The 72,089-nt window shown below is 33.4% G+C and overlaps 3 protein-coding genes and 1 long non-coding RNA gene across 5 annotated transcripts; 2 read left to right on the top strand and 2 right to left on the bottom strand.

The window, feature by feature from the left end:
* Window positions 1-586: 586 nt before the first annotated feature.
* LOC126776940 (uncharacterized) lies at window positions 587-3,302 on the bottom strand. Of its 2 annotated transcripts, XR_007669997.1 has the most exons (4): window positions 3,215-3,302; window positions 2,886-2,967; window positions 1,848-2,016; window positions 587-715 (listed from the first exon to the last, which is right to left on the bottom strand). It is a non-coding gene; the product is annotated as an uncharacterized LOC126776940 (long non-coding RNA). The 2 variants fall into 2 exon arrangements; XR_007669990.1 differs by lacking the exon at window positions 3,215-3,302 and having other exon boundaries at window positions 2,886-3,208.
* A 65-nt stretch (window positions 3,303-3,367) lies between these two features.
* LOC126776904 (U-scoloptoxin(19)-Sm1a-like) lies at window positions 3,368-7,009 on the top strand. The gene is made up of 3 exons (XM_050499769.1): window positions 3,368-3,541; window positions 4,754-4,900; window positions 6,855-7,009. The coding sequence occupies exons 1-3, from the start codon at window positions 3,475-3,477 to the stop codon at window positions 6,992-6,994; spliced, it is 354 nt and encodes a 117-aa protein (XP_050355726.1). The 5' UTR covers window positions 3,368-3,474; the 3' UTR covers window positions 6,995-7,009.
* A 31,287-nt stretch (window positions 7,010-38,296) lies between these two features.
* Window positions 38,297-51,085, top strand: LOC126775084 (uncharacterized). The gene is made up of 10 exons (XM_050496842.1): window positions 38,297-38,434; window positions 39,121-39,248; window positions 39,677-39,804; window positions 42,316-42,380; window positions 43,554-43,634; window positions 44,395-44,458; window positions 47,358-47,494; window positions 48,875-49,036; window positions 50,397-50,486; window positions 50,948-51,085. The coding sequence occupies exons 1-10, from the start codon at window positions 38,297-38,299 to the stop codon at window positions 51,083-51,085; spliced, it is 1,131 nt and encodes a 376-aa protein (XP_050352799.1).
* A 4,061-nt stretch (window positions 51,086-55,146) lies between these two features.
* LOC126776893 (U-scoloptoxin(19)-Sm1a-like) lies at window positions 55,147-63,396 on the bottom strand. Its single transcript, XM_050499757.1, has 3 exons — window positions 63,156-63,396; window positions 55,665-55,817; window positions 55,147-55,310 (listed from the first exon to the last, which is right to left on the bottom strand). Exons 1-3 carry the CDS (start codon window positions 63,244-63,246, stop codon window positions 55,174-55,176), a joined length of 381 nt encoding a protein of 126 aa, XP_050355714.1. The 5' UTR covers window positions 63,247-63,396; the 3' UTR covers window positions 55,147-55,173.
* Between the last annotated feature and the right edge of the window lie 8,693 nt (window positions 63,397-72,089).

The following is a 72,089-nucleotide window of genomic DNA, read 5'->3' as shown; positions in this document are numbered from 1 at the left end:
TATACACAAATTAAGAACATGAAATTCAGTGGTGTTTTCCCGGACTTGTACCCACAATCATCGATCATAAAGGTATACAAACTTAATAAAGATGATAGTTTAAATTTATAACTGACTGAATTCAGTTTGCAATAAAAATTAACAAAAACATTTATTTTATCGGACATAATGTATATTTCATTTATACATTTAGTATATTTAAATTATGGAGAAGCAGTGTTACTAAAAATAAATTTTTTTTTTTTTTATAGAATAGGAAGGTGGACGAGCATATGGGCCACCTGATGGTAAGTGGTCACCAAACGCCCTTAGACATAGGCATTGTAAGAAATGTCAACCATCGCTTATAGCCAATGCGCCACCAACCTTGGGAACTAAGATTTTATGCCCCACTCACCCTTCAAACCGGAACACAACAATATCAAGTATTGCTGTTTGCGGTAGAATATCTGATGAGTGGGTGGTACCTACCCAGACGAGCTTGCACAAAGCCCTACCACCAGTAATGTTTGCTTTGCGTTTGGTAACTTGCAAATATAGCTATTAAGTTAAAAATATTAAGGCAATTATTTTGAAAATACAGACAGACACTTCAATTTTATTTATTTGTATAGATTAATCTATGGTGGCTATAACTTGACTTCATAGCAACACCTGGAACTATAAACACACGGCACCGTAAAAGAAACGGCAATAGAGTGGCGGTCATCTTCGTCTGCAAATAAAAAACAATTTAACAAATTACTCTCTTACAAGAAAGGAATTGGTTAAAAGTCTATCAAATATAAAAGGGCAAAGATCTATAAAATATTTAAGTTACAAATTTATTCATTTTAAAAACACACGTTAAAATTATTTAAAAATATATACATTCAAATAACACATTGATTGGACACACACATACACAGTCACACACTTATACATCTTAGTTCTTCGCAAAACAGAGGGAGTCAGAGAGCTCGCGAGTTATATCAATTTAAAGGACTATTACTTAAGCAGCTGAGTTCTATACAATTTATGTAATTCCTTCTCTGGAGATGCAGTTAGTAATTCAAAAACAATTTCACTCCTTAATCAAATCAAAATGTCGTCGTAAATAAGTTTTTTAATTTTCTCACGTTTGCAGTCTGATTTGTTATAACGATTACGGTAAAGTTGTGTTGTATTCTTTGCATCGCGATGAAATAATATTAAGATACATTTATAATATAAATATACTAATGTATAAGAAATAAGAATAACGAAAAATTCTTTAAGTAGGTAGTTTTATTTAATTTAAATAAACTGATTTATTTTTATTTTTATTTTTTATTATTATTCTTAAAATCTGAAATTACGTAAGTATTCATTAAAAAATACAATCATCTTATTTAAATAAACTCAGGTATAATATACACTTACATAATATTTTTACACAAATATTTGTTGCGTGCGTACAACACTGCGGCACAGGAGACCAGACCCGCCGAAGGGGTCAGGATAACAGGGTGGAAATGGGTAAAAAAATAAGATGAATAATAATAATAATAATAATAATATCCTGGGACATTATTCACACACGGCCATCTGATCCCAAATTAAGCAGAGCTTGTACTATGGAAACCAGGCAGCTGATATTACACTACATACACTACTTTTCTACTACACATAATACTTTTCTTCTTTACTTTTTTACTATAGCCTCAGGACAAACAGAAATATGCATGCACACAAATGTCTGTCCTGGGTGGGAATCGAACCCACAACCTTCGGCGTGAAAGGCAAGGATCTACCAACCACGCCAACCGGTTCGTGATGAAATAATAAATGGTCAATGCACCATTATTTAATTACACTGGTTTACTCACCCATCAATCCGAAACAGCAATAACTTACTGTTTGGCAGTAGACAATTGGTGGGTAGGTATCTCCCAGATAAGCCTGCATAAAGCTCAGCCACCAATAACTTAAGGTGAGATCTAAAGTATTGCCTTCCCGAGCAGAGGTAGATTATGGGCAATCTAATGTTTGATAACACTGTAAAGATTTTGTCCTTGAGTTTAAATTAAAGTGAAACGATAATTATAAAACCATATTATTACAAATTTAACTAAACAAATCGTCTATTTTAAATTCACAAAATGACAGCCTAATTTCCTATCTTTTAATCTTCAGGGTTCTATCGTTACGTTACGTTCGTTACGGATCCTCTAATATTTTTCGCATAAAATCGCGTAAAACATTTTTTCCATCTAATGAAACCCTTTGGCTTAGCAATTGAGTAATTCTGCGGATAACATCAAAATAAATTAACTTCTTAATAAGGCGTTATCATGAATGGAGCCGCATTTCGCTTCAAGGATCTTTAATATTTTACAAATATTGGCACTTTTTCCTTAAAATTTCTAATAAAAAATGGCTGGAATTTTATCATTCGTATGGAATTAAATTTGCTATTTGTTATATTTTTATAAAAAAGGTAAGTGGACGCGTAAATGGACCACCTGTTAGTAATTGGTCACCGCTGATCATAGACGTTGGTGTTGAAATTATTAACCGTTTCTCACATCGCCAAGGTGCCACCAACTTTGGGAACTAAGATATTATGTCCCTTGTGCTTGTAATTATACTGTTTCACTCACTCTTCTGAAACATAATAATACTATTTATTGCTGTTTGGCAGTATAATAAATTATGCGTCAGTGCTATCCCGACTTGCACAAAGCTACCACCAAGTACTACCTATAACTATATCCTCAATCAAACTCGTTTTTGAATGTTTCAAATTATTATATAATGTAATATAATAATACTAATTTAAAACTTATACAAGGAATATAAAACAGGACCTTGTTAGCTCTATATATACTTTTCTATAAACATAACAGACTTAATAAAAAAATTACCTTTTGCTTGTTCTTATGTTAATATCATGTTACATTTCTTCTTCTTCTTTGAATTCTGTTTAGTTAATCTGGATCTGGTCTCCTATAATTGAAAGATCACACATATTTTAAAACATTATTCTATGATGTAATATACTCGTAAGTATGTATCCTTCGTTTGAAATCCTTTATAAATAAATACAATTACAAAATTGAATTGCGATATACGACTTTTATTATAAAAAGAAACTGGGATATTATGTTTGAGACTTAAAAAAGTATGTTATCAATTTGTCTCGTTCTTTATATAATGTTATCTTCGCCGAATTAAATAATTCACTGTACATAACCTGACAAAGGCTGTTAATAAACTGCCTAATTATACAGGTACGAAAAGAAAATATACAAATAAAACAACATTTCGTTACACAATGCAATTCAAAAATAATTAAATTTTACGGACTGGAACTATAAAGAAAAACGGATGCGATAACAATAGTTGCTAAAGAAGTATTAGCATTCAAACGATGCGGGTCGCTTGATATAAATGTGGTAACACCATCAGTTGATTATTATAGATATATCGGCTGTGAAACGAGTAACATACGATATGTTGAAATACTTAATATGTGTGGTGTTGAGTTCTTTGATATTGGATGTCGTTGTGTCATATGATTGTAAGTGATAACAGTATTAATTATTTTATTTTTCAAGAGATATTCCTTTGAGTGAAATTACAATGAAATTTCAAGGTTGAATTTATTTTTAATATAAAATATGTTTGATAGAAGCGTGACGTCATTTACGCGATAATCGCGATTGGTCCATCATTTTCAATTTCAATACAATGAAGTATTATTTCGGGATTCAAATATATGTCTTTAAATTCATACTATATATTTCAAAAAATATTTTGGATAAACTATAATATACAATACGATAATTGTTAAAGTTAAAAATCACACAAACTATTTCTATAAAATAAAACTATTTCTATAAATTTTACTGCGCTCTGTGTAAGCTCGTCTGGGTACCTCCAACTCATCAGATATTTTACCGTAAAATAGCAGTAAATAGAAGGGTGAGTGAGCCAGTATAATTACAGGCACAAGAGACATAAACATCTTAGTTCCCTGAGCTGGTGTCGCGTTGGGGATTTAAGCGATGGTTAACATTTCTTACAGTGCCAATGTTTATGGGCGTTGATGACCACTTACCATCAGGTGGCCCGTATGCTCCTCCGCCTACTTATACTATAAAAAAAATTGTATTTCCACGAAATTTCATCCATAATTGCAGGTACGGTTAAATAATAAACAACGGAACATTTACTTCCATAATGTCGTTAATGGCATGAATACATCTTTCAAATAATGTTACTGGTGGTGGTCCATATTCCGTACCATGGATGTTAGTTAGTTCCGTACTAATGTGAAATAGAATTTTTGATACTTTTACATGTTATGTGGATGCAAAACATTAAATAATATACTGTCAATATATTCTGTTAGCAAAAGCCATTTAATGTCTGTAAGTCTTTGAATTTGACAAGCAAATTTTGAGTAGTATAGGAAGAGTAGTAATTTTATATTATAATTTATAATTAATGTAAAAAATATTTTGCTATACAAAATAAAAATAATTACTTCTTAATATCGAGCAATTGTTAAGTTTTTAATTTCATATAAATAGCAATGTTTATATACTTAGATTTAATACTCAAGGGTTTTCGATCAGTTGTTTCACCTTAGTAAGATATACATGTTAGAAAAGTATATTCTCAAAGGAAAGTTATAAGCTTTTAATATGTTAACTTAAAATTGACAAATACTAATATAAAATATATCAATATCTCCTAATACAACCCGTATATATAATACTGATTACAGCTGAAGGAATTTCAAACCTCGAGCTACCATGTCTAACTTTTGGCGGGATATGTGTGCATACGGACGATTGTCCAAAAGATAAACAATCAGAAATAAAAGGCCTTTGTCCGATGCAGCAGAAAAGCGGTTTCGAATGCTGTCATGCGCGTAAGTACAATGTTGGTTTTTGAGTTTAAAATGTTACAGCATTCAGTAATTACTGTCTTGATTATCTCAGTACAAAAGTAAATTATTTTCTTACATCATTAAATTTGTAAACGTTCCGGCATTATTTACGACTATTGTGTACAAATAAATCACTTCACTTCTCAAGGTATCAAGTGATACTTTTAATTGTGGTAGTAGGTCTTTGTGCACGCTTGTCTGGGTAGGTACCACCCACTCATCAGAGATTCTACCGCAAAACAGCAGTACTTGGTAATGTTGTGTTCCGGTTTGAAGGGTGAGTGAGCCAGTGTAATTACAGGCACAAGGGACATAACATCTTAGTTCCCAAGGTTGGTAGCGCATGGGCGATGTAAGCAATGGTTAACTTTTCTTACAATGCCAATGGGCGTTGGTGACCGCATACCATCAGGTGACCGATATGCTCATCCACCTAACTTTACTATAAATTAAAAAAATATGATAGAAAAATCAGCTCGTTTAACAAAACAATCGTTATGATTTCACCTTCTCTTTTAGATATACCTGGACTTCAAAAATGGTTTAAGTGTTCGTAAACGGGTTCACATTGCACTCTCTATTACAAGGCCATTTTCAGCGCAGTCTCCGGTTTTGCATAATATTCGTTAATGGTCAAAATCCGGTCAAATCTCGTATACTATACTCGATGCATATTTTAGATCGAAACCTAAACCAATTTCTGGTATGAAGTCGATAATGATTGATCTATTTTGTATTTTATTTTCTTCTCTATGTAAATATTAGAATTAATATAAAAGTATTAGTCAAATAGGTTTTGTTGTTATATCAACTTTGGGATTTTTTTTTATCTAAAGTATTTTTTTAAGAAAGAAAGAAAGATTTTATCTGTAAGCACTTCGAGTAATTTTCTTGAAGTAATATTTTATATTTAATGCTTTAGTAAATCAGTGGTTTTAAGTGTACAATGAAAATTATTCAAAAAAAAAAAAAATAATGTTATTTATTGTATATTTTCAATAATATTAGCTCAGCGGTAAGAACACGTAAATTTTAACCGGTGATAGCGGGTTCAAACCCAAGCAAACGCCTTTGAATTTTCACGTGCTTGATTTGTTTTTAATTTTAATCTTGTGCTTGGAGGTGAAGGAAAATATTTTGAGGAAACTATATGTGTCGGTAGAAAATTTTACCACATTTCTATCTATCAACCCACATTGGAGCAGAGTGATAAAATAAACTGCAAGTCTTCTCCTCAAAATCAAAAGGAGGGGAGGACTTTGCCTCCCCTCCTTTTGATAAAAAGGCTCCTCCTCCTGAACAAAGGTTCAGTAACGGAATATTTACAGGCTGTTACTAACTTTAATTAAATTTGAAGTTAACATTATATAAATGTTTGCAAGTTTGACTGCTATTCGTTGTTATATTTCGTGTATCCTTTCACCAACCCACTTCAAATCACTGAAACTTCAAGAGCACTGCTCTTCTATTGAGAGGATTTGACTTGACTTAGCCTAACAGTAGGGCATTTATTACCTTTTTATAATAAACTTTTAACATTCAACATTCTTCCCGACTGTACTGGCCGTCGTCGCGTTTGGACTCTACTACCACTCACCATCAGGTGGAGTAGTCATTTGCCATCCCGGGGCATATAAAAAAAAATATATATATATATATATATATAATATAATTTCTTATATTATATAAAATATAATATACATAACAATTATAAAGCCTATAAATAATAATAAATCAATGATTCTTTTAAAAATAACTATCGAATCAATTAGTTTTATAGTACTACCGGCATTTATTGTTTCCTCTCTAATTAACACAATCAGAACAGGAGGTACAATTCAATTACGACTCTTTCGATGAATTATTTTAGCGATACAAATTACATGTTATAGAAGGAAAAAATAAATACTAAAAACAAACGCATTTCGTTTTGCAGTTCCAAAATCAGAAACGAGGTGCAGCAAACATGGCGGAGACTGCTCTGCTAAAAATCAACTATCCTGTCCAGAAGACCTAACTTATAGAGAAGCAACCGACTGCACTGACGATGAAGTATGCTGCATTTTAGTTAATTAAAGACCTTACGTTTCACTTATGTTTTATTTGAACACTTACTTCGTATCGTGCCTGGTATCTTTTTCATCCTCTAAATTAGAAGAATGTTATATGCATTCTAGCTTAAGTTTATCATTGAACTTTTATATGATACATTTATGCCTGTTATTGGTTTTTGCTCATATTTCTTTTATAGGCATAATTCGAAATGCGTTTTTATGTGAAGTTTTAGAATAAAATAAAAATACAGCGCATATGGTTACATTTAATTTAAATCTTATTGTGTTAATTTGAAGATCTATAATAGACTGTACCGGCTATAATTTATAAAAAACGTGAAAGTGAAAACGTAGCTCTCAGTTTTAGTTGTGCTGGCATATTATATGAATAAAAATATTTTCTTCCAATATGTGTAAGTTCTTAATTTTTTCCGATAGCGATGTAAAATATACATAAATGAAATTGTGAAAAAGTTCAACTGATTTTTCCTGGATGTTAATAATATATTATGTATGTTGAGATAAATATATTATATTTACAAGATTCTGTTATATGTTTTAGTTACAGCTCTATAGGAATTCCCGTCAACAAAAGTTTAGAAAACATTCCGATTAAATTTAAGATAATAAACAGAATATTATTTGAAAACTCGAGATCATTATTGTTGATAAAATAACCCATTTAGATTAATAATATTTAATTTCCAGCCGTGTTGTTTGAAATTATTGCGTGCTATTACATTTTGTTTAACGAGCGATTCAGGAACACGCTATTTGAATATTATTTGAGCTTTATTAACGCATTGTAGTCATTCTAATGAATCCATTATGTAACGAAGGATTCGTAAGCCTTTGTTTAGTTACTTAAATTAATACCTACAATTTACGCCATTTATAAGGTTTATTTATTTAAGATTATGTGAATTTGAACCTTATTGCCTATATGAATAAGAACTTTTTTGTAATATAAATAAATAATATTTACTAACAATTTGTTTAAACTTTCATATACAAAAAAAAAATATATAAATATAAGGTATGTTTATTTATAGATGTAAGAAAAAATTACAAATAATATATTAAAAAAAGGTGAGCCAAGATGATCCAGTGGTTAGAATGCGTGAATATTAACCGATGATAACCATGGTCATATATTAAACGATGAGCCACGGGCAAGCACCACTGAATTTTCATGTGGTTAAATTGTGTTAATAATTCATCTCGTGCTTGACGGTGAATGTGTAATCCATCAACCTGTATTGGAGCAGCGTGGTGGAATAAGCTTCTCTCCTTTACAACAGAAACTCTTGAGGCACTTGAGGCCTTAGTAGAACGCATAAATTTGACATTTGAAGAGGTATCGGATTGGAGTGACAATAACCAAGTCAAAATCCTACCAAGACTCAAGCGTATTTGTTCACCGCCAAGAGGAGTCCATTCCCCCTGACCCCGAATTTCCGAAATGTATTTGTACCCATCACCGACAGTATTGAACTTCTAGGAGTTACTTTAACATCCAAACTCAACTTTTGGCTATGCATTGAATCCAAAGCTAAAACTGCTGGCAAAAACTTGGTATCCTTAATAAGATCAAATAGTACTTCACACTGGAACAGCTTCTGACCTTATATCAAGCCCAAGTCAGATTGTGCATGGAGTACTGCAGTCATTTATGGAACGACTCTGCTAAATACCAGCTTGAAGCTTTGGATTCAGTGGATCGTCGTGCTAGAAGGCCACTGGTCGCGAAACTCTAGACCTTGGAACACGTAAGGTCTGTCTGTCGGTTTTCTACAGAATATATTTCGGAGAGTGTACCCAGGAACTATTTAATTTGCTTCCTTCGTCACCTATTTACCACATAACTGCGAGGCATCGTAAAGATCTGCAGCCGTACGTAGTTGACGTATCTAAGACACGTACGAAACGATTTGCTTCCTTGTTTCTGATACGCATCGCTAAGATCTGGAATCTCTACCACCCGACCTCCGTTTTCCCCACAACCTACAATATGGGTGCCTTCAAGTCAAGAGTGAATAGGCATCTTCTAGGCAAGCGCGCTCCATCTTAGACTACATCTTCACTTTCCATCAGGTGTACTGTTATCACACCTGATGGATGCAAGCGCTAGCTTATGTATTAAAAAAAAAAAAGATAAGTTGTGGAGTTTATTCCACCACGCTTCTCCGAATTGGTCGATACAGATTTTCATCCTAGACTTGGGTTTTAAACATTTCAGGTTCATACACGATGTTTTTTTTTCACCACCAAGCACAAGCTTAATTAGAGGCACAAATTAAGTACATATGATAGGTAGGCTTAAAACCGCAAACTTCGGTTCAATGTTAAAGGAAAACATACATAGTTAGCCTATCACGGTACTTGAAAAGAAGGGCAAATTCAGGTACCCAGGTATCACTCTTGTTACCTGCCTCTCCTACTTCCAGTATTTTAAACTATTTAAATCTAAACATTTGTTTAAAATAACAATAACTGTTTATCAAACACAAAAATCTTGAAAAAAAATCACATTGAAGGTTTTACTCCAATTAACACCATGTACTGATTCAAAGGGCAGTTTGTCAAAGTCGATACACAAAAAAAAACACGGACGAAGCAAGCTGAAGATTTTAATTCGAGTGAAATGCGAGTTTTCTTATTTCCTACGACTTCAAGAGACGCAGTTCAGCTTGATTAATAGCTACTGGGAGAGATAAAAAACTACCAAGCTTGCTCCAAAAGAGAATCTACGCTAGTTTCAATTTGGCATCGTTAGTGTTACTACTTTCTTTTTGATCCATTCGATTTCTCGCTTCCTTGTAGTTGTTTTCAAGTTTTGAAATATTGTTTGTTGATAGAAAGATTGAAGAGATAAAAGATTTTAGAATTATCAATATTAAATCAATAGTTAACTTGTTATTTTTATTTTTGCTTGAGTCGTCATTATTGTAAAAATTTAAGTAAGGCTTCTTTTAAATTTATCTATTTAAGCATTAATTATTTTATAATTTCATCAGATTTTCATCACAAAACAGCAGTACTTGATATCGTTGTGTTCCGGTTTGAAGGGTGAGTGAGCCAGCGTAATTATAAGCACAAGGAACATAAAATCTTAGTTCCCAAGGTTGGTGACGCATTGGCTATGTAAGCGATGGTTGACATTTCTTACAATGCCAATATCTAAGGGCGTCGGTGACCACTTACCATCAGGTGGCCCATATGCTCGTCAGCCTAACCTATAAAAAAAGCATTGTTTTTTTATAAAGAATAGGAAGGTGGACGAGCATTTTTGGTGAAACTTTCAAATAGTACAATTTTCTGGAAGTAGATTATATTTTTAAGCCAGTTTCTTATATATAATGGCTATCTAAGTTGCTTTACTGGGTATATATACGTTAAAACGTAACGTATACGTTAAAACTTAAGGATGCTTGGTATAAATACCAAGCATCCTTAAGTCGATACTAAGATATTCCCTGCCTATCCTTAAAGAGTAATTTCCTCGTTTATTTAAAAAAACTGCCTCTACTAATGAGACCCATTGAAGCGAAATCCACCAGGATCTAGCTAATTGTCTGTAGAAAATCCTGCATCAGAATTTTCGCTGCAAAGGATTCTATATTTACTTTTCCACTTTTTATTAATACTCAAGTGAATGTCGAAGATATTTTAGAATGTATTGTTAATGGTTTATTTTTTGTAAATTTCACGTTTTATATCAATTACATGGTTATTGTTTTTTGAAAAAAATGAAGAAAAAGCCTAGGTGGCCCACTAGTAATAACGCATGAATCTTAACCGATCAAGCACCGCTGAATTTCCATGTGCTTAATTTGTTATTATAATTCATCTCGTACTTGACGGTAAAGGAAAACATCGTGAGGAAACCTGCATGTGTCGAATTTCACTGAAATTCTGCCACAAGTGTATTTCATCACCAACCCGCATTGGAGCAACGTAGTGGAATAAGCTCCAAACCTTCTCCTCAAAAAGGGAGAGGAGGCTTTAGCCCAGCAGTGGGACATTCACAGGCTGTTACTGTACTAAAAAATGAGTTACAAATTTCAGTTTTTACAATCATTAGAGCAAATCTCTAATATCTAAGCTTGTTAATCAAAAATTAATATATTTAGATATATTAAGCAAATAATTAATGACATTAATCAAATAATTATTGAAATTAAGCAAATAATTAATGATATTAATTAATTATTTGCATGATAATCGTAATCTTACAATCACATTCCATTAATTCCAGCCAACCATCAGAGCATGCACCTACATAACCTACAACGAAATTATAGTAAGCGTTAATCAAATGTTTTATGAAACAATTAATGTTTGTAAAGTATAAGCTGATTTGAGTCCGGGCAAGCAACACACATCATGCCACCACATTTTCATGTGATTAATTGTGTGTGCATAAGTCGAATAAAGTTTGTGCAAAACAACCCGCATTAGAGCAGCACGACACTCCTGATTCCATGGAAAGCTTCAAGCTTATCTTCAATAACAGGTGATATTTTCTTCAATAAAAATCAAATATTGTGGAGATATGCATGTGTGGTTGATAAGCAAAAAATCTGGTCCTTCGTCGATAGGAATAGACTATTGTGTAAAATTATATGCACACAGGTGACAGATAAAAATTTTTAATATATTTTTGTATTCTAGGACTTCGAGGAATTTTTAAAATCATAGCATATTGGCATTAATTAAAAAATGTCGTTAAATTTAACGCAATATTGTAACATAAACTCGTACTTTCTTATATATATATATATATATATATATATATATATATATATATATTATCTTATCGCCGTCCACTGCTGGACCAAAGCCACCCTCATAGAACGCCAACCATCCCGATCTTATAATATTTTATTAACACCATTTAACATTCTTATAATTTATTGTACATTAAATATAAAAAATAATCCTTTATACCGTCTCTTTCACAAATTTTAAAAGAAAATAAGTAATTGATGTTGATAGTTGTAAAATTTTGAATTATCATCAACTTAGTAAAATTAAAAATGACTGACTGACATATCACAGCCTAAATCGCTAGGTTTGTCAGGATGAAATTGCGTACAGAAATTTCTTGTATACATATAAGTTACACATAAAATTATAGAAAGTTAATAAAATATTACGCTTTGAGCAACGTTCTCTCGACTATTTTATATTATGTTAAGCCTCGCCAGCTAAAAAATAATGCTTAGAATTTGTCTGATCCTTATAAGGATATTTTTTACTACTTTGTACGATTTTTCTTTCACGATAACATAAATTTATTTATCCCTTCTCAGTCAAATAAAGTAAATTTAATATTCTATTTTGAATTTGTTTTATCGAACGCATATTCTCGGCGAGGTCTCGCCAGCTGAACTAAAAAATTAATAAGCGGATGGCATACATTCTACAACTGTGGAACAGGGACCCAAAAAATACCTTACCAACAAGTGTCGGACAACGTGGCTTGGTTATGTTTCGCACGTTTTATCCCTTGTTACAGAGAATACGAAAAAAAACAGCGTATGAAAGGTGACATTTTAAGTCTCATAAAATGTTAAGGTGTTTTTCGAAAAATGTTTGCAAATGTTTTTCGAAAAATGTTTCATTGTGAGATTGTGTGATGTGAGATATTACTTATTTTGATAGTCGGCCCCGGACTTATGTCTAGGCCTATATATAATTTTACTCTTCGGAGGGCCTCCATTATCAGTGCCTGAAGACCTTGGATCCAGGCCTGTTGATAGGTCTAAACGTTTTAAGTAACTGTATCATTTCCTGCTTGTTACTCTTATTTTTTCGTAATGTAAGTTACTTATATATTTCATTACAAGTTATCTATTCTGTATTCTCATTGAAAAATCAGGAAAAATGGTAAATTTCATCAACTTACTAAAAAATAAACTTTTAAAAGACCAATGACGTCATTATTGGTGCACTGAATTTAATAATTGGTATCAAAACTAAAGAGTACTCTATTTCATCTACTATTGAATATTTTAAAGGTTATTTTGATTTTTTCTTACAATAAATATGATATTCTAAGGTCATCAAGTAGTTCTTCATGAAAGCGAAATATCTCGCCACTGAAATCCCAAATCCCAACAAGTCGAAGAGCGTGACGGATAAAGTCGTAAGCCCTACTTAGTTCGAACACACCATTTAAGATGCTAACCCACAAATTTAAGAGAAAACACAACTAATGTTTCGCTTGGATATAAAACTATGATGGTTGAATACGTTAGATTTTATCGTTGTGATTATGAGCTTCAGATATTTTTTTTATATTTAGCAAAAAACTTATTTGATAATTAAATAATATTAAGTTTTTTATCATAAACGTGTTCAAAATAATATGCGTTATTTATTAATATCTAATTTATCTAATAAAAAATCATCAGGATTAATAATAATGGAATTCATAAATACTCTTTTATAGGCTCTTTTTTTTTTTGTAATTAAAATTTTATTAGACGATGACGCGGTACTCGCGACTTTGTTCGCGAACTTTTAATTTTAGTTTTATGACGTAATATTAAATGTTCTTTTAGGAACATTTCAGACTAAGTGACAACAATATTCTTACAATACGGGATAAGAGACCCAGTGAATGGCAACCGTATTATAATATAATATAAATTGTTTTAAATATATATTGTTTTAAATCATTGTTTGGAATCTCATCTCAGTACTTTTTTTTAATTTAAAAATAGGTAATGTAGCCACAACTTCAGGCTAACGGGAACTTTAAATAATTTTCAATAACACCAGTTTACAATAATTATAATTCTTCTTTTCTTTAAAATTGCAATTAGAATATGTCCATGCGTTATCGTATAACAACAAACTGTTCCTTTTTATTAATGTCAATTTTAAAATTACAATATCATGTTCTAAATTTTTTATAAAGACATCGAACCAAGAAGTATCTATTACATTAATAAAAATCTATAATAAATATAATTCAATAACGGGGTGAATTTTATACAACCTATAATGATTCTTTATAATTATTTACAAATATATTGTTACATAATATTTTAGGCTGGTGGTAGGGCTTTGTGCAAGCTCGTCTGGGTAGTTACCACCCACTCATTAGATATCCTACCGTAAAACAGCAGTACTTGGTATTGTTGTGTTCCGGTTTGAAGGGTGAGTGAGCCAGTGTAATTACAGGATAAATGTTAACCATCACTTACATCGCCAATGGCAAGGGCATTGGCGATGTAAGTCTATGGGCGTTGGTGATCACTTACCATCAGGTGGCCCGTCTGGTATGCTCGCCTACCTATACTATAAAATAAAAAAAAAGTTTTATTTTCGTGGGGTATTATTATGTATTGGTTTTCTCTGCGCCCCGATCTAGGTGAGGAATCGAATTGTTATTTATTAGACTTAAATAGCAATAAGCCTTTTACTTTAATTAAAACTAATTTTATTTTATTGTTTCCGTATAATCTGGGCGAATGTTTCGAATTGATTGAAACTAACATTAAACAGACGTTTGTATTTATAAAATATATACAACTAAGCGTAATTAATACCGTGTACACGCACACAAACACAGGCATTTGTTTGTAAAACTCATAATAGTTATGGAGCAACATTGAAAAATTGCCAACATTGGACTTCCTAAAGCCATTTCAATAAATAAGTCAGCTGGGAGTTACTAAATAATAAAATTAATAATTTTAATACTTCATAAACGGAATACACATGATAATATTTCATTATACGTATATTTTTTTGTTAACCTTTAAACCGTATGTTTTAACGTCAAAGTGTTTTTGTTAAAAGCTTTTAAAATGATGTTTATTTTGTGAACGGATATTGGTATAAAAATTTGATTATAAAACTTAAAAAAGAAAAATATAAGTGAGTAGTATTAACTTCATATAACAAGCTTATAAATTAGTTAGCACTGTAAATTCGTACGGGTAAAGTTGGGTTAACTTTAAGTCAAATTTATGGCATGATTTTCTAAGTGAAATGAATGTATTTGACGAGCCGGTTGGCGTGGTTGGTGAATGCTTGCCTTTCACGCCGAAAGTTGTGGTTGGTTCGATTCCCACCCAGGAAAGATATTTGTGTGTATGAACATGTCTGTTTGTCCTGAGTCTGGGTGTAATTATCTATATAAGTATGTATTTACAAAAGAAAAATAGTATATGTAGTATATTAGTTGTCTGGTTTCCATAGTACAAGCTCTGTACAAGCTTAATTTGGTATTAGATGGCCGTGTGTGAAAAATGTCCCAGGATATTATATTATAAGTAATTACATATAAACAAGTAATATAATACACTAGAGCTTATCTACCTATGGTAATAGATCTCATCGAGTGCTCACGTCTATGTATTGTATGCGTTATTGAAATGTCTGTAATCTATACTACTCACAACCAGATTGTCCATTTATTCGGCTACCGCCTCTATAGGTCATTAATACTAAAGCTGTTTAGACACTACCATAGATCTATATTAATATCAATAACAAAAAACGTCAAAATCGGTTTAATATAAATTTAAATACAGAACATCTTCCATTTTAGAAGTCAATTAAAAAACCAAATAAAAAAATCAAATTGAAGGTCATGTGACGTCATCCTGTCAACAGATAGAACCATAGAATTATCTAGACGTTGAGTTTAATAGCAATGTTGTAGGTTGTATGTGTCTAATTAATTGTAGAGAAGATTGATTACCAACGATAGGACAATTATTGGCGGTATCTGTCTGAAACAGAACTATTATTGCGTTGTATATCTAATATACAAGTATGTGGCATTCGTGAGATATGTTGAATATTGTATGCAATTGTAACATTGAACGCGATTTAATTAAGATTATAACAGGAAATATTGATATGGTATCGATAAATAATATATGTGTGAGCGAGATAGATAAAGCTTCTATTTGAAATTTATTGAGTTCTTGTTAATTTTCAGTATGGATTGGTTGTATTTACACTGACTTGCAAATTCTTTGACATAGTTTGGCTAAATCAATTGTATACTTTGAGAATAGTCAAATTAAAATTTGAAGAAGATTCCATTTCTAAAAGATAGGATTCGTGTCTTGTTCTTATGAACAGTGTTGTTTGTTCGAACAAAGCGTATCTATCCATTTTGGTGTTATAGAATATAGTAATAATTTAATAATATTGAATTTATTAATGGAAAAAAATCTATAAGAAGTATAAATAAACTTAAACAAACAATAAAAATATTTAAGTTTTAAATTAACATTAGTAACGTCGAAGACATTCTGTAATTAAACAATGCGAAAAAAAGATAAGCTTAGGCAAACGTAGTGTAGGACGCCCTGTGACAAGATGGGCCGACGATTTAAAACAGGTGGCAGGTTCGGGATGGATGCGGACTGCCCAAGATCGGGATGGTTGGCGTTCTATGGGGGAGGCTTTCGTCCAGCAGTGGACGGCAAAAGGCTGAAAAAAAAAAATTAGTGTTGCGTGGAGCTTTAGTTGTCTCAAGCTCGAATGACATCCCTCCATGGTGGTATTTCCTATGAAACCACTCGGATCAAGTCATGGTCTATAGGTAATACAAATAACAAACAAATTCGTTTAATATGAAAATAATTTCTAATTTACCTCATATAATTGAAAACCTATTCCAAATAAATGCAATTGAACTTACACCTTACAACATCAGAAATAAAGATTATTATTCTACGTTATATATTACGAATAACCAAAATTTTCAATAAAATGTTTTGTTATTGTATTTTGTACCTTATATTAATGAGGTTAAAGATTACTCAATACTTAGCCTTCAAGTTCCACTTATTCTCCCTTTTCATAATGTTATCGTTATTAGTATTTCGTTCACTCGTACACCTGCTTCTGAAAGCAAAGGAGGTAGAGATATACGAAAAATAGAGAAGGCATAGTCGTATTCTTTAAAATTACTTATAACCATTGTATTACTTAAATAAATGTATATAATTACTCTTTAATCAAATAGAATCTTATCGTGATTATGTAAATGGAATGTAAAGCTAATAACTTAATTAAGATTCTACCGGGAAGAACTGGTAAGAAGCTCAGTACGTAGGTACTCTTTTTCTCAAAATAAATATCAAATATATACAATTAAATTTATGTACTGCATGGAAATCGATGAATACGGCCTCCACACTATTTTATATTCAAATATTCTTATATTTTGTAGTAAGACTTTAAAGTAACGTATTATTTGCGAGAACATATTCGAAACGTTAAACCTCAATAACTAAAGTAAAAGTAAAGTAAATATACACACTACAGGGCTCTTTTCCTTTTGAGTAGAAGGTTCGGAGCTTCCACCTCGCTGCTCATAAGCACGCGATGAATTATTTAAGAAAACTTAGTACATGAAATATCCACATTGGGTATGAAGCCGCGATCTTCGGTTAACAATCACGTGTTCCAGCCACTGGACTAAAATATATAAAAATATTTAACTGACTATTATAAAATCATGTAACAAAGTTTAAAAATTATAGTATATTTTTTAAATACGTTTTAATGAGAGTCTAGAGTTTCATTGTACGAGTGTGCACAAACTACTTATCGGCACAAGAATATAATACTAATCTTAAGCCAATTTTACAACAATAATTATGAGTTTACGAGTAAATAATTAAAAAACAATAACAATAAATAAATATAGAATAAAATAAATACATACGAGTTAATCAAAATATACAGCGGAAAAATTGAATTAACGTATAACATAAAAAGAAAGAGAGAAAAGATCGCTTAGAGTAGACATAACGCTTTTTCGTTATGTGACGATTTCTGACATTTCACTCTACTAAAAGCCGCGTAAAAGAACTTCGTTGCAATAAACAATATTTGAGTACATGATTTTATTAAGCGCTGGTCTCTAAGATTAAATAGAATAATATTATTAAGCTCAATAGTTCTTCCATATGTAACAAGAAAATCTCTTTCCTTGCACATTATCATACAAAACACTAAGAGATATTATATATTTCTCTACATCTGTTTATCTAATATGTTTCCTTGACAATAAGTAATTAAACAAACTGGAAATGTATTTGTTTCGTACATTCGTAACACAATACTAATTGTTACCTGTACAATTTGTACACATTTGTTAAGTAAAATGTATGACAATTGATAAACATAGCACTTATGGCTCACGTAATAAGAGTTAAAGTGTCATGTTATCATTTCACCCACCTAGCAAACCTTTATCTGTCTTACTCTGCAATGTGTTGTTTGCTAAATGGTGTCAGTGAAATGATTTATTATAGCTTGAATACAGTATGAGCATTGTATTATATGCTGGATTAATAAATAAAGATATTATATTATTTATTTATTTTGCTATTATTATTATAAATGCGCCGACTCGTATGACGTGACGGTAAACGGCATTACGCTCTTTTACGTCGTAACGCTTGCTGCCGCTGACTTCTAATATGTGTGTGCAGGATGCCTATACTATGTACCTCGTTGTTATATGTTATAACAATAACAATAATAATTGACTGCCTCGTTGGTCGTTCTTGATCTTTCTCCTAAAATACACACTACTTTTTTTAAAAACCTTGGTAATGTCTTGGTTGATGTGATTACATTAATTCTCACTCACCCTTTCAACATTTTCTATCACATATATATAATATGTAAAGTATATGTAGTACCTATCACCAACTGTACTCTCAGTACACTGTGATGATTTTTTAATTTATATAAAAAAACTAAAAAAAATCACTTTTTAAGTAAACGTTTTAAAAATCTAATTAAAACGTTTTTAAATCGTTAAATTCTTTGACCTTAATTTGATCATTTAATTATGAAATTAACATTAATACAATCGCTTTAACTATAATGCAAATATTCAGGTGCACAAAACATAACGTCTTGACGTTATAAATTAACACTATCCAAATACAAAAGTCAATTTGCAACTTGAACCTTATTGCCAAGACGTAAGGGCTACTAATGTGTGGCGTTATACATCACTCTAGTTGAAAACTGTCTTTCCAAGTGTAAGCCTGACTAAGGCGAAGTTGCAACTTGAAATAATACACTCCCCGAAGTTCGTCTCTACGTCCAAGTTTAAATACTACAATATCACTTGAAACTATGAGTCTGTAGAAAATATTGCTATTTTTTATAGAAAAATATGTACTGAAGTTGTAGCGTAAGTTTTTAATTCCAGCTTCCCTTCACATTTTTGCCGACAGGGTTTTAACTTTGTTTATTAATAAAATTAAAAAAATAAATATACTATATAAGGTGAGGCTTTATTACATAAGATGATAGAAAGATGGCGTATTTGTGGGTCTGATTATATAACATGAAGTAACAGTCTCATTGGTCTAGTGACTAGGTATAGAATAATCCTTGGATATTCTGGCGGATATGGATACAACGGTCTATCACCAGACCCGCATCCTCCGTCACAATAGTGGAAACGCGCCCCCTCCGAGTGCGCTCGAGGCGTTGAAGAGCGGGAACACTGAAGGGGTCTTGCGACGTGGCGCGACCGTATCTGCGAAGAACGGTACGTGCACAAACGCGTCATTGGAACAATCTCGCCAGCCTTCGAAGCCTGGATGAGACAAAAGCGACTAGTCAATTTCCGACTTACGCAGGTAATGACCGATCACGGTTGTTTTGGAGAATACCTTGTAAGATCGGACGCGAATCGTGGGCGCTGTGCCACCACTGCGGTGCGGACTGGGACACCGCTTAGCATACGCTGGAGGCGTGCCCTGCATGGAATGCGGAGAGGGAGATCCTGGTCCGCGAAGTCGGACAAGACCTGTCCCTGCGAGCAGTCGTGCCGGCAATGCTCCGCAGGGAATCGGCGTGGAGGGCCGTAGCCTCCTTCTGTGTCCAGAAGGAGACGGCGGAGCAGGAACGGGAAAGGGTCCTGCTCGGTGGTCGTCTCAGCCCTCCCACAGCCCCGACGCCCATGAGCTTAAAAGATACGCCCTGTAACCCTAGGGCCGTGGATACGTGAGGTGGGGGCCTCGCGAGTCTTATTTCAGACGGCCCTGAGGAGGACGGCAGCCGGGATGGTCTCGCGCTGACATACGCACTAGCGAGGAGTGCGGGGGGGCGAGATTACCTTCGCCTCCTGAGGAGAGTTCCGCCGAGCCACGAGCGGAGCATAGCACGGGCGAGGCCGCGGGGGCGTTATATCAACACGATCCCGCAGCCTCTCCGATCCATGCCGAGGACGGCTATCGCAGTGGTTTTAGTGGATAAGAATCCCACATAACCCAGTACCCCCCCCCCATGGGAGCTGGGTACCTTTCTGAAGGTTTCCACTGCGAGAAAAAGTGGCTAGGTAAGGCTGCCAATCTCGACGTCCTGGGTCCTGGGTCCTGGGTCTGGAAGTATCTACACCTGTGCCTCAAAAAGCATATGAAGGTGTTGGTTCTGCACCTGAACTCCGGCAGTATTGGATTGCCGATCGGATTATGAGAGTGAGTAAATAAAACGTTCATCTATGTTTGCGCGCACACTTGTGCACTACAATATGTCCTGCACAGGTGGCTAATTTTGAGATTAGCCACCGTGGCCAAAATTGATCAGAAGAACATCATCACCATCATCAAATACAACTAGAATATCTATTTGCGCACAGGAAACTAGGACTGTCGCTTGTAAATTTTGACTTGACTATAAATCAATCAGTTGAAATTTACGGATTCCTGTACTGAAATGCTTATTATCAACTAAATTAAATAACTCTTATTTCGTTAATATTAGGGTTGAAAATAAAAATCTAATTCGGATTCCTTATATATATCCTCGTATATTACATATTTTTGGGATTATGTCTTTTGTTTGGAAGGCTCAGCATTATTTATTTTATCCATCGCATCAAGTTATGTTTATTTAGGTGTTTCTATAAGGAAGGCTTGGTTATTTTTTTTTACAAAAATCCTGTCGAAATATAGAAAACCATTATACGAAAAGTGACATTACAATATATAAATTCTAGGTAGCTATTGTTAAAATATATAATAATAACTACAATTAAAGTAAAATAATAAAGATAAGAGCCGAGATGGCCCAGTGGTAAGAACGCAGGAATCCTAACCGATGATCGTGGGTTCAAACCCGGGCAAGTACCACTGAATTTTCATGTGCTTAATTTGCGATTATAATTCATCTCGTGCTTTACGGTGAAGGAAAACATCGTGAGGAAACCTGCATGTGTCTAATTTCACTGAAATTCTGTCACATGTGTATTCCACCAACCCGCATTGGAGCAGCGTGGTGGAATAAGCTCCAAACCTTCTCCTCAAATAGAGGAGAGAAGGCCTTTAGCCCAGCAGTGGGACATTCACAGGCTGTTACGGAATAAAGATAAAGTAAAGTGAAACGATTTATATATGAAATAAATTACCCAGAACTCACTCTCAAAAAAAAAAAAAAACAAATATTTTAATAACAGACAATTTAATGTGTCACCAGTTTCGTTAGTTGTTCTTGTGTTCGATCGACAGGGGTATAATGTTGACAACCGACTTATTGTGATATACTATTTTGGTTCGTGTATTGTTGAAATGTTATGATAATTATGGTCAATATTGCATATCACTTTTTGACATTTCGAACGAACGTTTTCTACGGTAAGTTTCGAGTTTTTTCGTACATAAAAGCGTTTTATAGTGACGCACGCCGGTTCTTAGCTAATACTAAGATTTCAATATTATTTTGTTTCATGATCATTTATTTAGAGTTATTAATGTAATGTTGTGTTGTGTGTGTTATTAATGTTAAATGTATACTAATTTCGTTACATAGGAAGAAACTAACTAAGATACAAAATCGACCTAGTTTAGACGTTAATGATCATAGAATAATATAATATCCTGGGACATTTTTCACACACGGCCATCTGATCCCAAATTAAGCTTATACAAAGCTTGTGCTATGGAAACCAGACAACTGATATACTACATATACTACTTTTCTTTTGTAAATACATACTCATATAGATAATTACACCCAGACTCAGGACAAACAGACATGTTCATGCACACAAATGTCTGTCCTGGGTGGGAATCGAACCCACAACCTTCGGCGTAAAAGGCAAGTATCTACCAACTACGCCAACCAGCTCGTCTATATATAATAGTATAATATATAATCATTTGTGGATATTATTTACAAGATAAGAATAAATCTTTTAATTTTTTTTTCTATTTTTGCAAATAAAGAAATATTATTATTATCAAACACATCTTAAGCTAATTACCGTTTTTGATATAGCGAATTATATTTTCTATTTAAATTTTTTCATTTGCAGTCTAAATTCAAAACCTTCGGGGAAAATTTATAAAATTTTCAACGTTTAAAATTTTTCTAATGTTAAAAATTGGTATACATATAGAATCATGGAATTCGTTTATATAAATCGTAAGAGGATAGTAAAAACTTCTTTGAACATATATTCGTCTAAGCTACGATTTTTGCATATCATTCTGCGATAAAATGGATACAAATACAGTCAGTGAATGCGCTTCGAGGATGAAAGTTTGCATATACCAACGTCATTCTATGCAGTTTCATACGTGACGCCGTGTTAAGTTAGTTCTACATGAAATACTTTTGAAGCTCAGACTTTCTTATAGATTTTCTTTCTTGAACCAATAATTGTCTATTTAAGTTACTTTCGTATGTCGCGTTCGAATATCGAATGTGCAGTGATCTGTGACCTTAAGTTGTAATGTTGTTTTGTATCTGTAATTACATTATTTCATATCAGATTACAATAGTCAGAACATCGTGGTTCGACGATAAAAAAAAAACAAATAAATTTGTAGTTAGAATTACGAATGATAAATATTATTTTCTTTTATGTGATTAGTACATTGGGAATGAAATTATAATGTTATTGTTTTAGATTTAATTTTTTTATATTAAATGTAGCTACTTCTTCTTTTAAATTTGATATTAGCAATTACAGAAAGAGAGAAATTTGTGTTTAATGAAACGGTTACTAAGCAACGTTTGTAAGTAAGGCTGTCAGTGCTTTACTTTATATCTGATCAGTGTGAGGATTATGGGCTACTAACTGATTTCGATCACGGTTACCAATCCTATTGCAGTACGCAGTCGCGTAAGAGACATTAAATTGCACGAATGTGATCGCGAACACAAGTGTGCACTCATAATAATCCGTCAGCACTGCAATTCGACACGGCCAGAGAAAGTTTAGGTAAATTACTAATGGCCATTTTTATTAATCGACCTGAGGTTTGAGCTCAGAACCTGTGAGTCCATGTACTCTTTCAATGTATTTTAATCGGGTAGTCACCACGAACAGATACAGAAAATCTATCTATCCAATCGAAATTATATTTCGAATTACAAATTAAAGGTTTAATGGCGACATAGCTGCGTGTTACTATAGCAAAAAAGATAACTTGTCCATGTCCCACTACACTCAAGTTTCCTTTTTTTGAGGAGAAGGTCGGAGTTTAGTCTACTACGCTGGTCTAATGCGGTACGTAAATTAAAAAAAAAACTTTTAATTAAAAAATGCACTAACAAATGATGCATATGGATATAACAATGCAAATTATTAACTATTTAAAAATTTTTCAAGTGCGAAAATAAAATGTGTGTCATTCCCTTAATGTCATCTACGTCAACGAACTAAGCCATTATTCTCCATTCAATGGTATACACGCAACTTTGAGCAACTACTATAACATGGCAGTTTTTTAACGTTATTTTTAAATAAAAAGTTTTACATCCCAACGGCAGTTTGTTTCTGATAAACGTTATAGGCAGACATAGCTTTGTTAAAATCCGTGAAATATTCTAAACAATAATATCTTGTTGACGAGATTTTTCTATCTGACAACGACCTTTAATTTAGGTTGTATTTATTTATTCGTGTTTTGGTATAATAATTTCATATATAAAAAAATAATTTATTATAATTTATTTTATGTACAGACCTTTTTATAAAATAAAAAATTAAAGCTGGCACTATTGCCTCTCTGCACCGCTAGACTCAGACTTTGGGCTAAATAAGCGCCAGCTCTTGGGTCACCAGAAGTTTGGTATAATTCGTAATCAAGTTTTAACCCAGACGGAAGAATATTGTTCTTTGATCTCTTTTATTGTGTTCAATTTACAAATGAATATAATGAAAACACGAATCGGTACATATATAGGTTTAAACAGACGACTTGCAATTTATTTTTGGGTAACAAAACCTTTTATTTTGATTATATTTTAGGCATGTCTTCCTATTTTATATTCCTGTATTAATATGCCGCCTGATAGTTAATATCAACTTCACTCTTAAATATTCGCACTTAAATAAAAGCCAATGTTCACACCTTCAATGCGACGCCAGCCTCGAGATCTTACGAGATGTTAGGACAACCATGGCGACCCATCCATAGCCTTAAACAAACAAACAATAGGTTATCTAAATAAAAAAACACAATGTGTACGTTTGTCCTTTATGCGTTATTAAGCTCTGATTGAGATGAAATGTTAATCAATCGTACTGCGTCATTTATACATTTGTCCTTTAATACAAACGTTTTATTTAGACATTTGTACTACCCGTGCGAAGCCGTTACTGACGTAATAAAATAAACGAAACATAATTTACACGTATCCTGCATTTCTCTATGATGTTATTTGATAATAATCGAGAAAAGTAATTTGAAATATTAAAGTTAAACACTTGAGCTACTTAGCTTGCAACAAGCCATAACAAGTCTTAGTAATTACCATACATTTACGTATAGCTAAGACGATAAAACGATATAATCCTCTTATTTCCAAACACGTCACGGGGATCTTCTGAGATTATGTCTGATACGAGAAATCCAATGGCAGCAATCTACATCGGATCACTTCGAGCTCGCGTATATAATTCGTAAATTTATCAGATTATACGATATTTTTTTCCGCTTTTATTTCAACAGTAAGCTCATAATTGGTTAATAGAGAAAAATTAAAAAAAACTATGTTGTTAATAACTCTAATCGGGTTTCACTTATTTTATTTATTTAATATTGCTCAGCAGATGATTAGTTCAGCAATGCTGTGTCTTCTTGTTTCGAATGTCAAATCAATTATGACAGAAAGAGAGAAATCAATGTTTAACTAAACAGCTGTTATGCAACGTCTATAAGTAGGGAGAACGGGATCGAGAGGAACCAAATACAAAATGATAAGGACTACCATTCCAGTTTTGTCTTAACTGGTGGCCTTACTGTCCTCAGTCACGTTATTATATATTATTAAATTATATACAAAAAACTAGCCAGCGTGATTAAGAAAATCCAAAAATGAAATCGACACCATCTAGTTTTACTGGTGGTAGGGCTTTGTGCAAGCTCGTCTGGGTAAGTACCACCCACTCATCAGATATTCTACCGCAAAACAGCAATACTTGATATTGTTGTGTTCCGGTTTGAAGGGTGAGTGAGCCAGTGTAATTACAGGCACAAGGGACATAAAATCTTAGTTCCCAAGGTTGGTGGCGCATTGGCTATAAGCGATGGTTGACATTTCTTACAATGCCAATGTCTAAGGGCGTTTGGTGACCACTTACCATCAGGTGGCCCATATGCTCGTCCTCCTTCCTATTCTATAAAAAAAAAAAAAAAAAAAAAAAAAAAAAAAAAAAAAAAAAAATAAAAAAAAAAAAAAAAAAAAAAAAAAAAAAAGTGGCATTTATTAGTATCACGTTACAGTAACAGCCTGTGAATGTCCCACTGCTGGGCTAAGGCCTCCTCTACCTTTTTAAAGAAAAGGCTTGGAGCTTATTCCACCATGCTGCTCCAATGTGGGTTGGTGAAATACACATGTGCCAGAATTTTAGTAAAATTAAACATATGCAGGTTTCATCACGATGTTTTTCTTTACCGTCGAGTACGAGATGAATTATAATCACAAATTAAGCACATGAAAATTCAGTGATGCTTGTCCAGACTTGAACCCACGATCATCGATTAAAATTCACGCGTTCTTACCACTGGGCCATCTCGGCTTTTTTTATCACATATCACGTTAAAACACTATTGTAATGACCATGAAATTAACACGTGGAATAACACGAGTCGTCTAATTAGCGATAACTAACGTTAGTAAACATTACTTCAGTTATTAATTGGTCATTTTATAATTATTTTATGACAATTTAACGTGGAACTATCTCTGGATTGCAATATTAGTTGCTTGAATATAAATTACTTTTAAACACTTATTTATTTTTACCTAAAATGCTAACTATTTTATGTATTTCAATAGAATATTGTTCATAATTTGTTTCTTTTTATCCCATGTTCATGTGTAAAATGATTTTATGGGGAGGAAAGTGTAGCAACTGAGTATCCACTTTATGTATTTATATATTTTTATAACGATAGCGGACAAACCAGCAGAAGCTCCACCTAATGGTAAGTGGTCACCGTTGCCCATGGACACCTGCAATATAAGGATGCTGATGCGCTTTCTTCTTTCAAGGAACCTGTACATCTAATGTTTAAAAACTTACATACTATCGTGCTCCAGTAAAACCTCATTCCACGACCTACATATACGTCAAAAAAATGATCTTGGACATTAGTGAGATGCCAAGCATCCACAGATTGTCTGTGAAATTCATTCGAGCAGTGAAGAGTGAGATGACGGAAATATGATGGTTGGATCACCATGTTAATTCCATGACATTTCCTGGCAAGTGGTGGTAGCTTTACTTTTACTATTATCATGTAAAATGACAATTCAAAAGTCCTCATAGGAGCAGTTCTGGAGAGCAACTCCTGACACTTAGCATTTCAAAACAGCTCATAAGAATAGCTATGGAATCATAAGCAAGCAAATAAGACTTTTCTGCTTATATAGTACTATTTTGATTGAAGAAATATTATTTATCAGGCACGTTTGCGTGATTGAATTTAATTACACCGAGAAACAAATAGTATTTTGGTATTGACGAGAAAATTATAATTAATATTTTAGCGTGATATAATTTGATAAATGCTTACTAATTTACGGACCCAATAAATCATATTACTAAATTGTTAACGATTTTTGTTAAATTATTATTAAATTATTTCATAGGCGTAAACGTGAGCATGCAATAATTTATGAATAAAATCTCATGTTGTTTGCAGTTATGCAAATCTTATTTTTTATAGAATAGGTAGGCGGACGAGCATATGGGCGACTTGACGTTGGCATTGTAAGAAATGTTAACAATCGCTTACATCGCCAATGCGGCACCCACCTTGAGAACTAAGATGTCCCTTGTGCCTGTAATTACATTGACTCACTCACCCTTCAAACCGGAACACAACAATACTAAGTACTGCTGTTTTTCAGTAGAATATCTGATGAGTGGTTGTACCTACCCAGACGAGCTTGCACAAAGCGGTACCACCTTGAAATGTATGTCGTAAGTATAAAAGATTTAATTGGAAAGTGAATATATATATATGTACAGCAAAGTAGTATATAGTATACACGCTACGCATATACAAGGGAGTAGAGAACGGTGGAGGTGGCATCATGTCGCTTGCCGTCACGACATACGGATCGGTCTTACCCTAAAGACGCACTAATAGATAATAATAATAATAATATTCTAGGACATTATTCACACAAGGTCATCTGATCCCAAACGGAGCAGAGCTGGTACTATGGAAACCAGACAACTTATATACTACATATATGTATTTTGTTTTGTAAATACATGATTCATGAGGCCAATGATTTATAATACATCAAAAACCTTATTAGTTAAAATGGACTTAATTTTTATGTATTTTATTCTTAAACATCTCAACTCGCTTAATTCATTTACATAATAACTGTTTTGTATTTATAATAAAAAAAAAGCTACGAAATTTTTTTGAAACAATCGCCAAACAAAAATAACTCCTTTAAGATACTTTAAAATATAAGGCATAATTCATGACTCTTCGAGAATATTTTCTTAAATGTTATAAGCTTGGTACAAACTTAATTTAGGAAACTAAAATTAATAGATTGCCTTATATGAAACAAACGTACCCCTGGGCTTACTCACTTCACAAGGAGTTTGCACTCTCTATCGCTCCAAGCTATTTCTCTAGGGGTTAAACACTATACTGGTTTTCGTCAGAACATGTATCACCCATTATTTCTTAGCTTGAGTGATTTATTTGTCTTATAAATTGTAGCTTTCAGTAATTTATTGCCATAATATACATAGTAATATTAGACAAGACGTAGACATTTTATATAAAATTTGGTAGATGTTAATATCTCTGGTATTATTAATTACTTTTTAAATTTACTTCTAAAATCATTTACATAAATTAAATATAAATAGGTAATGATTGACTATTTTTGGTAGAAGCTAGCATACAAAAAATCATCTCAGTTTTATGTTCGATTTAAAATTCTCAATCTAAAAGAGGCCATTTGCATAACGCATTTATGCAAATGACCTCTTATGGTCATTTTTTCAATTTATAAGGCAAATTCAATTTAATGCAATTTATTTAGAATATAAATTCTACCAAAAAGAATTCCCACTAAGCTCAGTAGTTATTCGTTAATCATATCATAACTGTAATATATATATATATATATATATAATCTTTCATTATATATATGTATATATAATGAAAGATTAATTTCACTAACGAAATTGCATATTTTCATATATTTTAATTAATTAAAAAGCATTAATTGCGATGTTTCACATATGCTTGGCGTCCGTTACGGATACATTTATTTCTGTCTTTATAATTATTATTATATTTGTTATTTGTCATTTATTTATTTCGTATTGAATACGCTAAATTCTTTAACAAATTTAACGCTGTAATATATACCTTTATAACTTTTGGATAATCAAGAATCGAAAATGGATAGCCATTAAAACAACCCGTCCAAGTTCATCTTAGCTGATAATCACTCTCGATTTCATGAAGGAATTATATAACATTTTGACAATAAACAATTGTAAGCATTTCATTGTGTAATTTTAACTTTATAGCTTAACAAATCTATTGTAGGGTCATCACTATCTGGATATTGTAATATTTTTATACTAGATAAAAATATATATATTATGTTAGTAACGTTTATTTAACATATTTTTCTTGTAAAATTAATTAATATATGTAAGGCTAAGTAAATAGCGATTTGTATGATTTCGTGATGATAGAGTGGCAGAGCTCATCGTGCGAGCATTCTAGGTGTGCACTCTGCTTCTTCCAAATTTAATAATGGTATTTATATAAAAAAAATCAAAAGTCCCACTTGTCTTTCTATGATATGAATCAGTATATTATATGCTAAAAGAAACTGTCTAGTTACAATACTACAGATTACTTTAAATTTAATAATATCTGTTGTTTTTAAAAAAAAAAGTTACAACCATCATAAAAAGATAAATATTTGCTACTCAGTCTGTGGTTAACGCAAAACTTAACAAGAGAAAAATGTAAAGGTATTTTTCAGTTTTAGTTAACTACGAAGTTATTAATAAAGCAATTGGTTTTCTGACCAACACCAAGTATATTTATTTTCGAAGTTAATCTGTGAACGATATCAGTGGATCACGTCTGATCTTAATTATCTACTGCATCGAAGTTTTTATTTCATAAACAAACCTATATTCTTGTAAACATGTACTGAAACATTGAGCAGAATCTTATATTATCATAATCCAAAAAGTCATTAAAAATGTTCCTCGTTTATATTTTTGTTAAGTCAATTTAAATTATATCAGGCAAAACCCCGTAAGAAGCTGTGCTTTACCAGAACAACAATAAATAAATATTATTCAAAATTGATGTAACAATACTTATGCAAATGCTTTTGAAAAACATTAAATATATTTTGAAAAGGATTTTAAAGTAAGTAAAACAAAACTCAAAGCAGAAAACTTGTTGGAACAACAAGCACCTATAAAACTATTACATTTGAGAATCTGAGAGACAAACGGAAAACGTTCAGAGCAAAAGAATTGAAACTTCGAGATGATACGATTGTACGAGCTGATGTCTTGATATACAATAGAAAGGAAACAATGAGTATTGATTTTTTTTATAACAGTAAAGTGTGTAAAATTGCGGTCAAGGCAATACATATACATATTATAGGGCACAAGGTGTGTACCCACATAGGTGCACCCTCTATTCGCTAACTCTAATAATCCGATGGGACCGTAATCCTAAAAGAGTTCAGGTGCAAGTACAACGACTTCATATGCATTCCGAGACACGGGAATGTGCAACCCAATTTTAAAACTCTGGGCTGCTGCTGAGATTTCGGCAGAAAACCCCAATAATATTTTATTGGGGCTTGAACCCAGGGTTTGGGTGTATGAGGCCTTATATCTGGCCACCAGACTAAAGAGACAGTCAGTCAGGCATTTTGTAAGTTTATTATTATAGCGATTAAAAAAAATTGTAACATATTAAAGTTAATCATCAACTAATAATAAACTCATATAGTCATAAGTTTAGGACGATAATTTCTATTGATTCTATACTTTTATTTCTGATAACTCTAGAAAATACAGTTACAAAAATGCAGACATGAGACGCTAGAAGCAATTTTACAGTTCGATATTATCTGAACTGCGTTTTCAATTTTAAGATAACTTTTTGTTTTTTTTTTTTTTTTATAGAATAGTAAGGTTGACGAGCATATGGGCCACCTGATGGTAAATGGTCACCAAACGCCCTTAGACATTGGCATTGTAAGAAATGTCAACCATCGCTTATAGTCAATGCGCCACCAACCTTGGGAACTAAGATTTTATGTCCCTTGTGCCTGTAATTACACTGACTCACTCACCCTTCAAACCGGAATACAACAATATCAAGTATTGCTGTTTTGCGGTAGAATATCTGATGAGTGGGTGGTACCTCCCAGACGAGCTTGCACAAAGCCCTACCACCAGTTTTAGTGCCATTGGAAATATTATGGTCAAGATGTAAAATTAAGATGAGAAGGTTTTTTTTTATGAAACCCTAAACCATATCCTAATTTATCACCAATGTCAAGAGTCAGTATTAGTAGTTTTATTGTAAGGACATCACTACTTCTGTTCCTAGTGGAATCTTATCATCATCATACTTTGAAAATTTAAAAATTGTCAAATTATTCATAGTGATAAAATACTAGTTTTCTCCCGTAGCTTCACCCGGATGTTACGGGTGAAGCTGATGGTAGGTGTTAGGCATAAAAAGTTGCCTATGTCTTCCTTGAGGTTCAAACTTGCTTAATATCAAATTTCATCAAACTCGGTTCAGTATTTTAGCCGTGAAAGCGTAACAGACACATACAGACAGATAAAAAAGAGACAGATATAGTAACTTTCGCATTTATGATATTAGTATAATTGGCAATTTATTTCAAATTTATTAAAAATTTTTAGTAAGTAGTATCCTTTTCATTAACCTTCATTTTAGGTTTTACTTTATTTTATTTTTTGCCTCAGATAATGTAACCAGTGAAAATATAAATAAAAAAGTAGTAAATATTAATACAGAAACTGTTCGCACCTATCTTATTATATTTTGCAACGTTTTAAAAATAGCAAGAATATTCTTGGTCTTTTTATTTCGCAGCAGTTCATATAAAACTAAGAATTTTGTGCTACAATTCCAAAATACACATCACAGCGTTGTGCATATGGTCTTGTCCAAATAAGCCTTATAAATGGCGAAATAATATCCCTCGTTACACCGTCACGTCGTATCGCTAACCGAATAACTCAAAACGCCTTTGTTGTAGCTTTCCTGAACATAAATAAGAATTTTAGCGCGACCACAGCGTCAGAATCCGTCACACTATCACATAAGGCGGGATTTATCACGCTCCTTGATTACGATTTACGTGACGTCACAAGTGATGGATAACCAGCGGGGTTTTTTATGCTAACGATTTTACTAATAACATTAATTAGCAGGCAATTGGTTAAACAATGTTGTGTCTGCTTCTTTTGAATGTCAAATCAATTATCACAGAAAATTATTTAAATAAATTTGAACTTCGAACATAAATTTAATTATGTATGAATTTGAATAATAAGGTAAGTATTTCCTCTAGTGATTAAAGAAGGTCTGGTCTGTTTTTCGCCGAGAGGATTAGAATTGCGATTCAAAGGGAAATGCAGCATTCTTGCCACAATTCCGCGCGTTCATGATTTGAACAGTAGTATTTTAACTATTTCTAATTTTTATTTGTATTATCATATTATATTTAATGTAGAGTATATTATAGTTAAGGTTTTGATGTAAATAAAAAATTGTCTGTTATGAAAGAGAACTAGAAACATGTGGAAGGATTTCTTCTCGAGAAGGGAGACAGTGAAGCCGGCGAAGACTAGGTATTCTATAGACAGAAATCATTTTTTGTCTTTGTGTTCAACGTGGATTGGTATATATATTGCGTTTATAGTTTTGTAATTTCTTTTATCCAAATGATTATTTTAGTTTTATTAAACTGTCCGAGTGGATATGATATGTATGTTGGGATCTAATTTTTTATAACTCTGTTCAGTAGTTGAGTTTTATTTTCGTGGAAGCCATACGCTTACACATTAATACACAAATACACATAGAATAATAATAAAACTTAAATTCAAAATTCAAAATAAAAATCTGAATTGATAAAAAGTAAAAAATCATAGGTAAATAATCACCGTAAAGTACGAGATGAATTACAATCACAAATTAAGCACATGAAAATTCAGAGGTGCTTGCCCGGGTTCATCGGTTAAGATTTACGCGTTCTTACCACTGGGCCATCTAGATAGACAGTATGCGGTAGAATAATAATGAAGCTATTCCATAAAAATCTGAAAGGTCACCGCTGAAAACGATCATGAAACGTTACTAAGTGATATGCGACTTTGGAAATAAAAGTTATAACATTTAAAGAATATACGTATCAAAATAGCGTGTCACGGTAAGTCGATTTAATGTATTTCACGAGAAAAATATGAAGTGAGTTCTTACTTCTTATAGTGCTGCTAGTAGATTTCCGCTGAAACCGTTATCTTGCTTGTCTATTCAAAATGCACACAAATTAAATATAATATTTAATTTAAGTAATATTATGTGTTTTCATGATTTAAATAGAAATATTTGAATGCCATTTACATTCTCCATCCAGAGGCTATTATATTATAATTCTAATAAGGTTTAGTGCCTTATCACAGATACATTATATTTATAATATTATTATATTTACATAAGTAGTTTTATTTTGTTTGATATTTGATTATCAAACTTACCTTTCAATAAATACAATTTTAAAAGTACCTTTAGAGGAATAAAAATAAAATGCAATATATAGAAATACCTAATTATGTGTAAGTCTATAACTTTGACCACGGTAGAGCTTGATAAGGAAAGAAATAAGAATGTTTTTATGTGACTCGCGACTTGAATGCGACGCGATTCAGGGGAGATTTTTTTCCGCTATTTGTGTCTTCAGCCACGTTAAGAAAATTTACGAGTGTACGTAAAATTTTCAATTTAATTCATAGATTTCTCTCAATTTACAAGCGCTTATGAAAAATGCTTAAAATTAGCTCAATTTTTATTATAATTATTTTTATCAAGAACATAAAATTATTTTTAATAATTTTGGATAACATCGTAAGGAGGTGTAGTGTGGCGGATAAAATTCTATCAATTGAATGAGCCCCATTTGTTTTAACATGAGAAAAGGAGGTCTGAACGAATTAAAACTGTGTTAGTCAGCTGTCGAGTAAGATACAAGTGAGTTCTTGCAGAATAGCAGTGCAGTTTTTATAAAAATGAATTTCATAGTTATTTTGTTAGAATACATACATAATATTTATATTTAGTTAATTATAATAACCATTTAAAATAACCATAAATAATTTAGCATGTGGTACACAATACAATACACAATTTTTTTTAAATTATATATGTAGGTGGACGGGCAAATGGGCCACCTGATGGTATAGTCACCACTACTCATAGATATCGGCGCTGTAATAAATACAATGCCAATGTGCCACTAACTTTGGAAACTAAGATGTTATGTCCTTTGTGCCTATAGTTACACTCATTTATACATCAATCCGGAACACAACAATATTAAGTATTGCTGTCTGTAGAATATCGGATAATTGGGTGTGGACTGCTCTAGTCGACGTAAATGGAAACTTAATTGTGTGGGAAGACAAAATCACACCCAAACTCGATTCTATCTTTTTTCTAGATCACGATTAAACGTTAAAGCTGTCACTAAAATTAAAACTCCGATCCTTTATCTGAGCAAAATTCCCCAAGAACTAATTTTGTGAGAAAGTGCCTCGCTAAAAATTCCCGTCCGTCTATACAGGGTGCGCGTGCCACGTCACTACACTTGATATAATTTTAATTAAACTTCGCCGAGAAATGTGGGGTGAATGAAAAATATGTACTCATTTTACATGGTTATGTTAAAATATTGATGTTATGTTACACGTATTACAATGTAAATATTTTTATGAAAACTTGTTTTTCATGAAGAATATTATGTTTTTAATTTGGTTTTCAAAATTTCTGGAATATTCGGTAAGTGATCACAATTAGGGACACTTTCTTCTAGAAATTATTAGGGTATTTAATATAAGATCTAAAAAATAATATTTTAATATATGATTATGTACTTTTTGTTTAAACAAGTTTGCTTTACCCATGAGCCTACACCTACAGCTACCAATTACTAAAGATAAGTATAAATAACAGTAAGGAAAACTGATTTTGAATTGAATTTTCTCGGATAAAATGCCTTTCATTTTCCCTTCATACATATTCATATCTTTAATGAAAAACAACCTCAATTATTGCATTAATGTTTTATTTTTGCCATAGCTACAATTTACATATTTTTTTTACATTTCTTCTATTTTCGGTCAACACTTCTGTGCTAAATAATTGTATCTATTCCATAGTGTGTTTGATAAAGTATTCTTCTTCGATTGTATCCTACGCGTGTAATTGTTTTTTGAGACAAACCTCTGAGTTAAGACATAATAACTTTAACTGGTGTTAAAGCTTTGTGCAAGCTCGTCTAGGTAGGTAGCACCCACTCATCAGATATTCTACCGCAAAACAGCAGTACTTGGTATTGTTGTGTTCCGGTTTGAAGGATCACTCAGCCAGTGTAATTACAAGCACAAGGGATATAACTTCTTAGTTCTGGTTGGTGGCGCATAGGCGATGTAAGCGATGGTTAACATTTCTTACAATGCCAATGTCTAAGGGCGTTGGTGACCACTTACCATCAGGTGGCCCATAGGCTCGTCCGCCTTCCTATTCTATAAAAAAAATAATGTATATCCCAATGGAGTTCTACGTAACTATTACTATTACCACAAAGTTTCAAGGAAAAATCTTCTTTTTCTTTTCTTCATATAACCGTGGACGAAAGTTGACTCCACAGATAGGTTGTGCGAAACAAAAAATGCCTTAAAATCCCTCTATTGTGGGATACTATAAAATATATATAAACTTTCGCCGGCGATTTTTCCGAAACATAGCGGTTCGGGAACCTTCAAGAAAAGAGCCTACTCATTCCTCAAAGGCTGGCAAAGTACTTGCACGCTGCATATTGTTGCAGATGTCTATGAGCTGTAATAGTCACTTTTGATCAGGTCAGCCTTCTTCCAGTTTGTCCCCTATAATATAAAAAATATACATATATGTTACCATAATGTATCCTCCAATATTACTATTAAAAATCGAGCAATATTTTCCATCTTAAAAGATAAAGCATTATTTATGTAACATCAAGGCAAATGTTCCAAGTATTTAAATTCAAAAACCTTGTAATAAGTGTTTCTTCGTACGTAACTAATCTTAATGAAACAGACAACTTTAATAAAATTAATCTCGATCTTCAAGGAAAGCCAACAATGGACTTATAGGATGAACGAACAGATATTACACATTCACGTAAATATGATACGCATATAATAACTTGTAGCAAAAATATTATAGTATGTTTGTCATCGGTATTATTATTATTATTTTTTCAGCAATTCATTTTTCAACTTTCATTAATTATTCTATTTCATAAACCTTAATAATATCTTGTTTTAGCAATATGTAGTGCCTTATTTTAAATGTAAATGATCTTTGTTCCTGGCTTTTGTCTTTCTACGATATTAATATTAAATCTATTTTTCTACTGACATTGTGGTAACAGTCTGTTAATGTCCCACCAGCCTGTGACTCAGAGGCAGAGGCTTCTTATCCTTTTTTTTGAGGAGAAGCTTTGCTTATCTGTATTTTTATCGCAATATATACTTGTCTATATTAAATATCCTTTCGATATTTTTCGAGTTCAAAAAATAAAAAGGCAATCAAAGAACTTTTTTTTTATTTATACGTATGCAATTGATAGTATTGAAAAGTTGAAATATATATTTGAAAAACAAACAATTATTAATCAAACCGTTGTGACCTGAGCACGTTAAACAAATAATGGCGACTTCTAAATGACATCGCATGCGTGCAAAATATTTGAATATTTCTACTAAATAGAACAAAAACAAATGATAGCTTAATCCAAAATAAAAATTACTTTTCTTGAAACATTTCATCAGCAACTATGGCTATGATTTTTCGAATGAAACTTTTTAATATCCCGTAATAAGCCGAATATGGAAATCCGCTGGCAAAGAGACATGGCGAAGTTTTTAATAGTTGGAACGGTCGGTTTATACAATTTTCAAACATTGTAGCGTACTGGGCTGTCCGCCAGCGCTGCAAAAAGTTATTATCTTATTTTTGTAATGCCGTTCTATTTAAACGCAAAAACAATTTGAGGTATTTCAGACGGAATGTAACAAACCTATCTAAACTACTTGCAATTAGTGTTTAAGGGGATTGATAAATATTTCATATTAATAGTATATATTTAATTTATGTTATTTTGTTTTCCCATATTTTATTGATTTTGTTATAATTTTTAAATAAGTATGACGTAATATTTTTCTGTAAAGTGGTAACTGCCTTTTTAATATTTTTAAGTTGGCATGATGTTTTAAAAACGGAAAAGAGATTTGTTAATATGGAAGGATATAATAAATGGCTGTCGAGCTAGTTTTTTAGTTTATTTTATTTATGAACAGTATCGACCACGCGCCAACATAATAGGAACTTTGAAACCAACAAAAACTGAGTTAAATATAAATAAGCCAGCAGTTGTTAACGTAAATGTTAACGCGGTAGTTGATCAATACAATTTTGTCTTTAGAATATCTTATTAAATCGTCTTTATAAATTGGTTGGCTACTAGTTTTTACATCGTCTTTTTTTTTCGCTGGAAAAACGCGTTTACGTGTTTCCCCCACTTGAAGTGGAGGGGTATGTGCCCCCCCCCCCGCCACAACGTAGTCCGAGCCCCTCTCAATGAGTGAGAGGGAAGGACCCGTACCGCTCCGAGCGAGGACTGTCACGGTGCCGTCCAAGTGTTTTTTTTTTAAATATAAATTGTATTTAATTTATGTCACGATGAATTTGGTTGGTTTAAGTCTGATAGGACCGGGATCTGACCGTTAAATCGCTGGTACACGATTGTAACGAATCGCTTTATATTTTCATTTATATCATAAGACTGATTTATATTTTCAAATAGATAAGATGTTGTATAGAAGTCATTAATAGATTACTCATCCATTATCCACATAAATAAAACATGGACTGATGAAGAGGCCTTCATTTATGCGCTTTCATGCGTTTTGCTGACTAATGAGATCTACGTTATGTAATATTTTTATGTATAATGCTTTCAATTTAAAGTAACCAATAATAAAAAGTCATGTAACGCAGTACGCAGATCGAAGTGAAACTTTGGAACAGGAATTTAATAGAAATGTTATACCAAACATTACGATCGTGAAATTCTCTCTCTCTCTTTCTGATTGTGTTCAAAGAAGTTTTTCTTCAAAAAAAGTAGGCGGATACAAAATAATGTCATGTCAATCAAAAATCTATTTGACATAAAAACTAAGTCTTTAAAATGTTATCAAATGCCAAAATAGTTTGTAAATTTTAAAATAAGTTACGCTAATAGCTGTATGTTAAAAAAATATATATTTATTCTATTATATTTATTTATATTAAATGTTGAAAATGTTAAGAAATTTATTATTATCAAATAACAAATAAATAGGCAGAATGGTTACATACTTCTGCCTGTGCCAAATAGAATACATTAAGAAATCTTATACTTCAATCAAAGTTATTTGTAGTGTTGTTTTTTTTTCAAACCGACTTTTTTTTATTGAAATACGATGGACGATACTTTGGGATTTGATGAAGCCAGCAAGAAGTCTTCCACGGAATGGCAATTAGGTGTCCAGAGTGACTTATCGCTGGGTGCGAGTTCAAAAACGCAATCTATCCGACAGAACCTTTTTGTGATACCACCGGTATTTAATTTTATCACAAATAATACGATATAATTTATTTCGTAATCTATTAAAATGAAGTACTTCTTAAAAGCCCGTCAATTGTATGACGAGTTAAAAGCGTCTCTTTTGTTAAGAGCCTAGCTTATAAAGCTATAGTTGCCGAGGACGTACTTTACTTACTTTATACATTATTGTACATCACAAAGATTAAAAAAATATTAAAAAAAACATAGATAAAACCTAATTATGAGTAGTATATAACTTTGGTGACCTTATTACTCATAGAATACGAGGTAGGTGGTGCTGTAATAATAAATAAAATAACATAAATATATAAGAAAAACAAAGTAATAAATAAATTTTAATATAAATATAAAATATTTAAGTGATAAAATTTATATATTTATATCAATACAAATAAAATTACAAGTATATAACATGAATACAAAATGATGTATCATGTGTTGGGCCAAAAAATCAGTCGAAAATGTTTCTGTAACAACTCTCATTAATAAAGTTAGTAGTGTTTCCTTGCTTCGGAAAGCACGTAAAGCCAATGGTCGTTTGCCTGATCTCCTTTGCCTCTATCTGGTCGTGTTGTATTGTCATATAAATAAGTCTGTATTTGCACACACATTTGTACAATATAATATCTACTTCGTTGTCAATTTTATTAATACAAAACGATATTTATGACATCACAGAAAAAAGAAAAAATACTTAGGCCGACAATTGACGCGTCTTGGATGGAAAAGCTGTCGTTTTACCGTTGTTACACGTCCTCCGTGAGCAAGATTGAATTATTGTGCATGCAACAGAACAGCGTGAACAGGTCTTAAGTTTATACCAAAATATATTGACTGCCCAAGATCGGGATGGTTGGCGTTCTATGGGGGAGGCTTTCGTCCAGCAGTGGACGGCAAAAGGCTGAAAAAAAATAATAATGGCTTATTACAGTAGTATTAATATAAGTTAGAATAATGTCAGTACACCATAAGTTTATAAAGTAATTTAAGTTGGAAATCTCAGAAGTATTTTTCCATTTCACACCAGGTCAAATTATAGCTAGAGTACACATTCTTGAATATAGTATGTTTCTTCTTAATATTTCAAATCAGCTTATCTTAAGTATTATTTTTACAATCTTATTTAAGCCAGACTTTTAGTTAGATATCCACAAACAATAATATAAAAAAAAAAATATGAAAAAAATATTTTAATCTATTAATATTTTTTTAATGTATGATATACTTTTTACAGGTTTTTATGGTTTTATATATTCAATGTACTATGCAAAAGTTTGCCTATGGCCTATGTCTATATATTTCTAAGTACATACGCACCGGATCATCATTTTTTCCTTTCGAAAATGGTACCGATATGCAAAGGTGAGTTAAATGTTATAATTAAAAAACGAATATTAAAAAAAAAAATTTGAACGCTAAAATTTTAGCGTCACTAATTCATTCACTAACCAGATTCGTATCCAACTATAGCATGAGACATCATGCAGTAACACTAACAGCCTGTTAATGTCCCACTGCTGGACTAAGGCCTCCTTTCCCTTTTGAGGAGAAGGTTTGCAGCTTATTCCACTATGACATCATGCACTATCATGCTACGAGGTCTCTGTTTAGCTTCTAGGTGGTGGGTTTTGTACAAGCTCGCCTGGGTAGGTATCACTCACAATACTTGTATTCATTGTTGCGTTCCGATTTGAAGTGAACTCACTCAAGTGAGTGATTGTAATACAAACTTATTTATTACTTATACTTATAAAATTATTATAATATATGCATATGAAATAATGGCTACTTCTCATACTAATTAATTCTAAATTTTGTCATACATTTATTTAGTATGTAAAGAAAAAATCCGAGTCGATTAGGAGTTCTTGAATGATTTGATTTCATCTTTTTTTTTAAAGATCATTGACAAATTTTAAACTCCTAACTATGAAAATATTTACAGGGCTTAATGTGATATTTGTGATAGCCGGCATTTTTGAAATATTCATCTTTCTTAATAATACATCACTATATATACTATTTATGGTAGCCGGTTTGATGCACAAGATGCCATGGAACAGGTATTGATATGAGCGTTCCATTCAATAAGTTCATCTCATAGCTTTTTTTGATAAAGTATAAGATTTCAGATGTTTGAATACAACTATGGAATTTGACGGCGGTATTTTCACTTGTTACAATTTATCAGAATTCGCTAATAAAGTGAGTGACACGAACATAACATATGAAGGATATTACTACTCTACCTCGTCGAAGGAAAATATTTCATTCGCTCAGATTGAGTACTTTGAGTATGTGGTTTTTTAATACAATTAGCAGAGCATTATCCTTTATAATTCCAGCCTAAAAATCTAATCTTTCCTAGATTTCCTAGAAGAGAAGAATCACAGGTACCACAGACACACACACGGACACATGACATCAAACACGTGTACACCTTAACAATTATTTTCATATTATTTTATATCAAAGAATAAATTATTATATTATATTCTCAGTCTTACAATTACCAGCTTCAACAACACAATGCGCAAAATGAAATTGCATTAAATCAATGCATATCAATATTTTTTTTTTCTTTTCTTTTTTTTTATATTTGCCGGGAGGGCAAATGACTCTACTCTACCTGATGGTAAGTGGTAGTAGAGTCCAAACGCGATGACGGCCAGTACAGACGGGAAAAACGTTCTGCACTAGCCGCCTTCGCCTTGCCGGCCCGCAAGATGCCTCTTCACGCCTCGTTTGAAGGAACCCGGGTTGTAAGAGGAGGGGAACACGTGAGCTGGTAAGGAATTCCATTTTTTGGAAGTGCGACAAAGAAAGGAGTTGCCAAATTTTTTTGTTCGCGATGGAATTGATGTCACAGTTAGGCGGTGACATCGAGAACCAGCTCGCGTGGACTTAAAAAGGAAGGGGGAAGCAGGATATAATATTTTTAAGCTTATAATAGACCTCTCTTCAAGATTGTAATAATTGTATTGAGGCTCAGCCCTTTTGATTTTTATACTTTTTAATAAATATAGTCAAATCGAAACCAAATATAGACAATGGCACTGTAAGAAATAATTATTAACCATGTATTAAATCATCAATGCGCCACCAACCGTGGGAACTAAGATGCGATATCCCTTGTGCGACCCAGATGAGCAAAAAGCTTTACTAAGTAAATATATAATGAGTAAGAACTGTTTTTTTGCATGCCAAATTTCAACATGAATAATATTTTTATTATTTTTAGTAATAAAATTTTGCTTTAGTAGTGATAGACTTGTAAATTTTTCATTAATTCGAAAAAAAATAAGGATGAAAAATAAGGTATGAATAAGGAAGCTAGACCTATGATAAATATTTTTAAGATTGATTGTAATAATATTTATTTATAGTTATTTTCTTAACACCGTGACAGAAGGCCTACAATCTCAACAATTCATATTAATGGCTGTCATGTGGATTTTAGTCGGTCTTTGTTACAACCACCTCTTTAACAATCTTATTTGGAAGGTAATTTTTTTTTTCACAAATATATGTCATAAATAAAGTAATAAAGAATAACGTATTCCATCTTAATATAAGGAAAAAAGAAATAATAATATTTATTAGCATAGTCTGAAAACTCACTCCCTTAAGGTTCATTTTAGGTAAAATGTCCTTGGTTCAAATCCTGGGTCGAGCCAATAAAAAAAGTTTAAGGACCCATGAACATTGGCACTAAAAGAAATATAAGAAACGCCATGAAGAAAGGAATTGAAGACGTTATGTCCTATGTGCCTATAAAAAATATATTAAAATTGTCTAAATTGCAGATATTACACTATTCGCATTTAACGCTCGTTGGTATGTTCATAATGATATTTGTACACTTGATAATAGTATATGAAGATTCGGAAATTCAAATAGTCGAAACAAACGATGAGGGCCATCGAACGTATTTAATGGTAAGATTTACAAATTAAACTTGAAGTAAAATTGGTTTATTATAAGGTACTCTTAGAGACTGTTTAGTCTTTATTTCATCAAAATTGGCTCAGTCTATCATATGTAATAACAATCTCCACTGTCTCTGTGATTAACAGTTATGCATGGATAAGTATTTAATTATATTTACTAAGCACAATTTTCATCTTATTCTACCGGGTCAGTATGAAAAGGATAATTTTTGATTTTTTTTATTATTTCGTTTGTAAAAAAAAAACTTTTCGAGAAAAGAGAGCCAATACGGGTCATTTTTTGGAGCACGTGAATCTTAACCGATGATCGTGTTTTCAAACCCAGCCAAGCACTTCCAAGTTATTATGTGCTTAATTTTTGTTTATGTATAATCTCGTGGTCGGCGAAGAAGAAAAACCTACTTGTGTTATTTATGAATCTTTCACATCGTGGTGAAATAAGCCCAGCAGTGGAACTTTTAAAGGCCACAGGACAAAACCAGTGTAAATAAAAATTTGTAATCCTTAATATGTAAAAGAGTATTCAAATTTTAAAGCAAAAATTGTATATTGAATAAAACCTCTTTGCTGTAATAAATAAAAGCTGAATAACTCGTTTAGTTTACGATGTCTGTGATACACGTTAAATACATTGTTTCGAATGGCGTTAACGTCACTTAAGAGGGAATCGGTGCATCGTATAAAAAAACTTAACTGCACTCACTCGTAGCTTAATTAGTAGAACACGTAAGGCACTATACCCAAAGCAAACATTTTAATTCTTTGCAGCGTTAATTTAACGGTGGTTTTAAAAATCAAATGACAAATTAAATATGTCTCTAATATATTTTTTAATATCGAACAGGTTACTTTATTGGCTAGTGCTGTAGATTAAGTGATTCTGGGTTCAAGCCCCGGGTCGGGCCACGATAATGTTACTGGGTTTTTCTGTCAAGAAATTCTCAGTCGCAGCCTGAATTTTGGTTGTGGGCAATGTTAACACCGGGAGTGTTGCCTCTAAAAGCACGTAAAGCCGTTGACTCTCCGTTGGGATTGAGAGTGAGTGAAAGCGGGATGCCCTAGTGAATGCGCACACAATTGTGCACTAAAATATCCTGTGCAATTCTCTATTCTTATAAAGTATTTTAAAATGTAATTAATATTTTCTTTTTATTTGCTCAGAACGCAGATTTTGACTTGTTAGCAGAATCCATGACAGCGCCGCCGATAGCTCATATTGTAAGCGCTAGAAGCACAGATGAGGTTGTCAATATTTTTTTTAATATATTAGAAATACTAATTCTAAAATATGCTATAAAATATCTTTAGGGAAAAAAATAATATTTATATAAACAATAAACTAATCTTTGCTTAGTTAAAATAGTAAATTATATATTTATCCATTCACATTGCGTGCAATTAACTTATTTTACGCAAAAGTATTTAAAGCTTAACTGTGTCGCTGATTTAGTTGCTAAGATATAATTTTGCTTAAAAATTGTGCATTAACAGCCTAAAGGCAGCCTTTTTTATGAGCGAAAAGATTATGCAAATATATTTGCACACACAGATGTACACGCACACCTTCTTATTGGAATTTTAGATTATTATAATCCACTATAAAAAAACACAATATAAATTTAAATTGATATTAATAATAAATTAATAAAATTTTCAACTATATGAATACATTTGATATTTAGATAAGAAATATATGAACTCATAAAAAAAACCATTTGATAGATCGCTTAAGTCAAATAACTCACATTCAACCCCGTGGAGGTGCAAGGAAAAATATTCTAGTACAATTTTATTTATTTGTATAGATAAGCGTCATGCTTATATAAGGGTGTAGAGACCAGCGACGATGACGGCATAAGAGAGCATCATGCAGTTACCCTTCACGGCATACGACTCGGTTTTACCCCCACGGCACCCTTATACATCTAATATCATCTTTCTCACTAGCAATATAATTTATTTCGAAGATTTAATACAAATTCAGTTAACTTATACATTACAGATAAAGCCAAGTCGAAACAGCGCTGTTATAATAACATCAAATGCCGTTTATTATTTGTTTCGAGCTCTGACGACATATCTGATGAAAAAATACTGTGAGAATTATATAAAAGCTACGATAATTTATTGGAATTATGGTAAATATATTGTACTAGTTTTTATTAATTATTTTTACCGTGATGGAATCGACTCAAACCTTCTCTATAGAAAAGGTATTTTACTAGCAGTTGGATATTAACAGGCTGTTAATACTTCAATAGTATTAGCAGTATTTTCAATTAATTTTTTTTTTATTTATTACGGAAGCCAAGATGGCCTAGTGGTTAGAATCTTAGCCATGGCCATGGGTTCAAACCCGGCCAAGCACCACTGAATTTTCATGTAATTTGTGTCCATAATTCATCTCGTGCCGGACGGTGAAGGAAAACATCGTAAGTAAACCTGAATGTGTCTAATTTTATTGAAATTCTGCCACATATGTATTCTACCAACCCGCATTGGAGCAGCGTGGTGAAATAAGCTCCAAACCTTCTGCTCAAAACGAAGAGAAGGCTTTAACCCAGCAGCGGGTCATATACAAACTGTTACTTTACTTTATTGATTACAGGTAGTGGTTCAATTTTTTATTTCTGGCCAATGTACTTCGCAACATTATATTTGGGAGATTTTTTTGTTGTAATTTTCTTTGGTCTTAACGGCCTGGTGGACAGCTGTACATTTGTTAGTATTTTAGTTATTTAACCTAAACATGAATTGGCTTTCTAAGTCAAATTTTTATACATTTTATATACTAGTTTTTATCCGCGGCTTCGCTCGCATGTTTGGAGGCAGGTTATAAAAAGGTAGGCAGGTAGTATAAAAGGTTATAAAATGTAGGTATAAAAAAGTAGCTTATGTACTTTCAAGGTTCATGGTTCATATACCAAATTTCATCAAATTCTCTTTAGTGGTTTAGCTGTGAAAGTATAGCATACTAATAAAGAGGTGTATATATATTTCACTTAAATATTTACTACTACTTCTAGCCTACGACTACTAGACTAGACTTATTACTTGATGGATGGAAAAATTGCATCTATGTCGAATATTGCAGGTACAAATTGGAATAAGCACCATTGAGTCTTATAATTTATCTCATTTTGGAGAACAAATTATGAGAAAATCCTTTCATATAAATATACTAGAGAAGTGTGGTAAAAAAAGTTACAAAACTTCTCTTTAGGAAACGTTCTAACCAACCGTGCAGTGTTACATCTAACAACTGTTACATAACTTTATTCTAAGCTTTATCTGTAATAACATAAGAGCTAATTTAGTTTAATTAAGAAGAAATACGTCTTATTTTTGTATTTATCTCTTTCAGTTCATTACTTTTCGCTGTTTCGTAGAAGCTATTGTGTGTGAATGGACATGGATTAAGCCCTGGTGTGTGATAGTCACAATATGGATTGTTGCCGCTCTCGAATATTATTACACTGATGGGACTGTAATGATTTTCTTTCTAATTAAATTTAGTTTTATGTTAATGATATAAATATGTACAAATTAAAATGAACATAGCTACAGTACAAATCATGTTCGCGTAGAATGATGACAAGAATTAAAAAAAACTCCCTTTTGAACTATCCGTTTTAAATCTTTTTACTGTCTCATTGGTCTAGAGTCAAAGATCTCGTGGTTCTTGGTTTAAGTCTCGGGTCAAACCATCAAAAGTTTATTGAGTTTTTCTGTAGATAAACTCTCAGAAGCAGCAATGGAATCTGGAAATTGGCATTGCACGCACTCATTCCGGCTGTGCCGGATTTGGCGTCCCATCGCCGTATAAGACTGAAAGAACAGATAGTGCATCTGGACCTATTTTTTTCCTCGCAATTGTCTAGTTTTTGTTTTGTTAGAAACATCATCGTTATCAACTTTTTGATAGATGAGCTTGAGATAAGACAGTGTAGCTTTGCGCTAAAGCTGCTTAGTTACTTGTATACATCAACATAGCATATGAATATAGTAAAGTCGTAGGTTCCTCTTGGGTTTCCGTCTCTATTCCTATCATGCTTTAAGATTGATTGAAGATAATAATAAGATAACAATAGAAAAATAAAATAAAAAGTTTAGAATAAACAATTTTTAATATAATGTGTGTTAAATTAATGTCAGTAAATTACGACTGTTGATACGAAAGTTGATAGTTATAAAGGAATTATCAGTACGATCATGAAAACCGAATTAAAATCTAATTTGTTTGTTAACAAAGAACTTAACGAACAAAAAGATCGACGCGACGTAAAAAAATGTTTTCCTTTAGTATAAACAAATAATTAGGATAAATGTATATTACATTTTATTTATAATCATCTGATAATGAGTAAATTCTAGTTGAATATTAAATAAAATAATATAGTGAATATTATACAATTTAAGTACATACGAGTATGTGTGCTTGTATAATATGTATGTGTTGTACGTATCCGAACCAATGGTAGTTTCTAGTTTGACTATCAATAAGTAAGTGTGATGTTCAATGTTGAATAAAGTATTTTGATTTTTAATTTTGTTTGTTTGTATGTGTGACGTTTTATTATCTGTTGTAATTTCACGGTTTTGTTTTTATATTATAGGTACGCGGACGAGCAAATGGGCCACCTGATGGCAAGTGGTCACAAATTCCCATAGACAATGTAAGAAATGTTAACCATCGCTTACACGTCCAATGCGCCACCAACCTTGGGAACTAAGATGTTATGTCCCTTGTGCCTGTAATTACACTGGCTTACTCACCCTTCAAACCGGAACACAACAATACCAAGTATTGCTGTTGCGCGGTAGAATATCTGATGAGTGGGTGGATATAACCCAGACGAGCTTATTCAACCCTACAACCAGTCATCATATCATCAAACATATCTACAAATGGCAATGTTTTATTTCAGTTTTCGGAAAATTGCTTTATATTTTGGACTGCCACGTCGGCCTTGGCAGAAGTGATTGTACTATTTTGGATATACCCGTTAGGACAGTTGATTGATGATATCACTTTCCACTATGGGATGTTCCCAACAAGATTAAGAGTTTGGAGCTTCATGATAGTACCAGTATTTTATTCAGTATGTATTCATATTATGACAGCCTCGTTGGTCGTGTGACTAAGGACATATAAGGCCGCAGACACCGAGGTCCTGGTTTCAAGCCCCAGGCCGGGCCTATAAAAAGTTATTGGGTTTTTCTGTCGAAAATTCTCAGTAGCAGCCCGGAGTCTGAAAGTTGGAAGTGTGAGTTCTCCCTTGCCTCGGAAATCGCATAAAGCTGTGGGTTCTGGGCCTGAACGTCCCATCGGATTAAAAAACTTTAAAATGGTTTATAGTGTATTTGAAACTTCTAATACATGCAGATTTGTATCTTTCATTCTATCTGATGACTAGAAGGCACTGCAGCATGCCATTTTTTTTTTATTGAATAGGTAGTCGGATGAGCATAGAGGCCACCTGATGGCCAGTGGTCACCAACGCCCATAGACATTGACATTTAAAGTGACAATGTGCCACCAACCTTGGGAACTAAGATGTTATGTCCCTAGTGCCTGTAATGACACTGGCTCACTGACTCTTCAAACTGGAACACAACAATATTTAATACTGCTATTCTGCGGTAGAATATCAATTTATATACTGTTAAACTGATGCCCACGCCAGTTAGTATATATGAACATGTTTCTGTAAACACAAACAGGACATCGTCTAACAGTTTTCATTTATTTAATAAAAAGTGGACAGCCTTACATTTCATTTTTGTACAACTGCAAATAGTCATAATATAAGGCTAAATATTAATATTACATAATATATGTATATAAGTATTATTATAAAGAAGAACTAACAGAAAATATAATTGTATGTGTGTGCGTGCCTATGTTTGCGTGTGTGTTATTGGATGTATGGCAGTGTTAGTATTGATTTGTTATAAATTCGTCATCTTCATATTGCTTGACGAAATTGTATTATTTTGTTGTGTTTTAGAGAAATAAAAATAAATAAATTGTTAGTAACAGCCTGTGAATGTCCAACTGCTGGGCTAAGGCATCCTCTCCCTTTTTGAGGAGAAGCTTATTCCACTACGCTGCTCCAATGCGGGTTAGTGGAATACACATGTGGCTGAATTTCAGTGAAATTAGACACATGCAGGTTTTCTCACGATGTTTTCCTTCACCGTCAAGCACGAAATGAATTATAATCACAAATTAAGCACATGAAAATTCAATGGTTCTCACCCGGGTTTAAACCCACAATCATCGGTTAAGATTCACGCGCACTTACCACTGGGCCACCTCGGCTTTTTTTGTAATAAATTGTAATAAGCTTTATTATAGATTATAGCTACGATTCATAAGAAGTTTTTTAAGACTATTTGAATAAAACTTTTTTGATTTGATTTGATATATAAATAATACATAAATAATAGTTAAAAAACAATGCACAATTATGTTTCAGATAAAGACATACGTTATTATCAATAGATTTAACACTGTTCGAGAAGAAAACGAAACGTTCAGATCGCAACATAACACAAGATCGACATTCAAGTACCAAGCAATATTGTTCTTCGTGTTCGCTGCATACGCTTTTTATCAAACCACTATAAAACAAAAGAAGGTAATTGAGAACAATGAAATAAACTACAATTTATATCATTATATTCTTCAAATGACTGTTATCAATTCAATTTGTAGGGCTTCGTGCAAGCCCGTCTGGGTAGATATCATTCTCGTTGTAAGTTATGGTTAATATGTCTTAAAGCGCCAATGTTTATGACAATGGTGACACTCCAGGTGGCCCATTTACTATTATGCTAACCTGTATTCAATAAAAAAGAATCAAATATATATAAAATCCGAACGATTCGTTTTGGCTACGAACGTTAGAATCGTCTACGAAGCACAATACAAAAGCGTCCCTACCAATAACGTTTTGTAAGTTAACAGTTCGCATGTCTGTGACGTAGGAAGTTATAAGGAAGATTTCTTCAGTAAATATAGGAATAGATATTTGGGAATTTTATCGTCTACGAGTAGAGTAGACAGTTTTACTGGTGGTAGGGCTTTGTGCAAGCTCGTCTGGGTAGGTACCACCCACTCATCAGATATTCTACCGCAAAACAGCAATACTTGATATTGTTGTGTTCCGGTTTGAAGGGTGAGTGAGCCAGTGTAATTACACGCACAAGGGACATAAAATCTTAGTTCCCAAGGTTGGTGGCGCATTGGCTATAAGCGATGGTTGACATTTCTTACAATGCCAATGTCTAAGGGCGTTTGGTGACCACTTACCATCAGGTGGGCCATATGCTCGTCCACCTTCCTATTCTATAAAAAAAAAAAGAGTTATTATGCAAGAACGAACTCGAATTTATAATAATAATAATAGAAAGTAAATGTACGTCAGAATGACTGTACAAAGTGTCAGATCAACTTTTAAATACCACCAGAATATAGTACCTATTTAGTGCCTGCACGGTAAGAGCGCGTTACGTGTCCACACTTTGACATTGAACACCATTGCAGAAAGGCAGAATGATTAATTTCATGTAACGTTTCACCGGTCTGTACGCACCTTTATTTATTTTTTGATTTCACTAACATAATCTTAATTTTTTATCTTTATATTAAAGCTGATCTGTCACTTTGTACATTCATTCTGATGCACGCGAAAGTGATTAGATTGACTATAGTAATCATAACATTTAAATGTAACACATATCCAAATAGCGTATTACTGTGATCCCATTTTTAATTTTTGTGAAATATGTAGTAAGTGCTTACAAAAAAGTTTAATCATAAAGTTCGTCTATTTGTTTTGACTGTTCAAATCGCTACCAAATTACTGTTTATTCAACTTGACATAATTATACATAGATATACAATCTACTAACGTGTAATACTACGAGTCATCTTCGAATTTATTTGATTATTGTTTTCAACAAAATTAGTGCTTATGTTCTGAATAATGGTTTCAGAGATGGACTAATTTATTCAAACCAGCTCCGGAATGGGGTCCGAAAGATTTCGATAGTCGACAGCTTAGGAAACAATTTGACACTCGTGAGGTAATACATACATTTGTTGATACAGTGGCCCGTTGGCGCGGTTGGCAGTTACCCTGCCTTCCGCTTCAGTGTGCGCCCCGAGTTCGTCTATACATTTATTTAAAATCATATTATTTTTGTAATATAATTTTAGTATGTAAATATAATTATATTATAATATATATCAGCCGGCTGTTACTTATTAAGGCATTAAATTTGCCTTCCTGAGGGACGTACATATACATATTAAGATATATAGTAATGATTTTCTTGTTCAATATTGAAAGAAGGGCTTAGTTTGGAAGTGTATGCATAGCAAATCATGTATCAATATCCTGCACATGAATTCGTTCCGATCGTGTAAAATTTGCCGTCCTATCGGATTTTGAAAGTGCGGAAATTATGTCCCTTGAGATTGGCCGTCGTGGGTGAACACGGTCAGGATGAAATCATCAATATTGTATTTTTTTATGAATTTTTAGTACATTGGTTCTCAAGCGCCAAGACCTCTGAGCAGACATTTAATAAGTAAAGCGGAATTGAAATCATATAAACTCGACATTCCCTATGAAACTTTCACTCGTCGGACGGACGTGCAAAACGAAAATGAAAAATTGTAAAAAAAATATTGTTATAAAATCAATCAAATATATTATGTATTTCAAAATTTATTTTATGGTATTTAATTTATATAGCACAAGCTTTTGCTGCTCTTTTAACCGCCTAAAGCATATTCCAATGAAGGTGTAAAGAAAGAAATCTTAGATTTACGCATTTCATCCAACTTTCTAATAGCTACATCGTACACTATAAACAGTTCTTGATTAATATATATTTATTTAAAACACAACACTATTCAACTTACAAATATCCAATTTAATTTAGCTTCCAAAGTCGAAAAACTTTGCCGGCATTCAAGACATTACATAATCGTTACCCTTTTTTTGTTACTTTTTTTATTTAACTTTTCTAAATGAACTTGAAGAATCTACCCAATCAACATCACACAAGTACTAATCTCACTACTAGCTACCTACCCATTTTTATATAATATGTATTTTTCTTTAAATTTAAGAAGCGAAATTTTATTGGTGTTCGTGGAACCAAACCTTAAAACACGCTATTGGTTATACCAGTACTTTCTAGTTTTAACCGGAATCATATATTTTTATACTTTCTCTTATCAAGTGCCTTGTCTAAACACTCACTGGTGGTAGAGCTTTGTCCAAGCTCGTCTGGGTAGGTACCACCCACTCATCAGATATTCTACCGCAAAACAGCTGTACTTGGTATTGTTGTGTTCCGGTTTGAAGGGTGAGTGAGCCAGTGTAATAACAGGCACAAGGGACAAATCATCTTAGCTGGCGCATTGGTGATGTAAGTGATGGTTAACATTTCTTACAATGCCAATGTCTATGTGCGTTGGTGACCACTTACCATTAGGTGGCCCATATGTTCATCCGCCTTCCTATTCTATAAAAAAGTAGAAAGTATTTTTATTTTGTATTCATACGTGTATACAATTCAAAATAATTGAAAAATCAAAATGGTTAAGTGTTGAAATAAGTAAAGTTTTTAAGTTAATTAGTACTAAAATACTAAAGTTCACCTTTTAAAGAGCTCTTCATCACGGAAACCGTTAAGTTGTCGGACTTTATCACAAAAAAAGGTTAAATGGGTAGTTAAGATCCGGAATTTCGTAATTCTTGATTATAATCTTTATTGGAGAAATAAAAATTTTAGGGTGTTTGAATGTGTTAACTTTGTTACACTTATAAAGATGAATTAATTTTATCATTCATTTTATTCATATATAGATAGGCAAAGACTATCATTTCAGTACCTACTTCGACGTTAATTATCAACCGGTATTTTTGGTTGCTATTGATGATTAAGGGTATAAAAAGGTGAAAATAAGAAAAAAATATGCAAAGTCGTCTTTTCATTTATGTAATCATTTCATTTTCATAATAAATATAAACTTAAAACTAGTACAGTTATGTTCTCATAATTAATATTAAATAAATCATGTATTGACTTTAAGCCGTTATTTGAAATCAAATCACATTAAAATTTTCATTAAGCTTATAAAACTGTTACCAACAGAAAAAAAGGATGTTTTATAAAACATCCATTTTGAAGTAATATCCTTTTGTAGCCAATATCAATGACATTCCCGAAAAAATCTTTCATTTCGTAAATTCCTAAGTATATTTGCAATAAAATATTATACAATGATGAGATAAAAGGATTGCTCGAGATAAAATGAAAGCGATTAATCCAATAGAGAGCCGATATTACTTGTATGGTCAAGTTATTTAGGTAACGGTCCTATTTCAATTATATATTATACAGGATTTCGATTATCAAGGGCTTATTGTTACATCTCATATTAACCTGTAAATCTCATAGGCCTATATTCCATGCGATGAAGGTTAAAAGGTTATTCCTTGTAGAATAAACGCTGCTCCAATGTGGATTGGTGGAAACATTTTCATATTATTTCAGATGTGGTACATTTTCATCCTACAAAGTAGATTTCCTTACGATGTTTTCCTTCACAGCTGAGCACAAAATATATTTGGAACTGCAAAATTCAGATCTGAGACAATTATAATTAAATAGCAAAGAAGACCTAAAGGTTAGAATGCTTGAATTGCTGAACAATGCTAACTCAAAACCTATTAACACTATTTTCTATGTTAAGGTCTTAATTACAATTTGTCTCACGCTCAGAATTCAGAACCGAACTATAGTATACTATTTATCACAAAGTAAAATATATGTTTAAATAGATAGATATTTATTTGTCATTACGTTAACATAATGGTAGATGTATAAGATGTTAAGCACTAAAACATTAGAACTATTATAATAAGACTTATATTTCTCATGTTTTATTGCCAAAAGCAACTGACATTTCTGCAAATTCTAAATTCAAATATTATTTGAAGATAGTCTCCTCTCCGCTCTATTCCGCTTAAAAACTCTTTTCTGCTTACCTCAAAATAACGTCCGTAATCCGTAACAGCCTGTGAATGTCCCACTGCTGGGCTAAAGGCCTCCTCTCCTCTTTTTGAGGAGAAGGTTTGGAGCTTATTCCACCACGCTGCTCCAATGCGGGTTGGTAGAATTCACATGTGGCAGAACTTCAGTGAAATTAGACACATGCAGGTTTTCTCACGATGTTTTCCTTCACCGTAAAGCACGAGATGAATTATAATCACAAATTAAGCACATGAAAATTCAGTGGTGCTTGCCCGGGTTTGAACCCACGATCATCGGTTAAGATTCACGCGTTCTTACCACAGGGCCATCTCGGCTTTTTACAAAATAACGTAACATAATATATTTTAGTACGATCACCCACTTTGTCAAAAGTGAAGAGTAAGATCCCAGAAATGCTATACATAAACTTCTACCTCCTCTCGTTTCAAGGAGTTCGAGTTCCATTCCACTACGCTGCTCCAGAATGGCTTTTAGATATTCATGTAATATTTTATCTTATTCACGCAGGTGACCTCATTATATTATCCTTCACCGTCGAGCGCGAGACTAATTATTATAAACACAAATAAAACAAGCTGAAACTCAGATTTACAATTATAGCATTTTGCTTCCGTTGATTTGATGTAAGAAAACATACATATGAAATATAAATGATTGCTAATAATAGCTCGGAAATGTAACTATGTACGTTTTTTAAATTTGTTTAAAGCTTGTATGAATTATTTTAAAGGGATAAATTATATATAGACATATATAATTATATAAGAATATATAGATACAAAAATTAAAAAAAGCTACTGTACGAATCATGACCACGTGGAATCGTGGCAAGAATACTAGTAGCATTTTCGCTTTTAATCACAATTTCGATCCTCTTGGCGAAAAATGAACTATTATAATTAATCAGTCCAAAATATATATACATTTATAAATATTTATCGATTACGTCGCGACAAAAATTTTGAGTAATATTTAAGTAAGATTCACGACTCATTTATGTTATCCTGAAAACTGTATAACTAAAATTTCTCTCGGTGTACTAAAAAAAAAAATTAATCCAGTTTGGGCCGGTGGAGAAGATAGCGCTTACAAACATTATGAGGTCATTAACCTATCTCAGTGCATCTCTACAAAAACAATTAAAAATTTAACAGGTTTAAATATCCCATAGCTACGCAAAGACCTCCTATCCTTTACCGCGCTGATTCAACAAGTTACACACGTGTCAGAATTTCATACCACTTGCAGTTTTCCTTAACAATTGAGCATGAGATGATTATAAACACAAATTATGCACATGAAATTCTTGCCCTGCATAGAACTCGTAACCTGCACAACAAATAACTCCTTCATACTACAGCTTTATGTATTGTAGTCTGTTCATTGCGTTTGCATTTTATTATTTAACATAAATACATAGTTGTGAGTAAGGCATGGTGATGGCACTAGACCACGTGGAAGGACATACGATGGACCGATCAAATAAAAATAACTGTTGGCGGTCATTTGGATGAGTGCACCAGGCTCACCACTAACAGGGACGCATGGCAAAGGCTCTTAAGGCGAATAACATCTGAGCCAACCGCTCTGACATGAGTGTCGCAACGGGGAAGAAAATAGTAGTGTAGCATTTTTTATTCTATCAAGGGCAGTAGAAATAAAATACTTTTTTCATTTAGTTTAATATAATCATAGAATTCTACAACACCATGAGGCAGCACTTTTGATTGTCTGGACAATCAGTAGCTTCATCAAAGATAAGACTTGGATTACAAAACGTTTCCTGTTTCATACAAACTCCACCATGTTTGAGGCAACGGGTCTCTTTCATTGATACTGTGGAAAAATAAATGTATATGAACAAAACGCATTGGGATTTCGTGATGGTTATAAACGCATCAACTGTGTAAATAGAACACACAATATACAGTTAATGACATTAGTATAATCAAATTGAATATTAGTACGTTTATATGATAATATTTATATCAAAAAATTAAAACTGGTTGCACACATTCTCCAAAAGTTACCCTTCAGACTAAGAGCGTCAAACTGTCATGTGAATAGGACATTGAACATTTGGAACAAGTGACTTAAACGCGGTTAGGCGAGACGGTAGATTCTCGTATTGAAACTCTCAGTCTGTCTCGTTGTACTTCGAAGAATGTGTACATCCATTGTGTCAATTACTTCCATGGCAGCAATCGATGCCCTGTTTGCGCTGATTCGGACAGAGCCCCTGTTTCTCAGCGAGGTGACCCTTCGGACAGTCAGCCGCTACCGTGCAAATACCACCCTTTTCCACACACGGCCGTTCTTGTTCTATTGCATCAATTATTTTAACTGAAACAATTAAAAATATGTTCGATTATTTATCGGTATTAAAAAAAAACTTCTGTTTATAATTTAATGATAAAAACAAGTTGCTGGTACAATCTCATCCAGTTTTCGAGATACAAAAGTTTTTTTTAGATTTAATTCCTATATAATATATTACATACATTATAACACACCCTACGACAATACCACAACTAGTGGTAGAGCTTTGTGGAAGCTTGTCTGGGTGGGTACCACCCGCTCATCAAATATTTTACCGCGAAGCAGCAGTACTTGGTATTGTCGTGTTCCGGTTGGAAGGGTGAATCTGCTTGATTAAATTAAATGAATTAATTACATAATTAAAATAAATCTTAAGGTCACTCGTCAAGGTAATTTCTGTGGAAGTTTTTATTGATATTAATGTGTTTTATAATTAGGTTAGCAATAGAATAGGAAACTTAAAACTGAACGTTAGCTAATTATTACTCATGAAAAACTTAATTAAGACATTTTTTTTTTTATTTATTATGGCTTCGTCATTGAGTTGCGCTCGAGTGTTGCGCTTTGTAAACATTACAAAAGTGCATAATAAAGGCGTGGACAGGATGATCATGTAGAAACTTTGGCAATATAAAATACACACCGGCGAGCGAACATCACACCTTATAGGCGCACGTTTACTTTCAATGTCATTCTGATGTATAAGGTCGACGCCAACCTATTGCCTTTGATATTTAAATTTAAACACTCGTTTTAGCTCCAACCCCAAAGAGTTAGTCATCGGATTAATTCAGGACACATAACCAACCGTAATAACTTGCTTTGTAAGAATTCACTTTTATTAAAACCTTGGCTAATTTATTATATTTTATTTTGGTAACGCTTTCACGTTTTAATTGCAATAACCGATCATCATGATTTTTTACATATACGTTGTCTGAGGACAGAAACAGACAAAGGGTACCAATCACCTACTCTCGTCCCCCTCCCATGCAGGTTAAGCCACGGCTGGAGCACAAAGTTATCTATATGAGACCCGACGTGACTGTTCATGAGTATTATAATCAGGGCATTTATATAGAGAACCTTTTGTGAACTTAATCCTTGTTTTAAATAAACATTCTAGTCGCTTAAGAATATAAATTTGATACCAGTATTTGCCCAGTGACTAAGATCATTATTGAAAATTTGAGCAAAACATTTATGAATTAGAATGTTTATGTTTTTTCTACTCATATTTATTTTCACAAAATCTATGGATAAATATAAGGTAGGTTGTGTGGTATAGGTACTGATCTGTTTTATCTTTTATATAATTAATAAAAGTAATTATTTACTTTTTGGCAAAAACTTGTGCAAATCCGTCAGAGTAGGTACCACTCGCTCGTTATATATTCTACCGCCAAGCAGCAAGCATATAAGGCACAAGGGACGTAACATATTAGTTCCCAAGGTTGGTGACGAATTGGCGATGTAAGCGATGGGTAACATTTTCTACAATACCAATGTCTATGAGCGTTGGTGACTACTTTCCATCAAGTGGCCCATTAGCTAGCTATTCTATAAAAAAAGATTACTATACCAATGCTGGTATCACCATTTAAGTTGGACTAGTTTTTTTTATATTTTTTCTCCAAATTACATCATACTAAGTGAAACGCATTGGACTCCCAGGAAGAATGCAATAACATGCATTTGCAGTTTTGTATAACAAACAGTACATAGCATCGTTGATAATTAATTTTGCAGCTTCTATTAATAGACGCATTCTAAACCAAAGTAAACGTTTAAAAATTTAAATATAAATCAAATGAAAAACAATTCGAGACAAATTTTTGTTGCAAGACATATTGGCTTGAAATCAGATTTATCCAATATACTCGTATTAACCGTCTTGATCTACTTTATACTTTATTGTACACCACAAAGAAAAAAAAATACAAAACATGGATACAGTCTAAATAATAGTAGCATACAATTTTGGCGACCTTATCGCTACATAGCGATCTCTTCCAGGCAACCAACGGTGTAAGTTATCTCATAGGGTATGAGGTGGTAGGGCTTTGTGCAAGCCCGTCTGGGTAGGTACCACCCACTCATCAGATATTCTACCGCAAAACAGCAATACTTGATATTGTTGTGTTCCGGTTTGAAGGGTGAGTGAGCCAGTGTAATTACAGGCACAAGGGACATAAAATCTTAGTTCCCAAGGTTGGTGGCGCATTGGCTATAAGCGATGGTTGACATTTCTTACAATGCCAATGTCTAAGGGCGTTTGGTGACCACTTACCATCAGGTGGCCCATATGCTCGTCCACCTTCCTATTCTATATAAAAAAAAAAAGAGGTAGGTGGTGCTGTCTGCATATTTGAGTTGTCCTATAAATCACTTATGTCCAGGTCAGCTTTAGGTATTTTTTTATTACTAATCTAAGCATCGATCGCAAACTCTGATAAAACCAACGCCAATAAAGCTTTGAAATTATCTTCAAACATTATAGCTACGGGTTCAGATCAACTAACTACACTCAACGTTGTAGGAAGGTCACCAAATCAAGTATTCACCAGTTTGTGATTTTCCAGAATCATCTAAAATTACTTGAAGGCTAAAGTATAGCTATCGGATGTCATTCCGAGCTTTATTATATCCGCATAACCAAATTTTTTATCCTCACAAAAGAGATCGCTCGTTTGTGACCTAAACTGGATCCGAGCTAAAATCACCCATGATATTCATCGAGTTGATTTTCAGAATTAAAATACTCAGACATTCTGTAATAGTAATCAGTACAGGATATAAAAAAATTATAATAGAACGAAAATGTAATGTGACTTTTATCGCTATTATTATATGGACGACGATAGCGATCGTAGCAGCAAATAAAAATTAAAATTCGTTCGTCCGTTCAGTGTCCTGCTAATATATCCATAGGCACTCGAAAATCATTCAAAAAAATCTTTGTTTATATTTATCATTATGTTCTATGTTATGTTTTTATATGTTATTGTTATACCAACTGTTATTATTTTTATTTAAATTAAAATATCGACCCTATTTTTGTTCCATTTTGTTGTTTTTAGCTTCGCTTTGCAAGTAATATTAAATAAACATGTAGTATTTTCTTTAAGCTGATTTTACAAAATCTATGGATGTATTATAATTATATGTATTTTTTAAAATTATTAGTGTAAAAACCCTTGGCAAACCTATTTAACAAATAAATAAATATTTAAAAATAAATTTCTAGTACGTTACCTGTGTAGACCATTTTTAAATGTATACATTTATTTGAATCTGACTGTACCCGTATATTAGACAGAATTACACTTTTTTCACGAGAATTATTTCATGACACAGTGTTACAGTATATATCGCATCTAAAACACAGTTAAAAATGATCCTTATATCAAGGGCGATTGAGTTAGGAATCGCTATAATCTTTTTTTTAGAACGGAAATTGATGAAGTTGATTGAGCAAGAACTCAATTGGCTGACGAAGAATTGGATGATGATCGTTATCCTTATTAAAATAATTTAATATACTTGTAGTGCAGGTCATACTATAAAAGTTAAGTGGGAAGTAATATATTATTTAGTTCAAGTGTTAACGGCCTTATTTATAAGAGTTAAGGAGATTGTCAAATGGGCCACCAGTTGAGTAGTGGTCCACCTATAGACATTGGCACTATAAAAATTACTAACCATCGCTTACATCGCCAATATACCACCTTTGGGAAACTAAGATGCTGTCCTTATTACTACTATAATACATAAATAAATTATTAGATTGTATTATTATTTGTCGAGCTCAATGCTCTTTTACATTTAACCTTTTTTCTATAACGACGGATTTGGTTGATGGAACTGTGTTGTGTGTGTTACACAAAATTTGACACCACTTTAATATATTCACCTTTGATTTTTCCTAAAATCCAAGTGCGACATGCTCCGAATATCAAATTAGCCTTTCACATGCCAAAATTTTCTAAAGATTTTAGTTCTAAAGACTTTGTGATGCTCTGCAAGTCTATTATGAGGTTAAGTAATGTTTACGTGAAATCAATGCATATTATGTATCACTATTATCGTACATAATGGATATGTGTTTGTTAATTTTATCAACAGAGATCGAGATAAAGAGATTCCTTGAAAGAGTTAAAGGAAATTGTTTTATGTTAAAAAAGTAGTCGTTATATTTTTGTCTTCTTTTATGTTATATTCATCACATTCATTTATTGTTGTTTTGAAGTGAAAACTTCTCTAGGCGCGTTGCGCTGGTTTAGTGGGTGTTCCAATGTTCGGGGCGCACTCGGCGCCTTGGACACCGGCGAGCCTCACATACCCCAAAAAAGGGAGTAGACTCGTGGCTTTGTGTCACCGACATGCTGAAGTTAATATAATGAAATCGTTGAAAGTACGAATAATTACTATTATTTACTGTACTACTGCACTGTACCTACTATTATTTATTTAAATTAAGCTGTATTAATATTTTGTACCGAGTTCGCGACATACTGTGTATTTTGATTAATAAAAGGGTATATAATAAAAACAGAGACTTATCACTAACTATAATATAACAAAAACCCGAATTCATTGTCACAAAGTATTAACCCTTATCAAAATAAATGATAACAGAATCTTTTTTATATATTATATATATATTGGGTTCAAACCCGGGCAAGCACCACTGAATTTTCATGTGCTTAATTTGTGATTATAATTCATCTCGTGCTTTACGGTGAAGGAAAACATCGTGAGGAAACCTGCATGTGTCTAATTTCACTGAAATTGTGCCACATGTGAATTCTACCAACCCGCATTGGAGCAGCGTGGTGGAATAAGCTCCAAACCTTCTCCTCAAAAAGAGGAGGAGGCCTTTAGCCCAGCAGTGGGACATTCACAGGCTGTTACGGATATATATATATATATATTATATATTATATATATATATATATATATATATATATATATATATATATATATATATATATATATAACAATATAAAAACCTTATTGCTCATCAAACATTTTTATAACAATATATATATATACATATATATATATATATATATATATATATATATATATATATATATATATATATATATATATATATATTGTTTATATCTTGATAATAATATATTGTTTTGACTGCCTCGTTGGTTTAGTGGCTTGATGTAAGGCCGCAGACCCGGAAGTCCTGGGTTCGATTCCCAGGTCGGGCCAATAAAAAGTTATTGGGGTTTTTCGGTCAGAAATTTCCCAGTAGCAGCCCAGAGTCTGGGAGTTAGAAGTATGATCGAGTGATCATACTTCCAACTTCCAGACTCTGGGCGGGAGTCCGTGCCTCGGAAAGCACGTAAAGCCTGCGCCTGAACTCTTTCAAATCGTGTCGTATTGCCGTGCCATCAGATTATGAGAGTTAAGGAATAGAGAGTGCACCTGTGTTTGCGCACACACCTGTGCACTATAATATCTTCTGCGTAGTTGGCTTATCTCTCTTGAGATTGGCAGCCGTGGCCGAAATCGGTCTGGAGGACATTATTATTATTATCTTGATAAAAATATATATTTATCTTTACAAATAAATCAAATTGAAGTGTCTGTCTGTGATTTCAAAATAACTGTCTCTTTTAAAGTTGATATGGGTATTTGCGAGCTAGTAGTCATTTTATTAATTTAAATATTATTTGTGTATCATTCATAAGCATTACGTACGTTATAACGGCAGATTTTAAAGGATTCTCGTTACAAACTGAATCCCACTGGCAAAGCTGTAGGATTAGCAGCTTACAGTATTATGTTAAAATAGTTATTTTTTTATAATTTACCTGAAATTGGTTCGTTTTATTAAAACAATATGAGCCGTTTTTAATTATAATTTATAATTTTTTGATAGGTTAAAATATCACGAGATTTTTATAAACGAATGATTATTTAAATTAACAGCGTGTGAATGTCCCACTGTTGGGCTAAGCCCTCCTCTCATTTTTCGAGGAGATCGTTTTGAGTTTATTCCAACAGACTGCTCCACTAGTTAGTGTAATACACAAGTATCTGAATTTCAGTGAAATTAGACACATGCAGGTTTCCTCGTGACGTTTTCCTCCACCGCCAAGCACGAGATGAATTATAATGAACACAAATTAAGCAAATGAAAATTCAGTGTTGTTTGCCCGGGTTTGAACCCACGATCATCGGTTAAGACTCACGTGTTCTAACCTAGTAGTTAGGTCATCTCGGCAATTATTATCCGGGAACATATTTATCCACTAATCGGATTTCAGAATGTATTCTGGGATTCGTAATATATAACACATTGCTACCAATCAACATCGATTCAGCGATTACGATTACTTGTGTTTCTTATTCTGAAAAAATATCTCAAACCAGGCATTTATTCATCAATAATGTATCATCTTTTAATAGTATTTTATTAAATTTAAGTAAAAAACATCAAAAATATTAAAAATAAGTCACTGAAATGAGTCAATAAAAATTACGCATAAAAGAGTATCGAATTATCGAATAACTGAGGTGTGTTTAAAATCGTTAATTATAGCGCTTAGTAAGAACCACAACTTTTTATAGTACTCAATATAAAATATACTGCATAATAATGCCGCAGCTTTGCTCACAAGAATATTTTCCATGAACAGATTTCTTATTCTTGCACAAAACACACACATTTTTAAATATACTTCATAGTTTTTACTGCTTACCTAATCAGCATACAGTTTGATAACTCCTTAACAGTATAGTATAAATGCAATAGAAATGTATAATAAATAAACTGAACGACCAGTCATTTATGTCAAAGAGGATAGAAGCGCAAAAAAAATCGCACAGAAACGCATCCGTTCAAGCGAACGCGCCACTTCGATCTAATTATTATGGATCAATGCATATTATTGCGTTTTTGCGCTTTCTCAAGTGTACGCCAATAGCCTATGGAAACTTAATCGAATTTGCGATATTAAGATCGAATTGTGATCAGTTAAAATATATTACTAAACATATCTTCAAATGGCAAAATTAAATTCCATTATTTTGTATAATTTATCAAAGTAAAATATTTGTTCATGTATTATGTATTATTTTTGCATAAACATACGAATTAATTATATTATCTATTCTATATTCTAAATTCAAATATAGGATGTCTTATATTGAAATATGACGTTTTCATATCCGAAACAACGAGTCGCACAATATATATTTCAGTTTACATTTGCTTATAACTTATAGCTTATACATTTATTAATAACATTGAGCAAATAACACAAACAATTCCCATAAGCGTCATACCAATTAAATATACGCTAAAAATAAACATGTAAGAATTAAATGTTTACTTACAGTCTTCCTCATTTCCGCGAACGAGTCCAAGCACAACAAAAAATAAAATAAAATACTTCATAATGTCAACAACTGTCGGACGTCTGCGCATGCGCCGGTTCCAATGCAAAGTGACTCAAACCATACTCCTTATCCTTAATAGGAAATTATCTTAAACAGTATTATTTACTTAGTTATTCACGACCATTTATAAAAACGAGTATTTTTTTTATTAAATAATAATAAAATAGAAATTCAAATAGAATCGCGTGTTATCGGAACGGCCCATTGTTTTGTGTGAAATTCCGCTTTTTATTGTTTTTATATCATATGAGTTTCATTAATTTAACTCCATTATTATAAAAAATACCATATTCATTCGTTACGCATATTAATAGTTTTTTTTTTAAATCTAATATTTTTCCTAACATATGAGAATTTTGCTCGTATAAATACATTACGTTTAAACATTTTTTAATAATTTATTATTATTATTTTCTCTGTTGTACCTTAATTTTCATTAATTACTTCATATATAATTGCATTTTATTTATGACATTTGTGAAATAAATAACATTTTATAGCAATAAAATATGCTTGCTTATGTTTTTCGTAATCTATATATTAATTATTGTATGTTTCAATTATCTATGTGTATATTACATCCGAACTTTAGTATACTTATCTGATAATATATATTTAATAGATTGGCGAACGGACAAATGGGCCACCTGATGGTAAAAAGTCACCACCGCCCATAGACACTGGCATTGTAAGAAATGCTAACCATCGCCAATGCATCACCAATCTTGGGAACTAAGATGTTATGTCCCTTGTAGGTAGAATAATTACAGACGTTATTACACTGGCTCACTCACCCTTAAAACCGGAACACAACAATACTAAGTACTGCTGTTTTGCGGTAGAATATCTGATGAGTTTTATATGTATTTTAGAATACATAATTAATACGCGTTAACTTCCATTGTAATTATGAGTGAGGCCAATCTTAAGCTAGTTCCATCCAGTCAATTGAGATTAAATTTTTCACGCATCTGTGCGTACTTCTAACTCTAAATCTAGAATAAAAAAATATATATTCCACGTATATTATATCACATCGTCATCAAATATACCTTATTTGCGGTAATAAGATAAAATGCTGATTAATAATATAATGCATCTATTTGGGCATTTTTTTAAAGTTTGCGTGATTTTAAAAAATGTTATTGTTTTAGCACATATGTTTTATGCAATAATATTAACATTAATTAAATCTGTGATGTCTAAATTGTCATAAAAACATAGAAATCACGCAAAACACTGTGTAGTTTATCATATATTACGAATTAAATGCGTCCGACCCTGATATTTTTTTCCACTGAGTTACGTACTATGCCTTGATTTTAGAGTAAAATACAATATTCAAAACGCATATATTTATGTAACAAGATAAAGTACTAATATCAAATCTTCTCCTAATTTTTCATTATAAGCACATCAAAATGTGATCAACAATTGTACATCCTTTGAGTAGTAAAAAACTGAAATCGCTGTAATATTTTGGTATATTTATTGAGAAAATGATGTAACTCAGTTGAATTTTCAACAGTGGGCGGTTTTTCAGGTTGAAATTTAATAATTAATTTAATTTTTTGAATAACTAATGGTAATAATACATACAAGAACGCGTGAATCTTAACCGATGATCGTGGGTTCAAACCCGGGCAAGCACCACTGAATTTTCATGTGCTTAATTTGTAATTATAATTCATCTCGTGCTTTACGGTGAAGGAAAACATCGTCAGAAAACCTGCATGTGTCTTATTTCACTGAAATTCTGCCACATATGTATCCACCGACCCGCATTGGAGCAGCGTGGTGGAAAAAGCTCCAAACCTTCTCCTTAAAAAGGGAGAGGAGGCCTTAGCCCAGCAGTGGGATAATCACAGGCTGTTACGTATTACGTATACGTATAATAATACATATATCACAATAAGACCGTTTCATTATTTCTTCAATAAAACTGTCAGTTGATGGTAATAAAGCCAGATTTTAGACACAATGGTATTCAAACCTGACAACTATTGAATGGGACATGGGAAAATATGGGTTCATCGAACATTAAATACTGTTTTATTTTTAATATACAAAAATAAAATAATTTGTTTATATTATCAATATAAATAATAACAATTAAACTTTACAATTTATTAACACAATACACATTTGGCTGTTGAACCAATGCCGGGGGAAACTGTATTGACCTGCCGGACAGGGAGACCCGAAGAAACGGCTGTTCCGCTGGCCGCCCGTGGCATAGTACAGGGGCCCGAGCGTGCCTAACCAGCTCGTGAGGCTGCCCCACCAGGCCACGCATAATCTCGGGGTGGACCGTCGTGCCGGTTGGTGACCGGTAGGTGGGGTCCCGGCGGCCACTTCCGGGGGGGTTCGGGGGCCCTTCCGTCCGGCGGGTCAGTGTATTTTTCCTTTTGGCAACCACTTGGGGAAACACGCCTCCACACTTTGCCCATCCCTATCGTGGCAATACATCGCTCGCTTCACGTCTCTTTTCCATTTAATTTCTCCCAAATGGCGCAACAAAAAAGAAATAACGGTCGTACAGCGGTGCTCACCCCCCACCATACCCTCGCTGTTTGAGGTCGAGTTCTCTAACATCCGAGGACTCCACACTAACCTCAACGCTGTCCACCACCATCTCGAGACAGCACGGCCAGCAATGTTGTTTCTCACGGAGACACAAATACTCCGTCCTGCCGATACCAGCTACCTTAATTATCCCAGCTACACGCTTGAAGAATCCTTCAAAGCGAAAGCCGGAGTATGCTTGTTCGTCAGGACGGATGTTTGCTGTCACCGACTGCGCTGCTTGGAGGACCCCTCCTTCTCCATGTTGGTGGTACGTGTGGACCTGGTTCGTCAGAGCCGAGTCTACGTGTGCCTCTACAGATCCCACAATGGTGACTTGGAGACAAGCCGATTATTTGACCATCTTAGTCGGGTGGCAGATGCTGCGCAAGAGCAATTTCCTAACGCGGAATTGGTGTTTTTGGGGGACGTTAATGCTCACCACGAATCCTGGTTGAAATCCCTCAAAACTGACCATGCTGGAAGGACTGCTCATGCTTTTGCTCTCACACATGACTTGACCCAACTGGTTGATCAGCCCACCAGGATCCCAGACATTGATGGGCAAGCACCTTCTCTACTGGACCTTCTGCTGACTTCTCACCCGGTGGAATATCAGGTTGTGGTTCAGGCTCCTCTTGGCTCTTCGGATCACAGCCTTATTTCTACCAGAGTGCCACAGGCCAAGCTGCCGCCACTAGCGGTATGCAAACGTCGCGTTTGGCACTATAAGTCGGCGGATTGGGACGGTATGCGCGATTACTATGCGTCGGTCCCTTGGAAGGAACGTTGCTTCAGTGGGAATGACCCGACAGCTAGTGCAGCTGCTGTTGCTGGCGAGATCATGCTGGGAATGGAATACTACATTCCTAGCTCAGATCTCGTCAGTAGGAGTACGCGTAACCGTTGGTTCACTCGTGAATGTGCCGATGCTGTATCAGCTAAGCAGGCGGCATATCGCAAGTGGATCAACGGCTGCATTAGCGGGGCATCTAACATTGACTCACTGAAAGCAAACTATAATAAAAATTCCAAGTCCTGTAGAAAGGCATACACGAGAGCGGATGCACAGCGCATTGTACAGATTGGTCATGACCTTGTTTCGCATCCTAGGGGCTCCCGTAGCTTCTGGCGTCTGACCAAGTCTGTGCAAAACAATTTCTGCCAACCTTCGCTGCCACCGCTCAGAAATCCGGACGGATCGCTAGCTCACAGTCCGCAAGAGCAAGCTGATCTCCTGGCTAAACTCTTTGCCGACAATTCCGTCATCGATGATTGTAGTGCACTGCCACCTACAATACCTGCATGTGGCCATACGATGCCTGACATTAAAATCAGGCAACGTGATGTGCGTGCGGAGCTGCAATCACTTGATGTACGGAAAGCTAGCGGTCCCGATGGAATACCAGCCATAGTGCTAAAGAAGTGCGCAGCGGAGCTGTCTCCTGTGTTAACGCGCCTGTTCCAACTTTCTCTCTCTTCGGGAAGTGTGCCGGAGGCTTGGAGAAGAGCTAATGTGCAAGCGGTTCCCAAAAAAGGGGATCGGTCTGACCCGGCAAATTATCGGCCAATAGCTATCACCTCAGTACTTTGTAAGGTGATGGAACGGATTTTAAACAACCAACTGATCCATTACCTAGAAGATCACTGTCTAATTAATGATCGTCAGTACGGGTTTCGACCAAAACGGTCCACAGGTGATCTTCTAGCGTACGTAACACACCTCTGGGGTGAAGCTATCGACAAGCATGGAGAATCGTTGGCTGTCAGCCTCGATATCTCCAAGGCTTTCGACAGGGTCTGGCACAGAAGTCTTCTCTCCAAGCTACCGGCATATGGTCTGCCTGCTCAGCTATGCACCTGGATTGCCAGCTTCCTACACAAGCGTAGCCTTCGTGTTTTAGTAGATGGTTGCGCTTCACAATTCTATGTAGTGAATGCTGGGGTCCCCCAGGGATCTGTGCTATCTCCCACACTCATTCTTTTGCATATCAATGATATGCTCTCCCTTGGGAACATACATTGCTATGCAGATGATAGTACAGTGCATGGTGGATACCACGGACGCGCAGTGGCTGGGCGGGCGGAAACTGAGGAGAGGCGGGAGAATCTTGTCATTGAACTCGATAGGACGTTAGATCTCATCGCCAAATGGGGCTCTGATAATCTTGTTGAGTTTAATGCCAAGAAAACACAGGTATGCGCTCTCACGGCGAAAAAGTCAACATTTTACCCTCTTCCCTCCCTCTGTGGTACTCCGCTGGTGATGCAAAGCAAAATCGCCATGCTGGGGATTGACGTTCGCTGCGACCTTAGTCCAAGGGATTACATCGAGGCTGTTATAAAAACAGCTTCACGGAAACTCGGAGTTCTGAACAAGGTGCGGCGCTTTTTCACGCCACAACAACTGTGCCTGCTGTACAAAACACAGGTACGGTCTTGCGTGGAATATTGCTCGCACCTTTGGGATGGCTCCGCTAAGTACCTACTTGAGGCCTTGGACCGGTTGCAGCGACGTGCCGTACGCATTATTGGCGACGTAAAGGTCACAAACACCCTTGAACCTTTACAATTGCGTCGTGAGATAGCAGCACTGAGCGCTTTCTATCGACTGTATCACGGCGAGTGCTCTGAGGAATTATTCTCTCTAATTCCTGCTTCCCCCTTCCTTCTTAAGTCCACGCGAGCTGGTTCTCGATGTCACCGCCTAACTGTGACATCAATTCCATCGCGAACAAAGAAATTTGGCAACTCCTTTCTTTGTCGCACTTCCAAAAAATGGAATTCCTTACCAGCTCACGTATTCCCCTCCTCTTACAATCCGGGTTCCTTCAAACGAGGCGTGAAGAGGCATCTTGCGGGCCGGCAAGGCGAAGGCGGCTAGTACAGAACGTTTTTCCCGTCTGTACTGGCCGTCGTCGTGTTTGGACTCTACTACCACTTACCATCAGGTGGAGTAGAGTCATTTGCCCTCCCGGCGATATAAAAAAAAAAAAAAAAACATATAGATACTACAATTTCACGTAATCTTTTATTTTAAACAGGGGACACCCAAAACCACAATAATGCAAACTTTAAAAAAAATGCCCATTTACTGGCTGTCCTGCAACTGATCAGAATATTAAATTCTTTTTGTTCAAATATGGAATGATACTCCATATAGCATACAATAATAGATAAATATAAGAATATAACGTCCACCTTCACCCTTACCAAGAAAAGTTATTGAAGATGATACAAAGTCCGATGTAACCTTCGATTTCAATAACATCGTCATAATTAAACACAAAAGGTAACTAATTTTTTTTTCTAAAGTCGACCTTATGACATTCGCAATAAGGTTCAGTTTTATCGACTGTAAAGTTAATTTATGTCGCGTCTTGTATTTAATCCTTTATTGTTTTGATGGATTTCGTCTCTAGTATCACCTGATCATGATGATTAATGATTTTGTTTTGTATAGCGTAAGAGAGAGAGACGAGTGAAAGAGATGAATGCTAATAAAAAATGAGCTTTACCATCGGAGAGTAAAGTATATAATGAATTTACTAATATTAAATTAACTTAGTAAGATTGAGAATAAAAGAAGGGTCAATGCTTATTATTTAAATAAATTTTAAATACATAACACAAAATGTTTACTCGGATAAATTATTACTCATTGTTTATTATACTATGTATAATTTTCGTCAAAGAAATAAATATTTTGACTAATCTTCAAAGACAATATGATACTCAACAGATCAAAGATATACAAGACATCTAATAATGTCAAAGGCAAAAAATTTATTATGACGGTTTGCTGGCGGCGAAATAGAAATATTACTAATATTTCTATTTCGCCGCCAGCTATTTAAAAGCTAATATTAATGTTATGTTTGTTATATAAATAATAATCTATCGTTATATTTTGAGTAATAGATGTCGTTGTTATTGTTGCATATAACCCAAAATGTTTTTATTAAAACTATTTTATTTTTACGTGATTGTATACTTTTAAATAAAGATAATATAATTTTATATATTGATAGTATGCAAAAATTTTTTAAACAAAATATAATCCTACTTACTTTTTTTCAACGGTTTCTATCAGGTCAAAAACACTTTGACAATTATATTTGTGCTATTAATTAGCTAAGGGCGGGAAAATAGCAAGTGTTATGTAATTTTAACATGAATTACCAACAGTAATGATAATAATTATTATTAACAACTGAAAAAAGTAATAAATGTACAAACCCGAAGAGTATGCTATAAATGAGTGTATTTTTAAATATCATATGAATTCCAAGCTTAATGTAAGAAAAAACTTACAAAGTTGTACATACGACGTGGATAATGTATATATTCTTTTTTTATATTATAGGTAGGCGGACGGGCAAGTGGCCTGAAGTTAAGTGGTCACCACCGCCCATATTAGAATGTAAGCGATATTTACCATTCCTTACATCACCAATGCGCCACCAACCTTGTTATGTCCCCTGTGCCTGTAGTTGCACTAGCTCACTCACCTTTCAATTCAGAACGCAGCAATACTAAGTATGTCTGTTTAGTAGAACAATATCTGACGAGTGGGCGATACCTACCCAGACAGGCTTGCACAAAACCCTTCTTCCCTAATAAATTCTTATTATGTTTTCAAATTCATGTTTTACATTATTAAATGTCACACCATCTGCACGTTACAAGAGAGGTCGTTTGACGTCATGAATCTCATATTATATATGAACGCGAGAGTGAAGTATTCAGTTTACCGGTATAGAGACAAAGGAAATATTAAATATTAACAAATTGATCGTCTTTGTGGCTGCGAGTTTAAATTAATGATGACCGGAGGCTACAAATACATAAGGACTTTATTGCACGTATTGATATTAATGTATAGTATTATAATAGCAGTTTATTATGGGAGCTTCTTCTCAAAAGGGAGAGGAGGCCTAAGTCCAGCAGTGGGACATTAACAGGCTGTTACTGTATGGGAGCTATTCCTTAGAGGGACAAATCCATCCTATTAATAAGAAATATTTAGAGACACGTCTAACTGCTTGGAGAAAAATACGTTAAAATGGACTGTATTGCGTATTTTGCGTATTTTGTCTTCTTATAATGTTCTGAGGAACGCATATAAAATATTTGATACTAAAAATACATTTATATCAAAATTAATAATGACTAATTGGGATATATACCTAGCCTTTCAAGTTAAAGAGTTAGTTAGGTCAATAGTATCACAAATACATAGACAAAGCCCTCGCTAGTATATTATAATAGTGTTAATTCAAAGGACAACATAATATCCCACTCTATTATGAGAGTACACAAAACTAAACTTTCGTAGGGTGACCATCGTGCCTTATATAATTCAAAATACTCTTCTTATATAAGCTCTTTTGGAATTTTAGAATTTAATCGATGAGCTTTATTTTTTATACTAATTTCAACCGATTACCAATTCCCTCCCCGTATTGGTGTTAGGTATCCTATATCGTTTTCTGTACCCCTGACGTGTATGCGAAATTTCATGATGATTGGTTGAGCCGTGAGTTAAGCTATTAAAGCGTAACAAACAAACTAACTCATTTTAATAACGATTTAATTACAGAATATTTTAATTTACTCAAGTAAAACCTTAACCACAAATCAATATTTCTAGGAATAATCGCTTTATGTGGGTTTATTAACAGCTAAAATGCTTATAAATGTAGATTTAGATTTTCATATCTCAAGGACTATCCCGTGTAATTGTAATAGAAACATGGAGCACCTACTTACTAAATAAACTTCCAAACATTATATTTGAAGTAGGTACATATTGCAAATGACCTAATAACCTAAGTTCTCTGAAATGATCGATTTCAATAAGATAAAGTTCTAAGAAGGTTATATATACATTTACAAATTTACTTGATGGTAGGGTTTTGTGCAAGCCCGTCTGGGTCAGATGATCGACTCATCAGATATTCTACCACTTAATAGTAACACATAGTTTGTCGTATTCTGGTTTGAAGGGTGAGTAAGCCAGTGTTACTACAGGTACGAGGGACATAAAATCTTAGTTACCTAGGTGGGTGGTACATTGGCGATGTTAGGCGGCGGGCGGTGATCACTTACCAATTTTATATAAAAGACACGGTCAAAAAATCTTAATTATCTAGTAATTTTCTTTGTATCATTGTAATGGTATAATATACTTGGAATTGCGAGAAATATTATGACCCATTATAGATCAAAAACAGTTATAAAAGAAATAATTTAATTTTTTAATTTTCCGACGAATTATTTATAATAGACGACAATATGTTTTCA

The sequence above is a fragment of the Nymphalis io genome, chromosome 2 (assembly GCF_905147045.1).
Source record: "Nymphalis io chromosome 2, ilAglIoxx1.1, whole genome shotgun sequence".
Lineage (NCBI taxonomy): Eukaryota > Metazoa > Arthropoda > Insecta > Lepidoptera > Nymphalidae > Nymphalis > Nymphalis io.
This window is presented reverse-complemented; position numbering and strand designations above follow the sequence as displayed.

Excerpts from the sequence above, each read along its gene's own strand:
- LOC126776904 (XM_050499769.1), top strand. The coding sequence starts at position 3,475 with ATGTTGAAATACTTAATATGTGTGGTGTTGAGTTCTTTGATATTGGAT. Across the intron at positions 3,542-4,753 it reads TGTCGTTGTGTCATATGATT|CTGAAGGAATTTCAAACCTC; the intron begins GTAAGTGATAAC and ends TACTGATTACAG. Across the intron at positions 4,901-6,854 it reads TTTCGAATGCTGTCATGCGC|TTCCAAAATCAGAAACGAGG; the intron begins GTAAGTACAATG and ends TTCGTTTTGCAG.
- LOC126775084 (XM_050496842.1), top strand. The coding sequence starts at position 38,297 with ATGGACGATACTTTGGGATTTGATGAAGCCAGCAAGAAGTCTTCCACG. Across the intron at positions 42,381-43,553 it reads GCCATCGAACGTATTTAATG|AACGCAGATTTTGACTTGTT; the intron begins GTAAGATTTACA and ends TTATTTGCTCAG. Across the intron at positions 47,495-48,874 it reads TAGTACCAGTATTTTATTCA|ATAAAGACATACGTTATTAT; the intron begins GTATGTATTCAT and ends ATTATGTTTCAG.
- LOC126776893 (XM_050499757.1), bottom strand. The coding sequence starts at position 63,246 with ATGCGCAGACGTCCGACAGTTGTTGACATTATGAAGTATTTTATTTTA. Across the intron at positions 55,818-63,155 it reads TCGCGGAAATGAGGAAGACT|TTAAAATAATTGATGCAATA; the intron begins GTAAGTAAACAT and ends TAATTGTTTCAG. Across the intron at positions 55,311-55,664 it reads CATCGATTGCTGCCATGGAA|TATCAATGAAAGAGACCCGT; the intron begins GTAATTGACACA and ends ATTTTTCCACAG.